The sequence below is a fragment of the Macaca fascicularis genome, chromosome 5 (genome assembly GCF_037993035.2).
Source record: "Macaca fascicularis isolate 582-1 chromosome 5, T2T-MFA8v1.1".
NCBI lineage: Eukaryota > Metazoa > Chordata > Mammalia > Primates > Cercopithecidae > Macaca > Macaca fascicularis.
This window is the reverse complement of record NC_088379.1, coordinates 131,705,597-131,777,685: the sequence shown is the minus strand read 5'-3', so window position 1 is coordinate 131,777,685 and position 72,089 is coordinate 131,705,597.

The following is a 72,089-nucleotide window of genomic DNA, read 5'->3' as shown; positions in this document are numbered from 1 at the left end:
ATATGCAATATTTACTTTGGTTACATTTAAAATGTTTAGGTTTAAAATATAATTATTTGTTTTTTATTTGTCCTGTGTGGTCTATATGATTTTTTTCTCATTTTTTAAAAATAGACTCTAACTTTTAAATCAGTTTTAGGTTCACATTAAAACTGAGTGGAAGGTATAGAGAGTTCCTGCATACTCACCACCCCCATACATCACACATGCATAGCTTCCGCCATTATCAACTTCCCATGCCAGAGAGGTGTATTTATCACATTTGATGAATCTGTATTGACACATCATAATAACTCAAAGTCCATATTAAGGTTCATTCTTATTGCTGTATATTCTGTGGGCTTGGATAATTTAGTGACTTGTAAACATCATCATAGTATCACACAAATCATTTCACTGTCCTAAAAGCCCCCAGTGCTCCACCTATTTATCCCTCCTTCTACCCTAACCCCTGGGAAACAATTGAATTTTTTTTTTTTTTTTTTTTTTTGGTATTTTGACTTTTCCTGAATGTCATACACTTGGAATCATACAGTATATAGCTTTTTCAATTTTCTCCTTTCACTTAGTAATAAACATTCAATTCCCTCCCTGTCTTTACATGGCTTGAAATATATATTTTGTCTAGGTTGACCTATTTTTAATGTTTGCCAGGTTTGCTGTCTCTACTTATCTACACATACCTCTATCCATCCATCCTTTTTGTTCTTCTTGTTGAACTATTTGAACTTAAGTTTGAGACGTCATAACATTTCTCCCTGAAATAATTCAGCCTGCATGTCCTAAGAAGAAGGACATTATCCTACCTAATGGTATTAGAGGAATAACTCAAGAATATTATTTCAATGCTTAGCATTTATTCAGTAATATAGCTTAAAATATAACAAACATAATCTTGCATTGCTGAGGGGAGTGTAAATATATTCAATCATTTCTTGAAAACTTTGGCAGTATTTTCCAAAATGAAGATATAAGTGCTCTGTGATGCATCGGTTTTTTATTCTAGGTATAAACTAAAGAGAAATGTATACAAAGTATAAACACCAGAGTGATGTCAGAAAGATGGCAGAATAGGACCTTCCAGTGCTCGTCCCCTCACAAAAACATCAAGTAGAACAACTATCCACACACAAAATATCTTTACAACAATTAATAAATCCATATCAGCAATTACATAACAGAAATAAGGAAGACACACCGAAGAGGGTAGGGAGAATAGTGTCATATTACCCATGTTATTTCTTTCCCATGCCCGACAGCATCTTCCTGAGGGAAGGAAAGTGTACTGAACACCTGACTTCACCATGGACCCCAGCAGCAGGTCCATCACAGGCCCTGTCATCAGGTCAGCTCTCAGGGCCTGAGGCTCTAGGCTAGCACCTATAGACAGGGCCTTCAGAACCACCACAGCACGAGTCTAGCCACTCTGTCCCAGGCTCCAGACTGGTTTCTACAGACTCATGCTCCAGGTCTACCCCAGTGCCTGGACACCCACTGCAGCCCCAGGCTCCAGCCCAGTCCCTATGGGCACAGGTTCCAGAAGCCATAGGGTCCAGGCCTGCTCCAGAAGATCCAGGGTACAAGTTTACCCCAGTAGAGCCTGGTGATGGGCCAAGGTCAGCAGTCCCAGGCTCTAGGCTGATGCTCATGGCCTCATGCTCCAATGAACCCAGGATCCTGGGCCATTCCAGAAAACCCAGGGTCAGGCCTACTCCAGTAGAACCTCACACTGAGTTGCCTCCTGCTGACTTAGACTCAAGGATTATAGGCTCCAGGCCCACCCCAGTGGACCCAGGAGTCAGGCTGGCCCCTAAGGTTGCAGAATCAAGCCCATCCCTGTGAACTCAAGCTTCAAGTCCACACATCTGCTGACCCAGGAACCAGGCCAGCCCACTCAAACACTGCAGCAGCAAACCTGCTCACAGACCCTGACACCTGGCCCACTCAGAATTCTAGATGGACAGTTGGATGAAAAGCTTTCCTTACCGAAGACAATTTTTTTATAAAGTTGAAGATCTTTGTTCTTTAAATGCAGACAATGAAGCAAGGCCACAAGAATTCTAAAAATTGGAAAAATACCACCAAAGAAAAAAAACGAATCACTAGTAATGGACACTAAAAAAAAAAATGGCGATCTACAAATTGCCCAAAAGATAACTCTAATTATCTTAAGAAGCTCAGTGAGCTATAAGAGAACACAGATAGATGACTAAATGAAATCAAGAAAACAATACCTGAGCAAAGTAAGAGGTTGAACAAAGAGATAAAATCACATATCCAAAGAAAATAAAATCAGTATCTTAAAGAGATATCTTCATCCCAATATTGGTTACAGCAGTATTCATAATAGCCAAAAGATAGAACCAACCTAGTGTTCATGAATGAATGAATGAATCAAGTTAGGCAAGATGAATAAATTCTGGAGATGAAGTGTACAGCATGGTGACTATAGTTAATAGTACTCCACTGTATCTTTGAAACTTGTTGAAAGAGTAGACCTTAAATGTTCTCAGTATGCACAAAAAAAAAATAACTATATGAGGCAATGTATACATTCATTAGCTTGATTGTGGTAATCATTTCACAATGTATACATCTATTAAAACATCGCTTTGGTGGAATAAAAGTAAAATCTGATGCCCCCAAGAGACTGAATGGAACCCTCTTAGCTACAAATACTTCAGAAAAATTTACTAAGTAAGTTTCCAGGACTTCAGGAGACAGGTTAGACACACCTCAATACCCATCCTCCCTTTGGCTAACTGACTTCTTATTCTAAGAGATAAACAGAAGCCAGCACGTGAGAAACAAACACTGAAAGATCCCTTCACTGATTTCAACAGACCACCTGACACTGAGGCCAGACTCCCATCCCTTTTAGCGGGTTCACCATGACAGCTGACCGACTTTATAATATAATCTTTCCTTCCTGATAACTGACCACTGACCACAAAATGGTTTTGTCCAGTTTGCAGAGATTGTATACAAAGTGCCTTTGTGATCTGTTTCACTTTTTGACATAGCCTAATTTTAATACATTTTAAGTCTCACCCCAAAGTATACATGATCATATGTAACATATATGTTTATTCACTATATATAAGTTAGGACTCCCTCATATTCATAAGATTCTCATTTAATCTGCTGAACATGTATGTATAGCTAATGTCATTAGGCATAAATCTCAGCCTCTTCCTTTTGTCTCTGAAGTACTTGTCTTCAGTTTTGACCAGAGGCTACACTTCCCAGCATACAAGTTGCAACCCTTTAAAAAATAAAGTTCTTCTTTCTCTACACTTATAGATCTCACTATTTTAAGTACATACTTTCTACACCATAAATACATATGACTCTTGTTAATTGTACATCAACAAAGCAGGAAAAATAAATAAATATATACCTGATAGAGAGTACTGAGTACTGGTGATGTGATGCAACAGAAATTCTTCTATCATTGCTAGGAATATAAATCATTAAACTCCTTTGGACAACAGTATCATCCAAAACAAAACCAAACAAAAAGACCAAAAGAAAAAAATACTGTAGACATAGTTTCACCAAACACTGCATAAAAACTGTTTAGAAGAGCCCACTTGTTAGCCACACTTTTCTGAGCTTTTTTTTTGTTGTCCAATTATAGCCCTTCAAATAGCAACCGTGTAAGTAGAGCTCCAATACTTGCAAACAGATCAAAAATATTTTCCAGCTTTCCTAGTTACTCTTGGCAGAGACTAGTTTGCAACACAGTATTCAGCCACTATGAGAAGCAGAAAGTGATATTATGTATGTCATTGCACATATCTAAACCAAAATTGTCAAATCGGATCATTAAAGTCAGAACTAAAGCGGCTTTTATTGTTGTAAATCTATAAACACAGAACCCTTAAATCCTCCCTTATTTATATGTGCCTCTTATATAACATCAACAGCAATAGAAACTAGGGTGGACAGAATATTCAGCTTTCTTAGCAATTCCAAGTCAACCTTTATCAAGTGTGATCAATTTACAATATCCACCTGATGGTGTGTCTCTGACCTCTGACAGCATTACTGCTATTGTGTGTGACTGTTCTGAGCAGTGTAGTTCTGTGGCTTGTATTCAGTGGCTGTGGTCTTATTTTCCCATGCCTCATTATGCTGACCATTTTCTTTATGTAACATCAAGAGAGCCATTTCAAATAAGTGTTTCAGCATGACAATTAGAACAGTGACGTCAATTAATACATGCAACAAGTAACAAATATTTCAACTAGTCCCAAAAATATACAGAAATTAAATATAGTAGGTTGAAGTCACTAGAAGAAAAATAAACAAATATTCTTTCTTTCTTAAAACAATATTTTTGCCTCTTGAGCTTTAGAAAAATAAGGTTCTCACATTCTTCAAGGTTTTATTATCTGCTGATTTGCTTTGAGAAGAAAATTTCGGGATCCCCTAGAGAACTTTTAAAATTTTAAAATGTTTAAGTCAGTGAATAGGACTGGTCTAACTAGAGAAATGCAAACATCAAATACTGCTGAGACAAACCTTGCCAAGGGATGGTCTGGATGACCTCATATGGGGCTTTGCCATCACTAACACCTAAGACTTGAAGGACTTTTGGATTAACTGCACTGGAGCAGAGACATAAGCTTTCCTCACTGAAAATTCCTCTGTCTGGTGAGGTTTAAGTCCCATAGTTACTTCATCAAGTAGTGATTTACAAAGGGAAGGAGGGGAGCTGCATGTAGGCCAACAGTGATCTAAAAGAGGGGCTAATCAGTGTGTATGTCTAGGAAGACTTGTTACATTAAAAGTTAAGTACCAATACATTCATTAAGATTCTCTAATCTTCTCTTTGGTGCAACACTAAGAGTGTGTTAAAGTGCAGTTACAACTCTGTTGGCAAAACTAGGAAAACATGAACTCTCGGATAGTGCCGCTTGAAGAATAAAGTCGTACAACCCAACAAACAGCAATTTGGCAATGAAATAACCCATCCCCATAACACATGGAAACTTCTATGAGATGAAACATAATGCTTTTCACAAGTGACTCTGTTCTCAAGTGACAGTGGATAAAATAATTTTATCTTCTGCATGAAGAAGAGGGTGAGGCTAAGAATTTAAAACATGATGATCACTGGGGACTTTCACAGTGAGGTAAAAATGCATGCTTTTTGCAGTAATTGTTCTTTTTCCCACATGTAGAAAACAATTACATGGGAACTTTTTTTGCCTTTATTTACTTATGCTAACATAAAGACTAAATGAAAAATATTGGTTTTTATTCTTTTGTAAAAATATAATACTATATTTCATACAGTAGATTTTTTAGATGCTATATTTTTATAGGAATTTACTATATTTATCAAAACAGATGTGTCTACCATCTGTCTACCTATCATAATCATCTCTCTCTCTCTCTCCCCTACCCTCTCTCTGTATACATACTCATTGGTCCATCATCTTTTTGGAATTTAATCTACAGATATTCTCATTTACTTTAAAAATGACAATTATAAAAATTATTTATCAAAGCTTTATTGATGATAGTAAAAGATTAGAAAAAGTAAAAATGTCCAGCAATAGTTTATTAGTTAAGCAGTTATGGTGTATCTATAAAGCATCTCCATGAAAAGGCAGATTTTTATGTACTAAGAAGAAATTACCTTAAAATGTAATGATATCCTACCTTATATGTATTAAGCATTCTATATGTGTGTCAGTTTGTGTGTTTATAGGGAAACTACAAAAGGAAAATTAGAAATTCAGGAGAGGGGCACCCCATGGAGGCAGAGACAAGAATAAGGACATGGAATAAAAAAGCCATGCTCTCATTTTTCTTGAATCATAGAATAACAAAGCAAAGATAGATATCACCCTTAAGAGCCAGAAGCTCTCAGCCTTCTGGACATTCTTTTTAATCCAATCCCCTTGTGACTAAGTTTTAAATATTGCTCTGTTTTTGGTCTCTGTATTCCATGGAGGAAGATATAGTAATTTATGTTACATATATATAGATGTAACATATATTTTTATATATATGTTTATGTATTTATATAGTTACATCTATATATAAATGTAACATATTATCTATAAACAATATAGATATATTTCCTATATGAAATTTTAAAATAACCTTTCTATAATGGCATTTAAATAAATGTTATTTCTGCCACCATAGTTTATCTTGGAGGTTTTCATTACATAACGGTCTTTCTGTAATCTATGTAAATCTCTTGTAGAATTATCCTTAGAGATATTTTATAAATGAAGTTTACTGCCTTAAAGTCACATACAGTTTTATATCCAAAATAGAATTATTCCACTGATTATGATATTTGCTTGCTAGGGCTGTCATAACAGAGTACCACAGACTGGGTGGCTTAAGCAACAGAAACTTTTTTTTCTGACGGTTCTGGAGGCTGGAAGTTTGAGAGTTTGAGACTGAGGTGTCTAAGGATCGGTTTCTCTCTGTGGCTTGTAGACAGCTGTCTCCCTCTGTGTGTGTCTGTGTAAAAATGTCTTAAAAGGGCACCAGTCATATTGGACTTGGGCTCACTGTAGTGACTTCATTTAACTTAATTACCACTTTAAAGACCTATCTCCAGATACAGTCACCTTCTGAATTACTGGAGGTTAGGACGTCATCATTTGAATTTGGGGGAGTAGGGTAGCTCAATTCAGCCCACAACAATGACTTTATTTAGCAATTTACGTTAAGCATCTCCTACCTGTTTTCATATACCAAACACACACTCTAATGAGGGAATTCTGACAACTCAGTCAAGATTATTCAAAGACTGAGATATTTGTTTAAGCTATTATTTAAAAAATATTTTAAGCAATGCTATCTCCAGAATAAAAGCAAAAATCTCTCAAGATAGTAATTATTAGAACATGTATCTATTTTCATTACTCAAGGTTCCATCATAAAAACAGAAAACACGCTAGGTATTTCAAGAAGGAAAGAGTATGGGGAGTTAGATGCTTCTAAAGGTAATGGGAGGGCTGGAGAACCAAATATAAGGAAGGAGAGCAGTTAGCTCTCAGGCTTCCTCAGGTTTTGGGTGATTAGAAAGCCGGCAGAGCATTTCTCTAATGACCAGTGATGATGAGCTTTTTTTCATGTTTGTTGGCCTAGGTGACAGGTTGATGGGTGCAGCAAATCACCATAGCACATGTATACCTTTGTAACAAACCTGCATATTCTGCACATGTATCCCAGAACTTAAAGTATAATAAAAAATAAACAAATAAAAAGAAAGGTGGCAGAGCTACCCCAATCTGCTACTGCAGGAAACAGCTGCTGTTGCCCACAGCATTCTGAAGCAAGTCAGTGGGTAGATGGTTTGTTGGGAAACACTCAGAGGCCACTCAAGGCACAGCCCTAAGTGTGCTGAATACCACGAGACTGCCAGATTTGCTTCAGGCTGAAAATGAGGAAGGATAGTGTTACAGTAGGTAACTAGTCAGACATGAGCAGGACAGGAAAGACCCCACTACCCCCACCAGGAATGTCAGGCAACCATCAGGTGATGGTCAGGCCATTTGTCTCTAAAATCAGTGATCGGTTGTAGCCAGCACCAGAGAAAGGCAGTCTCCCAATAGAGAGGAAAAACCTGAAGCTGGTGATCAGTGGCTTCCTGATAAGATCTCAGAATCTGGGCAAGTGAGCTCAAGCATGTGCACTAAGAGGCAAAATGACAGAGTTTAACTGGTATATGACCTTCTAGAATTATTCCACTCATAAGGGAAGAACGCCTCAAGTGAGCATGTGTACAACTTCAGTAAACAAACTATGCATGCAGTCCCTCACAAGTGCTGGCAGGCCACTGCACATGCAGACAGCCCACCCTGATGGAACAATGGGGGAAAAGGGACACCAGACCCCAGAAGCACGCCAACACATAAAACCTCTAGTGAAAGATCAAAGCACGCACTTGATCTATCAAGTCGCCCTCTTGGCCCTCTTTCGAGTGTACTTTCCTTCCTTTCATTCTTGCGCTAAAGCTTTTTAATAAACTTTCACTCCTGCTCTAAAATGTGCCGTGGTCTCTCACTCTGCCTTATGCTCCTCAGTCGTATTCTTCCTTCTGAGGAGGCAAGAATTGAGGCTGCTGCAGACCTGCATGGATTCACCATAGCTAACAATAGCTTAGGCTTCCATTCCATTTTCAAAACTTTGCTCATGTTCTCCTCACTTGCTGAATCTAAATCAGAATCCTATCAAGGACTGCCTGGGAAACATGCATCCAAGGCTTCCTAGGCCTGTGTTTCCAGGAAGAGTAAATCAGGCAACAAATATTCTAAACTTAGCAGACAAGTTGGAAAGCTCTGTTATGTTGATTAATAGTTAAATTGATATGTGACCATTGCTTGTATTCACATTTTGAGGGAAAAATAACACATCAAAAACTAACTTTGCCATGTAAATGTATGAAATAGGCACAATTCATTTGAAAACTACAAAACACGATTTCATTCACCAGATGTTTTTGAAGAAACAAAAGTTTTAAAGGATTCAATGAAGACTGAAAGAATTATTTCAAAAATTAATGCAATAAATATTTGAATTTTCCATAATTATTGTAGCTATTATCATGGACTATTAGAAATAACTTTGAGAGGCCAGGCACGGTGGCTCATACTTATAATCCCAGCACTTTGGGAGGCTGAGGCAGGCAGATCACCTGAGGGCATGAGTTTGAGACCACCCTGGCCAACATAGTGAAACCTCGTCTCTACCAAAAATACAAAAAGCCAGCCATGGTGAGCGCCTGTAATCCCAGCTACTCGGGAGGCTGAGGCAGGAGAATCACTTGAACCCAGGAGTCAGAGGTTGCAGTGAGCCGAGATTATGCCATTGCACTCCAGCCTGGGCAACAAGAGCAAAACTTTTCTCAAATAAATAAATAAATAAATAACTTTGAGAAAATTATCCTGGACATTTTAATTAGAATATTCATATTTTACTTACTTTCCAAGGTTTCAGCAAAATTCCATTTAATTAGGAAGACAAAAACCAGACTTCAAAAAGAGGAAGCTTCTGTATAAAATGAATCTAGTGATGTTGGAGGGTGAGGTGAAGGGAGGTGGTGGGAAGAGCAGAAAATAGAGTTTAAGACAGAAATATGATGCATTTTCACATGATTTTTTCTAACTCTCACTACTCAGTTTTCCCTATTTCCATTTCATCTCATCTGCCAGGAGGTCTATGAATGGGAGTGGGAAAACATGGAGAATTCAGATAGAGGTATTCAAGTGGCTGATTTTGAAAGCTTTTAGATAATGTGCTTAAAATAGAAATTCCTGCCTACCTAACCCCTGATTTTATAATTATGTATTGCGTTTAGCTTGGTAGGCATAACAAACATTAACTATGCCCAGTGAAACATTACCAGCTCCCAGAGTATGTGCTATTTTAGATGAGAACAATATACAAAAGGTAGTGCAAAATGACTCCTCAAAATGGGAGCTGAATGGTTCAGAGCGATAGAAAATCTCAGCTCTGTGAAAAATCAACCTGGAAAAGTAAGGATACAGAGGACTGAGCTTGTTTTTAGCTGATTTTTAGGGCCCCAACCATGGGACAAATAAACATATGCAGGCACATTGAGTTAATAGTTGGTATCCGTAACTTTTAAGCATTTAATTTTATAAAAGATCCTTTGCACTATAGTAGTATGACATCACCATTGGAGTGTAAAAATGTATTGCTCACTTGTCCTAACCTTTAAAATAAATAGGCATTAGCTTCACAATGATTGTAATTTTCTTTTAATTTAGTTGTGAAACACCAATACTTAAATATTGAAATAGTTTTATAGGTACAGTTACCTTTCCTAGTGTCATAGTAAACAACCATGTTTCATGCTGCTTTGCTCCCACAGGAAAAAAAAAAAAAGCAAAAAATTGACAGAAAAGTATCTAATTATATTTTGAAAACATAGATATCTAAAATTCTTACTTTCAAGTTTGGCCAGCTTAATGATTGGAATTAACTATTCTTTACATGTTCATCTCAATAACCTATCGTTAGCTATCTTTTTGTAAGAAAAACTAAGAAAATATCAGCACCAATCAGCACAATGCTGGGGAGGAATATATAATATATACAATATAATATAGTATTGACAGGAGGAAAAAGGGGATACATGAGATTATTGAACTGATTAACTTTACACAATAGAATTTAAGGTTATAATTTCATAGCACTTTTCCATTTAAAAGAAAAAGATTTTTTAGTCATCTCATGTTATTCTTATGATTAGCTGACTCAGGTAGGATATTTTTTAACACTCAATACAAGGCTAAGTATCATATAAAGTGACTATGGTTAGGAAATAGTTTGTTTATCCCCACTAAAACTCATGTTGAAATTTGATCTTCGGCTGGGCGTAGTGGCTCATACCTGTAATCCCAGCACTTTGGGAGGGTAAGGCAGGCAGATCACCTAAGTTCAGGAGTTCAAGACCAGCCTGACCAGCATGGCAAAACCCTGTCTCTACTAAAAATGCAAAAATTAGCCTGGTGTGGTGGCATGCACCTGTAATCCCAGCTACTCAGGAGGCTGAGACAGGAGAATCGCTTGAACGCAGGAGGTGGAGGTTGCAGTGAGCTAAGATTGCACCACTGTACTCCAGCCTGGGCAACAGAGTAAGACTTTGTTTCAAAATAAAAGTTAAAAAAAAAAAAAAAAGAAATTTGATTCTCAACGTGGAGGTGTTGGGAGGTGGGGTCTAGTGGAAGGTGTTGATAATGGGGAAGTTATGTGTTTGTGGGGGCGGAAGGTGTATGGGAAATTTATACCTTCTGTTCAATTTTTCTATGGGCCTGAAACTGCTCTGAAAGATAAAGTTATGAAAGAAAGAATTTGCCTATATTGGGCATTTCATATAAATGAAATCATACAATATATTTTACTCTGTGTAGCTTCTTTCACTTAGCACAATGTCAAGATTACATGCTGTAGCATATAACACCATTTCATTTCTTTCTGTAGCTGAAAGATATTCCATTGTATAGATATCATCTTTTGTGTACTCATTCATCAGCTGATGGAAATTTGGGCTTCTGTCACATTTGGCTACTAGTATTAATGTCATTAAGAATATTCACTTGCAAGTTTTTATGTGAACATATACTTTTAATTCTCATGGATATATACTTCGGAGTGGAATTTCTGGGTCACATGGCAATTTTGTGTTTAGCTTTTTGAGGAACTGCCAAATTGTTTTCCAAAGTGGCCGCACCATTTTACACATACCCACCAGTGATGTATGAAAACTCTAATTTTTTTTTCCTTACCAACACTTACTACTTTTTTGAAAGATAGCCATCTCAGTGAGCATGAAGTGGGAGCTTATTGTGGTTTGATTTACATTTCTTTAATGACTCACAATGTGGAACATCTTTCCTTGTGCTTTCTGGTCATTTGTATATGTTCTCTGGATAAATGTGTATTCAAACCTTTTGCCCATTTTAAAATTGGGTTATTTGCCTTTTTACTGTTTAGTTGTAATAGTTCTTTATATAGCCTGGACACTAGGTCCTTGCCAGAGATATCATTTGCAAATATTTTCTCCCAGAGTGTGGATTGTCTTTTCACTTTCTTATAATGCCCTTTGAAAAATAAAAAAAAAAAATCTAATTTTTATACAATCCAATTCATTTTTTTGATGTCTTTGCTTTAAAAAATCATTGTGCAATCCGAGTAACAGAGTTTTACCTACATTTTCTTCTAAGAGTTTTACAGTTTTGCCCTTACATCCAAATCTTTGATCCATTTCAGTTAATTTTTACATATGATGTTTAGTAGGGGACTAAATTTACTATTTTGCCAACAAATTTCAATTTGTTGAAAAGACATTATTTTCCAGTTGAATGGTCTTTGTGTCATCAAAAATACACTCTCAATTCTATTTCATAGATATATGTTTATGTGAGTACCATATTGTCTTAATTATCCTTGCTTTGTACTAGTAAGTTTTGAAATCAAGATGTGTGAGAGCTTCATTTTGTTTTTCTTTTCAATGAATTGTTTTGGCTATTCTGTGTCCATTTCCATATGAATTTTAGGATCAACTCATTCATTTATCAATAAAAGTGGCTGAAATTTGATATGACTTTCCTTGAATCTGCAGATAAATTTTAAGGAGTATTGCCATGTTAACAATATTAGGTCTTCCGTGAATTCAAAATATCTTTTTAATTTAGATTTTTAATTTCTGTCAACAATATTTTGTAATTTTAATGCACAATTTTTGCACTTTTTAGGTTAATTTTATTTCTATGCATTTTTTAAAATTTTGATGCTATGGGATGGTTTTCATAATTTCACTGTTCACATTGTTCATAACTAATATATAGAAATGCTACTAATTTTCCTTATGTTGATCATGTATCTTGCAATTTTGTTAGACTCATTAGCTGTCATATATATTTTTGGAAATTCTTTAGGGATATATCTACTGATCAACAGATAGATATAGATTAATACATATAAATATATCTACCTATATGCATAACTATTTATCTAAATAGGTAGGTAGGTAGGTATCAATCATCTGCATATACAGTTAGTTTTATTTACTATTTTTCTACTCTGGCTACATTTATTCCTTTGCCAAATTGACTTAATTACTACCTCTAGTACCATGGCAAGAGTGGATATACTTGTTTGTTTCTGATACTTGAGGAGAAAACACTTTCAAGTATTAAGTATGATATTAGCTGTGAGTTTCACTATTAAGTAAGATATTAGCTGTGAGTTTTCTATAGATAATGTTTATCATATTGAGAAGCTTCCTTTTTGTTCATAGCACTGGTGTTTTTGAAAAAGTGTTAGGTTTTGTCAATGTTTTTTCTGTATCAATTGAGATGATTATGCTGTTCTATTATTATATTAATAACATATATTGTTTCATTTTTGTATGTTGAATCAATCTTCATTTCTGGGATAAATCTGACTTGGTTGTGTGTATAACCTTTTCTTAAGGAATTATTTTGAATGCTAACTCAATTTCTTTACTTATTTTAGGCATATTAAGACTTTCTATTTCTTCTTGAGTCATATTTGGTAGTTGAAATATTTCTAGGAATTTCTCTAATTAATCTAGGTTAACATAATTTTTTGGAATATCATTGTTCTTAGTATTTTCTTATAATCATGTTTATTTCTGTGACATAAGTAATAATGTTTTAATTCCTAATTTTAGTAATTTGAGTCTTCTTGGTCAATCTAGGTATTTTTGTGTTTTTCCAGTATGTTTGTCAATTTTGTTGACATTTTCAAATATACAACTTTTAATATTGATGCTTTTTTTCCTGTTCCCTATTTCATTCATTTATGGTTCAATCTTTTTAAATTTTATCCTTACACTTGCTTCAGGTTTAGTTTTTTCTTCCAAGTGTCTTAAGGTGGAAGGATGGGCTATTGATTTGGAATTATTTTCTTTTTAAGAAAGGCATTTGCAGGTATATATTTCCCTCTGAGCATTGTTTTTATTTAATCCCGCACATTTTGATATGATGTGTGGTTTTCATCCTCCTCAGTATTTTTTATTTTCCTTTTTATTTCTTCATGTTTAATTTTCACATATTTGTTAATTCTCCAAATTTTCTTCTGTTTTAATTTCTAATTTTACTCCATTGTGGTCACAGGATATACTTGTATGGTTTAAACCCTTTTAGGTTTTTGCAGACTATTTTTGCATTCTAACAGTCTGTCTTACTGAATGCTGTATTTGAGAAGACTGTGTATCTGCTGTTGTTTTTTTGGTGAGTTCTAGAGATGTGTTTTAGGTCCAGTTGATAGTGTTTTTAAGTTGTTTTTTTTTTCTTGCTGATTTTATGTATACGTTATTTTATCTATACGTTATTGAAAATGGGGTATTGAAATATTAACCCTTATGGTTGAATTGGCAATTTTTCCTTTCAATTATTTTAGTTTTTGCTTCATATATCTTGGGGCTATGATTTTAGGTCCACCTATATTTATAATTTTTACATCTTCTGGATTAATGTATGCTTTTATTATGTAGTGTCTTCCTTTATTCTAACAACATTTTTTGTCTTATATTTTGTTCAACACTAGTATGCCACTCTAGCTCTCTTTTGAGTACTGCTTTCATGGAATGTAAGTTTCCATTATTTTACTCATTTTACATGCAACTAAATTGGGTATTTTAATCTTAATTGAGTTTCTTGTAGATAACATATATTTGTTTTCTTAAATATAATTTCAACTTTTATTTTAGATTCAGGGTTACATGTGCAGGTTTACTATGTAGGTACATTGCATGATGCTGAGGTTTGGAGTGTGGCTGATCTTGTCACCCAGGTGACATACAGGCTCCAATAGTTCACTGAGTGAATACAGGCTCCAATAGTTAGTTTTTCAATCCTTTCCCCCTTCTTAATGTCTATTGTTGCCATTGTTATGTCCATGAGTACCCAATGGTTAGCTCCCACTTATAAGTGAGAACATGCAGTATTTGGTTTTCTGTTCCTGTGTTAATTTATTTAGCATAATGGCCTCCAGTTGCATCTAAGACAATGTATATTTGAATCATGTTTTTTGATCCATTCTTCCAATCTTTGCCTTTCAATTGGAGTGTTTAAACCATTTACATTTCATGTAATTATTGGTAAGGAAAGATTTACTTCTGCCACTTGATATCTGTTTTCTATATATGTTGTTTTATTTTTTTTCCTGCAATTCCTCCATTACAGTCTTCTCTTTATATTAAAAAGACATCTTCTAGTGTACCTTGTCATTTCTTTTGCCATACTATTTTGACTTATTGTTCCTTGAAGATTATAATTAACATATTAATTTATAGCGATCTACTTTGGATAAATACCAACTTAATTTAAATAGTATAGAATAACTTTGCTCCAATGTATCCCTGACCTTTATGCTGCTATTATCACATATTACGTCTTTATATATTATGGGCCCATTAAATTGATTTATAATTGTTGCTTCATACAGTTGTGTTTCCAATCAGACAGAGAAAAGGCATTACAAACAAAAATACATTTATATTGTTCTGTATATTTACTTTTGTAGTTACTTTTAATAGCGTTTTATATTTCTTCTTGAGTTGAATTACTGTCAGTTACTTTTTCATTTAAGCTTGAAGGACTCTAGCATTTCTTTCTGTAAATGTATGTAAGCAGTGAACTTCTTCAGTTTTAGTTTACCCAAGAAGGTCTTAATTTCTCTTTCATTTTGAAAAATAGTGTTGCCAGTCACAGAATTGAATTATTGGCTGGTGGTATTTTTTGTTTTGTTTTGTTTTGTTTCCTTTTAGCATTTTGAGTATATTGTAGCATTGCCTTTGAAACTTCCTGGGTTTTGATGAGAAATTAACTGTTAATTGTATTGTTGTATATGTTAAGTTGCTTCTTTATTGCCACTTCTAAGATTTGTTAACTTTTGACGGTTTGATTGTGATGTGTCTAGGTATGGATTATTTTAGTTTATTCTACTTGGAGTTTATAAAAATATTTGGATAGAAACAATAATGTTTTTAACAAATTTAGAAAGTTTTAGGTCATCATTTCTTTAACGATGTTTGCCTTTTTTTCCTCCTGTTGGGACTCTCATTATGCATATGTTGGTATGCTTGAGGTGTCCCATGGGGCTTTTATACCTTGTTTATTTTTCTTTATTCTTATTTATTTCTTCTTTTCAGACTGAATTGACCTGTCTTCAAGTTTGCTGATTATTTCTTTTGACTGCTCAAGTCTGCTGTTACGGCTTTTTAGACTGAATGTTTCATTTTATTTATTTTACTTTTGAACCCCTAAATTTATAAAGTCTTCTTTCATAAATTTTCTCTCTCTCTCTCTCTTTTTTTTTTTTTTGGAGACAGAGTCTCTGTTGCCCAGGCTGGAGTGCAGTGGCATGATCTTGACTCACTGCAACCTCCACCTCCCGGGTTCAAGAGATTCTCTTTCCTCAGTCTCCTGAGTAGCTAGGGTTACAGCCTTGCACTGCCACGCCTGGCTAATTTTTCGCATTTTTAGTAGAGACAGAGTTTTGCCATGTTGGCCAGGCTGTTCTCAAACTCCTGACCTAAAGTGATCTGCCACCTCGGCCTCCCAGAGTGTTGAGATTATAGGCATGAGCCACAGTACCCAGCCACTTTTATCTCTTTATTGGTAATTTCAATGTGGTGAGACATCATTCTCATACTTTTAAAACATTCTTTAAACATAGTTTCACTGAACTCGGTGAACACATTTAAACTAGCTGATTTAAAATCTTTGTCTGGAAAGTCCAATCTCTGGGCTTTCTTGGCACAGTTTTATTTATTTCCTTGCCTATATATAGGCCACACTTTCTTGTCTTTTGCATGCATTCCCATTTTTTGTTGTTGTTGTTGAAGATTGTACATTTTCAATATTATAATGTAGCAACTCTGGAAATTGGATTCTCTTGCTTCCCCAGGATTTGTTGTTCTTTCTGCTTATTGCAGCTATGGTTTGTTGACTTGATGACTTTTCTAAACTAATCTCATTAAGTCTTCACCCTCTGGTGTGGCCCTGAAGTCTCTATTATATAGCTTAGTGGTCAGCTAATGTTAGAGCAGGGAATTTTTTTTAAATACTTGGAAACAAAGTATCTTCCATTAGTTGCCAAGGAGCCCTGAGTGTGTGGTGGGTGCACCTTCAACACTCCTCCAGACAGTACTTCCTGATTTTATAGAGCCTCAAGGTCATTAGGAGGTGGGAAGCTAGGACTTTATCAGGTTATCCTGATAGTGTGCACAACGCTGAACATGTACACAACCTTTTAGATTCCCTGAAAAATGTGGAAGCTTTTCATAGCTCTTAAGGATATCCTATTTCCCAGCCTTTCTTCCCAAGATTTTTGCCTAAGCTATAATTTGCCCCCATTGTTATCTATCCCCTTAGGAAGTAGCAACCTGCAAATAATTTTGACAAATTATTCCTGGAAGTAGCAATAAGTTTTAGAAATAGGCTAGTCAGTTCTAATCATTTTAATACAGACACACTTTTTGAGTTGTTTATTTAGGGAGTCATCAGAGAAGTCAGAATGAATAATTAGTTACATTTTCTTGTGCATAAGGTTTATTTTGCTCCCTCTAGCACTGGGAATACAAATAAATCAATTGGTTTTTTTCTTTTGATGAATATTCTTTGGGTTGCCACAAGCCATTAGTTGATTTCTAGAGTTCCAGAAAAGTTGATTCTGATATTTTTTGCTCTTTTTTTTCCATTATTTTATAGAGGGGCATATTTTTTAATTTCTTACTCTGTCATTTTTGCTGATGTACTGTTATCACTGTATGCTAATTTTTATTACAGAAAAACCTTCCTTTTTATTGGTTGAAAAATTGATAGTTTATTTTCCTATTTTTTTGTTAACTGATAAATATTTTTTGACAGTCTATTGCAATATCAGCTATTCTGATGAAAAGATTTGTAAATGTGTTTGCCCAATCTGTATCTAGTCACCAAATATTGGTTGAATATATACTATATGTGAGTCTCATATTTTAGCAGATGTAGTATATACAATTAAGTAACTCAAAGTCTAGTGGGACAAACAAACCTCTTAATAGCATAATCAGTTATACATTTTTACCTTTAAATATTGGTGCCATATGTTTCTAATCTGAATAAATGTACTCATCAAGTTATTCAAAATACAATTATAAGATTAATTTAGCACCTGGATATTTCTAATGTAGAAAGCATAGTCCTATTAGGTTATAGAACACACATTCTTGTAACCAGACATTCTCTCTGAGTTTGTTTAACTTGGACCAAAGGCCTCCTGCCCTGAATGACATGCTTCACTGCAACTTTTAAACTGTTGACTGAGTTAAGATGTGTTGATGAATATTAATTTCTTTTAATAAAAGCACGGACACTGAGACATTCCTGTTGTCTGCTTGTTCCATCAAATAATGAAAGGTCCTGGTGATTTCCTCCAAAGTGTGGATGTTGGCACCTGGAGCTGACTGGCATATTTCAGACTGCCTGTGCTATAAACTACTCTGTTTTGGCATTTCTAGATGGCCTCGAAGGTGTCTTTACTCTATTTCTGCTGCACGTGTTTGATACTGTAGACCCCTTTTGAGACTGTCTCAGGGATTATTTATAATGTACTGATGTTACCTTATTAGTAGCTGCTATTTCTGCACAGAAGCATGAGGTTTGTTGACACTTGTTTTACTGCCGAAACCTTATTTTCGGTGTCTGGTAGACCACTATGAAGTTTCACTACTGAAATGTTATGGCAACCTGAATGAAAAGTCATCCCATGTTCATTTCCCTCCAGGTTCCAAGGGTTTAAATAAGCACCTGAATAAGCTTTAGAAACTTGACAGATAATGCAATTTCACAGTGTTATTACATTCCTGTTTCAATTGGCACTTCTAACACTCTCACAAACAGTTTGTGGAGTTGGTAACTTTCCTTTGTAAGAATATTTCAAAAGTAGGTCCAAACCTACAGCATGAATTTAAATTTATAGAAGGGAGAAATATTAAAGCAATTTATATTAATTTTGGAACAGTGCTCTTTTGGCACTGATTACTAATTTCCAAAGCTGACTCTCTTGTGATCTGATGATCTACACAAGGAAACTGGGTAACATGATGAAAACCTTCACTCTGCCCACTTCATGAGTAGTGCCTTTTTCTCCAGCTACCTCATGAAGAGCTCCAAACTAAGGCAATTTGACCAGGCTGCTGGTCATTTTCTTCTCTACCTAGTAGACCTTTTTGTGCCCTCTCTTTTCTACATTAGGGGGATCTAACTCTTTGTAAAAGATGCATGCAAACTAATTTTTAATTTAGAATATGTCATGAGGCAAAATTTTAACAAAATTGTACTTCTCTGAGGCAAGTTGTGGATTTTAATTAAAACTCCCCCCCCTCCCGTAAAAATATATCCAAGGCTGTTTCAGTTTCATTTGGTTATAACATAGGGTTTTAAAGAAAAAAGCTAGAGCTAGTAGCCAAAACTTTTGTAAAACCTAGGGTAATAAGTTGGCATTTCTCCTCATTCATACATATGTGTGTGTGTGTTTTTATATGTGAGTGGGTATATATACACACATATATATGAAATATTCATCAGTGCTTACATATTTTTATTGATCACATATGCATGCATATATGTATGTATGTATACATATGTGTATGAATGTATATTGTGTATCTATGTGTGCATATATGTGTGTCTGTATGTATGTATGTTCCTGAAAATGACTAACATTTAGAAAAAGAAAAGTGGAATGTAATTTGCCTCATAGGTTTTATTTATTCAATATTTATTTTTGATGCTATAATGCATGCTAGGCATAACGCTCAGTGCTGAGTTACAAAGTGTCCTACAGAAATATGGCCTTGTTTTCTGATTGAGTGCAATGTAGGGGAGGCTACACTCAGGTGAACAGGCAATTGAGATAGTCTGCGAATACTGCTGATAGGACAAGCAGAGGATGCTAGAAGAGGAATCTCACCCACTTGAGGGGACACAGAAGACTTCCTTGAGGAAATTCTATTGAGACCTGTGAGACTGAGTCACTCCTTAGCTAGACAAAGGGAGTGAGTGGTGAGGAGTAGGTGAGGAGGTAAATCAGAACAGAAGGAGCACCGTATATCTGAGGGCCCAGAGACTAGAGAACTAATGGCTGGAGGAAGCAGAGGGTGTAGCAAGTTATATGGCTGGAGAAATAGGTAAGATCCAGGCCACAAAGACTCTCATAATTCATGTTAATGGGCTTTAAGTAGGAGAATGAGGTGATTGCATTGAAACATATAGCAGAGAACGGTACAAAAACAAGATTGGAAATCTTAGAATATAGCCAACCAGAAAATTTAAAAACATGTGATTAATATTTAATAACTGCATTTTTTGTAAAGTCTGTGGGTCTGTAATAATATGGCTGATCTACTTGCCTTATTTTGTAAATTTCTGTAATATGTGATAGTGAAGATCACTTAAAATTCCTGGTTAATCTTGCTATAGATTATTATTACTGGTTATAGACAGTGTTCATGTTAATGTTTTTCTCTTCTTAATTGCCTCCTCTCTTAGTTCAATATGAATTGAATTTAGGCAAACTGGCTGGGCACAGTAGCTCAGGCCTATAATCCTAGCACTCTGGGAGGCCGAGTCCAGCAGATCACTTGAGGCCAGGAATTTGAGACCAGCCTGGCCAACATGGCAAAAACCCGTCTCTACTGAAAATACAAAAATTTGCCAGGCATGGTGGCACATGCCTATAGTCCCAGTTACTCAGAAGGCTGAGGCAGGGGAATTCCTTGAACCCAGGAGGCGGAGGTTGCAGTGAGCAGAAATCGCGCCACTGCACTCCAACCTGGGTGACAGAATGAGACTCCATCTCAAAAAAAAAAAAAAAGAATTTAGACAACCTTAGGCAGTGGTAAGTTGTTCTAAAGCAGATAAAAGAGCACTATAGACATATAAAGATCCACTTAAGAGTGAAGATTCAGGTTCTATGTATTTATTAGCATTAAGAAAATAGGAGACCCTGTTGTGGTGTTGGTCAAATTATCTAACAAAAAAAATCCAGAAAAAATTCATATTATAAACATTATCTAGCCCCGGAGGAAAAATATTCTTAAGGACAAGTGATGATTGAACAAAACTTGAAGGAGGTCCCAAAGTCCTTCATGGCTCAAAGTACCTCTGCAACTGAATTTCCAAGATTCCTAGAATTTTCACTTTTCTAGTCACCTCTTTGAGTTGGCTCTGATTTTTGAAGTTCATTTTAAAATGCCTTCATAGTTCTCTGAAAGATTTATACGTATTCATTATCCTGCATTAGTCTGGCCTAGCTGCCTGTTATCCAAGAGATTACGAGGTTGAGAGGAAACAACTATCAGACCACATATATTCTATGTGGGAAAAGCAAGTTTAGAAAAGTTGGAGATTTCAGCACTTTGGGAGGCCGAGGCGGGTGAATCACGAGGTCAGGAGATCAAGACCATCCTGGCTAACACGATGAAACCCCGTCTCTACTAAAATTACAAAAAAAATTACCCAGGTGTAGTGGCGGGTGCCTGTAGTTCCAGCTACTCGGGAGGCTGAGGCAGGAGAATGGTGTGAACCCGGGAGGCGGAGCTTGCAGTGAGCCAAGATTGCGCCACTGCACTCCAGCCTGGGCGACAGAGCGAGACTCCGTCTCAAAAAAAGAAAAGAAAAGAAAAGTTGGAGATTTCAGAGAGGTAGGAGGCAGGCTTAGGTGCAGAGCAATAACAGAAGTCTGACTCTCCGGGGATAAGAGGACACGACTAGATTCTCAATAATTGAAAGCATATTGAAGAGCATTTGGAAGAAAACCTTGAAACTGTGAATTCCACACTGATTCTAAGTGCAAATTTAGTCGACAGAATTTCAACACCATGACATCTATTTGGACAATATCTTAGAATTAGCTGTAATGAGAGACATTTTATAATTAAAGCTTATAGAAGCAAAACTTCCTTGCCTGTAGAGCAATTTTACTCTATTGATGAAAGAAAGATTGCACCTCTCACTTACACCAGCCTCTGACTGTTTCAGTAATTGAGTAACATTGAGAGTCCAACAGCCAATTAGATCATATAACCCAATAGTTTCTAAGGTCAGAGTGAGTAATCACATATCACTATGTTCCCAATGATTAACAAATGACTTGCTCATAAGCATTTCTTGAGTAAATGAGCAAATGAAATAATTTATTTTTGAAGAGCCCTCACATTTTGTGGAGGAGCTTTTGGGACCACTACTGTCCACTGCGTGGGATGGACAGTGAGAGGAAGGTTCGTGGTCAGGTCTCTACCTCTTAACCTGAAGATGAGTCTTTAATTTAGTCGTCAAGGCTCCATAAAAGACTTTTGAAAAAAAATTTTAATAAGAAGCAAAAGGAATAAGTCTATTCTTTTCATTTTGCCTTGAGTTCTTGCTTTAGGGTTACACCCAGATCAGAGGCAAGACCAGATCTCGAACCTGTATGGCTTGTTATCTAGCCCCATGCCCTTTTAACTCCAGAGTCCAGTGTACACTCCTACAATACAGTCAGTACACATAGGTGTTACAGTTTTTTTTTTTTTTTAAATAAAATATGTTAGGCAACAGTACAGCAGGCATGCTTACTCAATCAGTTTTGCTTACTCCATCATTGCTCTCTCTCAATTTTCTAAATTGATGGCTGATGTTAACTGTGTGGATGAATTAAATGTAAGCCCTGGCTCTTTTCTTTCATGGTATCACTAGTATCACTATTCGTATTTGTCAGTTAATCGCTGATAGTAATCAGGCTGCTTTTACTTACTTTACTTCCTCTTAAGTAGAGGTGGTTCTTTTTGGGAAAAGAGACACATATCCATGCTTGGTACTATTTTTGAGTGTCATGGGCTGATCTGCGTGCTTGTTTTCCTATGTATCTTATCAAAAACATTGATTGACATAAAATACTCCTGAGACAAGGACTTGCTTGGTAAGATTGCTGAGGGCTGCAAGCAGGGTTTCCTGGGTAGGCCTGGTGGAAGTAAGCATACTTTTATTAGTTTGGAAGAATGCCCATTTTCAAATTTGTTTAAAAGGAAAAGGAAATTTTCTCCTTGCTGCTTATTCTATTTCTAAACATCTTGTAAAGGGCTCTTTTTCATCTTTTATTGCACGACATTATGAGGATGGCAGAAATTAGACATTCCCGGGCATTTACAAATCTAGTGTTTTGAAAGGTATATTACTTTTTCCACTGGAAATTAATGTAATGAGAACTGTTTTACAGACACTCTAAACTATAAAAACACAAACACATTTCGTGTGTGGCATTATTTTTTTCAATGGAGCATTGTGTCTGGGTAGATGGGTTCCTCCATGGCGTTGGCACTGTGTCGTCTGCCCAGCCGTGCTCCAGCTTTTCTCCGTGGCTTACTTTTCTTCTTACCTTTGCACTCACTTTTGTTCATCTTCAATTTGCCTTTCTTTCTTCAATGATTTCATTTCTCTATTAGCTTGTGTTCATATATATGTATATCTGAGGGACATTTTTCTTTTAGATGTGTCCTGATATATTTATATTCTTCCTTGATGTGTATTACTCTTACATGCTGAGGACTCCTAAATCTATGTATCAATCATTAGCTTCTCCATCTATGTCCAGATCCTTGGGCTTGACCATTGGAAGGACCAACAGCTATTCAAACAATGTCACATCTGACTTGTATTCCTGACTGGTGGCATCACCAGTAACCCTAGCCAGATGAAGTAGGAATCTCATTCTATCTCTCGCTCCGCTGTTTACCCCATGTATTAATGAATTCTACAAAAATCCAAGCCTGCCCCTTTGTTACAAGGACACCCCCAGCCTGGGTTTATTCCTCAGAGTGTCTATCCCTTTGTCACCTTTGTCTGAAAAAAATGTTGAACAAAGGTACATCATATATTTAACAATAAAGGCATCCTTCTCTACTGGACACTTTTGAACTATTATCATAAGGTAATATACACTGATAATATTGACATAAATAATAATGACAAAAATGTTGAATGAGATACGTGATATTTTGACAGATGTTAGAGGTTAGAAAAAGAAGGTTAGAGAATGCCTCTCTCAATCCTCCAATCCTGCTGTCGTCATGATTTCTCTATTTATAGTGACATACATTTTTTACAGATTTATATGGTGTTATTTTGTGTCAAAATTACTTAAAAAGGAGCATGTGATTCATTGCATGAAATTATAATAACATGGATATAAATGACAGAAGAGTATAAATAAACTGTCAGGATTTAGAGGAAGAAGCATAGTACAGCAGAATCAGCCTTAGGACATGGATTTTGGGTATTTTCTCCAGTGATGTTCACTGCAATGGAGTACAAGTATAAAGAGAATATTTGGAATGCAATAAGGTGAAGGTCAGGAAAAACCCCCAAATAACAGTCCAAACTGTATTTATTCTTATAATTTAAATTGTATTTAACAAAACTTACATAATACCTACTCTGTTCTAGATACCACTTAAAGTTAGTACTATTGTTACTCTGATTTTACATATGAGCAAACTGAGGCATAGCAAGCTAAGTCATTTGTACAATGCTGTGCAGCCAGTAATGGGTGGAACCAAGCTGAAGTGATGCCTAGTACATAGTAAATATTACACTATGTTGTCAGATAAAATTTAAATTGTAAAAAGTAAGTACAGTTTGGTGCTATAGTTGTGTAAAATAATATCATTATTCTTATGAAATACACAGTGAAGTGTTCAGAGGTAAAGGACAATCATATATGGAAATTGCACTTAAGTGATTCTAGAAAAATTGTCTGCATGAATATCCACACATACTCACCTAACATATAGACATGTGTATAGATGGGTAGATAGGAAAGTAATGAAAAAGTGAATGGGATAAGACATTAACAATAGGTAAATCTGGGTGAAGGGTATATGAGTTTTTATTTTCCCATTTTTCCTATTTTGTAACTTATTGGTAAGTTTAAATTTCTGGGTAAAATTTGAGCATTTCTGAGTAAAAAGTTAAAAATACAAAAACAAAAATAAGTACAGTTATTTGTTCTAAGCTGACTTTTCCTACTTCTTCTGAAACCCCTGTTCTTCAAACAGTTGTTAGAGCAAGATACGGATGGGGTCGAGTAGCATCCTAAGCTGGGTGGCACCTCTCTTCCTTCTCCTCCCCAAATAGGCCCCATGTCTCATGAGCTCTCCATCACATTTTCTAAGAAGCAAGTGACTGTTCTGTTTCTCAGAAGGGGTGGTTGACAGAGGGACGGTGGGAGGGCATCCTTTAGATTATAAGCCTTTGACAAGGAAATAGTTATTTCCAAATAACTCTTTTGGTTATTTGGTTATTTTCATTTGGTCCCCCAAATGAAAGCCTTTAAATGTGTAGATGTTTTCACAGAATTATAGAAATGGTTATTTAACTGACTGGTTTATTAATATTTTTTCTTTTTAACCTGACTTATCCACAAACGAATTAACTGCCCCAAGACAATAAAAAGTAAGTTACAGGAGTCATGATTAAGAACGGATGATCTTCAAAATATCTAAATCCTTAACAGCCAGTAGGGCTCAGGCACTGGCCAATCACAACAGACACTGACAATATTGTTTTCTTGTGTATCGGGCTGGTCTGTGAGATAAGACACCGGTGTTTAATGGCAGGTTGAGTGATGTAAACTGGCAGAAAATGAGCTGTGATATTTCTACTTTAAGATGAGAATGAGAAACAACTTATCTTGATAAAAGGTAGGAATTGAGAAAAGGATGGATGAGACTGGGTGGGTAGTTTTAAGGTCTTTGTTGAGAACTTTATGTGATTCTAAAATGTACATTCTTTCCACAAAATAACTTTTTATTTCTCCCAAGTTGCTGCCTCTCTGTAGAGAAACTCTAGTTCGCTGATATTTTATGTGTTATTTTTATATCAGGCATGCAAATATATGTTTTACATATGAGGAAACTGGGTCACAAAGTGATAGAAAACTGTGAAAATGCTTTTACATTAGGAGAAGTTTTCTCATTGTTAATAGAGTACATTCTATTATTCCAGATAATCTAGTTTTAATAATTAATTTGGTTTATTTAGTTGAATATTGTCTTAGTTATATAACACATTTATGCACATATATAATTATATATACATATAAATGTGTATATATATATATATGATATATTCATAAAACAAGTTTACTAGATATTGAGAAATTCTTCTCCAAAAGAGTCTGACAAATACGTTCATAAGTAGAATAAGGAATCTATTTTCTGGAATCGTCTCCAAGCACCTAGCAGGATTTTTTTTATCTGCAATCTGATAGGTGTAGTATGGGAATTTTCCTTTAATACTTAAACCTTTCTAATACTAGCAAGGACCTTAATGATCATCTATTTCAAGTCTTTATTTTGAAGAGGAAAATGAGTCCTAAGGAACATAAGTGATTTTTCCAAAAGCATTAGAACCCAATACTTGACTCTCGTTCAGCTTGTCCCCTTTGTAATATGTTGCAATAAGCAATCTGATCTAAGTTTTCTCATGTATTGCTTATGAATTAAACTTTTTTGAAGTCATTCAGTGCTAATTTTACGGTGAACTGTAAGGGAAAATGTTATTCAGAAAACTGGAAGTTGATGTCCATGATTTTAGATCAGTGGATTTCTTCATGCTACTAAACTTGTACTATAACATTATTATGTGCCATATGCAATTAAATTATTTATTCATTTAAATGAAATTTGAATATTTACAATATACATTACACTTGTGAAGACTTTCTCTAGTTTTGCATTATTAACATGGATAAAATTAATGTATTAATTTAGAACAAAAAGTATTAATTTAGAACATCCTATAAAATGAAGCACATACTATAACAATAAATGTTGCCAGTGTATTGGAAAATGGCTCTGCAAGTATAGTTCAGTACTTCAAACGTAGTTTTACTAAGACCATTAAATGTGTATGAAAACAACCTTTAAATGTAGACAATTTAAATACTTTCTTCACATTTTTAAATGTTAGTTCTATTTTTCCCACTATGCTCCAATCATTAAGTCAAAAAAAAAAAAAAAACAAAAAAAAAAAAACAAAAAAAAAGAAGAGCAATTAGCTTTAGAATACATACTTGAAATTACCCTAGGGACCCAATTCTGAAGAAGATTAAACAAGGATAATAGAAGAGAGGCAGGATGGTTTTGCATTTCCCATGAGAAGGTGCATGATTTTCCTCGGGTCTTCATTAGATTTACCTTATGCTCTGTGGCATCTGGGTCAGTGTTCTTTTTCCAAGATATTATTAAGATAGTTAATTATGCTATTGTTTGTGGACTTTTAATCTGAACCTCATTATTTTTTCAGTAATTGTTTACTCTGAATTTAGAAGGCTCAGCAGGAAAGCCAAATTAAAGGGGTCATTATCCATCTAGAGGTCCAGAGTGTTTATGAAGCTTTAAAACAAGAATTTTGCACTAAAACATTTTTAAAGCCTTTAACAACTCTCTTGAATTTGTGTATTTATGTATTTATTTATTTTCCTAAGGTTCGTGTCCTTTAGCCACACAGGCGATGATATCTGATGACGGTAGAGTGTTATGGTATCTATTTGAATTATCCTAATGGGCTATTCAAATAGATACTATTCAAATAGAGACTCTCCACTATGAGCTCAGTAAGATACCAGATTAATACAGATTTGTATGTTGGAAGCATACAATTTTGAGCTGTGCTGGTGAGTCAGAGAGTAAACAGCTTAATTTGAGTTCTCTCCATCTTCCTATCTCTAAAATATACATCAATATTTCATAAACCACATTGGTTTCAGAAATTCACTGATGAAGAAATTTTACTTTTAGATAAATACTGAAATTATTTTCTAGTGTATATGCATAATAGCTATTATTTCGCAATTTTAATCTAGGATATACTTTGAAAGATTGAAGTTTTATGATTTTCATGTTTGCATTTTTGGGTCTGTGTACATGTCTGCTTACCTGGATATATCACTGTATCAATAATGATTCTTCATGGGTCTCCATTGTGGAGCAGTAAGTATTGGCTGAGTGAAAGAAAAGAGAAAATTATTTTTCAAATTATTGGTGGACAAATGGCATGATAGTGTGGAGAACATTTTCTTTCTCAATACTTACTCTACCTTGGACAGGCAGATTTAGACTCAAATTTTAAGAAAATTTACCCATGAAGAAATTTAATTTAGAAGGTATCCTGTTTAATAATTTTGTGAAATACAGTAAAAGCAGCATTTCCCAAGTGGCAGACAGCCTCAAATAGCCTTAGAGGCAAAATGGCAAAGACAATTGATGTTGCTGACACCAAAATGTAAATTGCTTTCACTTTCTTTAAGTACTAGCTAATCTCGACTGAATTAACTGCTGTCTATACACTAATAAGAACTCAATTATAAGATAGTATTAGCTTAACATCTTTTCTTAATTTTTACCTCTTTAGACATTTATACTTAAAATACTTTTCAAATTGAATTGCCTCATCTGCAAACATTTTACTTTTAAATAGATATTTTAAACTGTATTTATTAGATGGTTACATGTATGTTTGGTATAAAATTATTTTTACATTGGTTAAGTAAACATTATGACTACACTTCATGTGTACTATAAGTAGGAAATATTGAGCAGACACCGAGGATTTTAAAATTGGGCAGACCTAAGGATAGAGATGATGCATGCACATGGGTTTCCAAAAATGATTGAGCAAAGGAACACGTGAAAAAACTTAGAATTCTTTTCCCTTTCAAAGTTTTTGCTTAATAAGCCTGGACAGTGATATATATATATATATATATATATGTGTGTGTGTGTGTGTGTGTGTGTATTTGTGTGTATGTATATATATATATAAAATGTAGAAACTAAAGGTCAAAATTTAGATTTTTTTTTTTTTTTTTTTTTTTTTTTGAGATGTAGTCTCACTCTGTCTCCCAGGCTGGAGTGCAGTGGCCTGATCTCGGCTCGCTGCAAGCTCCGCCTCCTGGGTTCACACCATTCTCCTGCCTCAGCCTCCCGAGTAGCTGGGACTACAGGAGCCCGCCACCACGCCCGGCTAATGTTTTGTATTTTTAGTAGAGATGGGGTTTCACCGTGTTAGCCAGGATAATCTCGATCTCCTGACCTCGTGATCCGCCCGCCTCGACCTTCCAAAGTGCTGGGATTACAGGCGTGAGCCACCGCCCCTGACGTCTTTTTTTTTTCTTCTTCTTCTTTTTTTTTTTTTTAATTTACCTTTCTTTAAACTTGCACATCGTAGCTTAAAAAAATACAATAATCTGAGATTGATGACTGATTTCTACTTTCTCATTTATAGTGGCTTCTAACTTATATGGTTTTACATGTAAGACACTCACATTCTTAAACCATGGAAGAGAAGGAAAATGCTTTAAAACAAGGATTTTAAGTGTAACTTGAACAGAAAAGAAAGAAAAGGCATAGTCTATATTCTGAGGAAATATATCACTTATCTTGGGAGACTGATACCTTATTATTTTGCTGATTTCTCCCAAACAGATGTGTAAGGTACCATAATTTACCAACTACCATAAATATAAATGTTAATAATTGATAAGGTTTTGTAACACTTTGGGTTAATGTCATGCTGACTTTTCCAATATACAACGAAAAGGTGTCCATCTGGCCTAATGGTCTATATTTTAGTCAAATTTCAATCATATGAATCTCCCCGTAACTACTTCTTTTTGGTTTTATGAACTTTGATCTTGCCATGTTTGGATTTCTTGTTAAGTGCTCAGGGATTTTGAATGAGAACTAGTTGTACAAGTGAATTTGGCACCTGTTGAATGCCAGACATGAGAAGAGGCTTGCAGTGCCTAACACAATACAAAACTTTGCCTTTAGATCTGGGGAGGAGCCATCTGCCAATACTCAGGCAGAAGGTTAACAATTAAGGGTAAAATATTACTGTCACTTCTCTTCTCATCCTCACAATCAATATAGAAATTTTGGGAAAGGCTCATAATATCAAAATGTCAGCAAAAAAAGATTAAATTATTGTGAAAAATAGTAAATAGAAAAGTGTATAATTTGCTCTGTGAAAATAATGCATAGAAGAAGAAGAAAAAAAAAAAAAAAAAAAAAAAGCTTTGGAGGCCATGTGCTGTGGCTCACGCCTGTAATCCCAGCACTTTGGGAGGCCGAAGCAGATGGATCACCTGTGGTCAGGAGTTCAAGACCAGCCTGGCCAACATGGTGAAACCCCATCTCTACTAAAAATACAAAAATTAGTAGGGCACGGTGGCAGGTGCCCATAATCACAGCTACTCCAGAGGCTGAGGCAGGAGAATCGTCTGAACCCTGGAGGCGGAGGTTGCAGTGGGCTGAGATCGTGCCATTGCATTCCAGCCTGGGGCACAAGAGCAAGACTTCATCTCAAAAAAAAAAAAAAAAAAAAAAGATTTGGAGATTAGTTCATGAGGTCTTACTTTATGAACCAAGTCGTTTTAAGAAAATGATGTTTGCTTCTTCATAAGGAGACATTATGTACATTAATAATACTTTTCTGAGTTAAGGAGAAAGCATATTCAGATAGTAAGGGAGAGCAATAACATGAAAACTGAGTGTACAAAATTAAAGCTTTACCAGAGTAGCCAAAGCAGATTTGATGATATAGGAAATTGAATCAATTAGGTAGAACAGATGTGGAGAAGTGCTCTAAGAATTCATTTCATATGAATAAAAGAAACAACAAAAACAAACAAACAACAACAAGGAGAAATTAAGCATTGAAGGCAAACTACAGATTTCCAACCTTCAAATAGTAACCATTTCTCAATATATAGGGCAAATGGATCAGAAACAATGATTACAGTTTAGTAGAAGGAGACTTGCCAGACTTTAAAAATAAGATATGAGATTGGTGATTTAGAGTCAATATTTCCAAGCCTATAAAATGAATGAAGATGATGCTAACAGAGGCCCTAGAAAATTACTTTTACTGAAAAAAGTAAGTTATATAAGAATTCAAGGTAAAAATCACATTATTTGTAAAAGTAAATAAAATTATATCCTTAATAATACATGACAGATGGCAGTAGAGTGGTATATGTCTACATAATTCTGTAGGCAGAAAAGGAATTTCAATGATATTAGACCTTTCCATGAAGATATACACACAAATCTATATTAGAGTGTGTACATATGTGTGTGTGTGTGTGTGTGTGTGTGTATACAGAGAGAGAGAGTGCACAGGTTGTGTGGGGGGGGTATTTCTGCAATAGTTGCTTAACAAAAAAATATCCAAAAGAAAAAGGTTACAATGACTGGTAAATAACTGGTTATGATGACTGGTAAATAAAAAATGTTACACCTTGGAAGGAAAAAGGATAGCATTGATAAATCTAAATAACTGTAACTAAGGAAATAAAAGAATTCAAAATATAAATAAATAAAAAAGACCTGTAAAAGATCGAATAATAACCATAAAAGATATATGGCAAAGTGGGAAAAGCAAAGAGCTGAATATTTATCTTGCATCATACACAACACAATTTTTTAAATTTACATTGTAAATATTTTTAATCAATAAATAAAAAAAATGAGATGAATATTTTTACAAACTTTGTGAAAAACATGAAAGCACACAATTTTCCAAAACCTAGATCAAAGATAGGCTAAAGATGTATTCATCAAGTTTAGTAAATTAGGATGAGAAATGCTTTTATATTTTTGAAATGAAAATAATCTAATGTTATATTAATATAGAATCCAATTATCTACTAATTATAAGAGGTGGTAAAGATTGAAACTGTTTTAAATATGACAAAGCCACATATAAATTAAATTCAAATAAAAGGGGATATTTTTGTATTACTTTTAAAATATAAAATTTATGCCAAAAATGCTAAAATAAAAGAAGAAACCATTTGATTGTAACATATTATAATTTGATGAATATTTTTATTATTTTTGTATAAAAAGCATAGTAGCAAGAAAAAATATTCTTAAACAATCAACAGAAAATTATATAAGCAAAATTTTAATTAGAAAATCTTAAGCATTATTATCAGTGTAGCACAGCAAGTAGTCAACAAAATCAATAAATTTTTGATAATTTGAGTACATGTGGAATAAAATTGATCATATTGTGCACCTTGCATATGTAAAATATACTTAAAATGTATCCATTTAATATCCATAAATGTATCTATTTAATATTAAAATTATATCTTTAATATTAAATGTGTCTATTTAATATTAAATGTATCTATTAAATATTAAAATTGATTATTTTTTACAACTAAGACAAGTCAATAAAACAAGGCAACATATTTAAAGTTACATTTTCTATTGAAAATATAAATTTAGTTAAATTAATAAATTTAATCCATCTATTAAGGATCATCATAAATATTAGATCAAGAACTACTTTTTAATTTACAAAGTGATACAATAACTTTGAACATAATTACAAGAATACAACTGAATACAATCAAGAATACAATTGAAAATACAATTGAATGTACATTTCCAAAAAAATCATATCCTTTATACTTTTATAAATAATATAAAAATAAATTTGAACAAAGTTCTAATATTAACATTTTTGTAAAACATAAAATAGTTTTAACTAAAATGAGATAAAGTAAAAATAATAAATGATTTATACATAATGTAAATATAGAAGATATTTACCTCTCTATACCGTGCATTCCATATTTTTAGATTATAAAGTTATCTGAAAACTACATAAAAATTAACAATTAAAACACAATTTTGTTAAAATGTTCTTTGAAACCAGAAGAGAAATAATAAGGAAGCAAATGTTTGAACAGTTTAATATATTTTTCTCTGTTAGTATGGCTGAAGATAAAAAAAAAATCTCACTCTTTGGGGCTTTATGTCCACCATAGGATATTCTCTGATATTTGTCATTATATATATGAGATAATCTATATCATCCCACTATTTCCCTCATACACACTGTCCTTCACCATAGATTTATTGGAAACATCCTTAGTACCTTTATCTTAACCTTCAGTTTTTCTTTCCAGCAATGTGAGTACAAGTAGTTTAAGAGCTAATCCGGGAACCCTAGCAGGAAAGAGGAATGAGATAGAAAAGGAAAATAATTCATGACAAGGTTTATTAATTAGACACTAACTCTTTAGATAAATGAGACAGACCTGTTGGGGACTACCGAGAGAACGACTGAGAAGTACAACCCTTCTTGGTATAGTCTCACTCAAGGGAAGGGGAAGCTGCGTGTTGAACCTTCGAATCTCATTTGTCAATGGCTAAAGATGCTGGGGTTGGGAAGTAGTTACACCCTCAGCACTATTGACCTGCTCCTTACTGAGAAAAAGCACTTGAATGAAGAGTCACAGATGCAAGTACTAGACAGTGTGTGCCCTGGGGGCATAAACAGTAGGAGTAGGTGAGAGGAGGACCACTTTCACCCCTGCCTCCACTGAGAACTTACGCAACACAAACTCATTCTGATGAGGAAAGCACATTGATGTCAGTCATACAGCCTCTGAGTCATGATTAAATATGGTGAGTGAAATATTATTCTTGGAAAAGATGAGGTGCTGAACTTCTCAAAATGATGATGATTAATAAGATTAACACAGAAAGATATTTCTTTGGACACTGATAAAATTCAAAAGTGAGAAGATACATTAAAGTAGAAAGGTAAGATGAAATAAGAAAATTTTGCAGGTTATATATATGGACAGGAATAAATATATAGTGTTTCAAGTAAAATATAATAAATTATTTCAAATTACACCTAGGCTCAACTTTGGAAGAGTGACTTACAAGAGAAATTTAAGAAATTCTGTGTTTTTTAAGACTGGTATTTTACAGCATAAAATTCTGGCTTAAAAAAATATTTCTCTCCACTTGAAAAAAATAGTGCATTTATTATTTATATTTGAATATAAGATACATATTTAAACAAGTATCAATGGTATATGTTTTACTGTTCCTTAATTAATTGGCCACTTTTAAGTCCAGTGTAAATGGCCACCTATATTTTATTCAACACTGCAGTGGCTGCAGCCTATGTAGTGTAAAGCACAATTGGTATAATCCCAAGCGTGTGAATAATCCCTTCTTTTCAAAATGCATTCTGATTTTTCTACCATTCAACAAAGTAGCTGGGAATTGAGTTGAGTGAGAGTGACATAACTAGAGAGAAAAAATTTTAAAAAATGCGATTTCTTGTTGCTCAGGCTATTAGTCTTAAATACTCTGCAGCATCTCTCATCTTGTTAACATTCTGTTGTTCAGCCTTCCTAATCTAAAGGCAACTTCTCGTTGCTATGCTTAGTTCTATTGTTCTGAATCCTGAAGGAACAGGTATCTAGTCCTACTCACCCTCAATCACCCTCAATGTTTGTTTCTTTTTTTGTTGTTTTTGTTTGTTTTTTGAGAGAGGGTCTTGCTCAGTCACCCAGACTGCAGTACAGTGGCACAATCATAGTTGACATAGTTGCAGCCTGGACTCAAGAGTCTTTCCACCTCAGCCTCCCGAGAAGCTAGGACGATAAGTATGTGCTACCATACTCGGCCACTTTTTATTTTTCTAGTTTTTATAGAGACAGGGTTTTTTCTTTCTTTCTTTATTTGCCCTGGCTGGTCTCCAACTCCTCACTTCAAACAATCCTTTCACTTTGGCCTCCCAAAGTGTTGGAATTACAAGCAAGAACCATGGTGCCCAGCCTTGTTTCTTCTTTTTTTTTTTTTAAATTCATCTTTGCTTGGATGGTTAACCTTAATGGAAATTACTTTTATGTTTCTCAATTTCCCTTTTCTTTGGTTAATTTTCTTTAATGGAATAATATTGTAGAGTGAAACAAGTGTCAAATAAACATTATTCAGTTTTACCATTATTGAGAAATGAACAACTGTTACATTTCTGGATTCCTGATTATGATTAAAAGTGCATTTGTGCACATTTCTTTTTCTAATATGCTTGCTCTGACAACTCTGGATCTTTTCTTGGAAGAAAAATCTACCATGTAAGTTGCTGAGCCTGGCTTAATTCCAGCTTTAGTATGCTAATTAGATTACATTTGTCTTCTAATGACATCTGTTTTGTTATTTTAAAATTTTGCAATTTTGCAAGTTGCTGTGATATTCAGACCCAGATTCAGCTCAGAATTTTATCTTGTACATAAATTAATATGTGCTTTCTTAAAGAAAATTATTTTAAAGGTTACTTGAAAGAAAGACAATATTTGAATTTTCTTTTGTAGCATAAGGAACTTTGATTTAAAAAGAAAAATACTCAAGTCCCTCTCTTAGGTGAGACCTGAGCCTCTGCTGCCAATCAGCCCCTAGGGTCTGACCAACCATCACAGCTTGTCAGTTCTCCAGCTTCTGGGTCCTCATCAGTGAGTAAATCAAGTTATCTGTCACCAGGACCAGAGTTCACCCTCTTCTAAGATGGTTGATCTACTATTTCTCCCATCCCTGTTTTCATGAGTCTAAGTCGAAAATATAAGCCCTTGGCCATTGATGTTTTGCCACATATGTCACCCATAATGCTCTGTTTCTCTATCCCTAACCCATTCCTTCAGACATCTACACTATACTGGAGATGGCTATGGCAGTGCAGCCCAATAGACATGTAATGTGAGCCATCTATGTAATTTTATATGTTCCAGGAGCTGCATTAATAAAACAGTGAAAATAAACCAGTGAAATTAATGTTAATAATACTTGAACGATATAGCCAAATATTACCATTTTGATATATAATTAATATAAAATAATGAATAAGATATTATATATTCTTTTTTTCATATTAAATCTTTGGACTCTAGTGTGTATTTTACACTTACAGCACATCTAAATTTGGAGTAGCTGCATTTCAAGCGTTCAGTAGCCACATGTGGCTAATAGATACCACATTGGACAGTGAAGCCCATTAGGAACATGACATCTATTCCCAATCCATTCTTTGTATCTTGCTTGGATTTTAGAGATTAAAGGGATAAAATTTCATTACCCCAACTCCTTTGTGTTTCGGTTTCTGCATGTGATTTAGGTTCTGTCAGGAAGAGGTGATAGCATGAGACTTTGAACATGGGAGTGAGTTTGAGGCCATCTTTCTTCGGCTGTGGCAACTGGCAAGAAGAGTTCAATATGCAGAATATGGTGACCAGGTTCTACATTCTGTATCTGGTCACCTCCTCTGTGCGGCTGAGGCACTAGTGGCAGGCGACTGGTGCGAGCAGCACAAGCCTCCTGATTTTTTCTTCCACTTACCTGGGGCTCTTGCAATATTTTCCCAAAGTCTGGTTTTCTTTCACCCTATTATGTCTTCCTTTGCATAATACCAATTTTAAGAGACAGCTCAGGAAATACCTTTTTGAGAAACTATTCCCTGACCTCACTCACTCTCTTGCCAACATATGCTTACTTCTTTCCTAAGCACTCACACACTATCCTATAGTTATCTAACTTTTCTGTCCTATTGATGGCAGAGATAGTTTCTTTACTATTATTTTTGTTATTATTTTTACTTAGCATTCAGCACATTATAGATTCTCAGTGAACGTTTATTAGACAGATGACTGGAGGATGGAGACAGTAACAATGAACAGAGTATTTTGAGATAGAGATAAAACAATTCCAGGGCATGTGACAAAAAAGGACTTCTGCAATGTGGAAGTTCTGTCAATTGGGGAAAAACTTAGGCTGTATACCTTACTTACCTCCTTGAGGAAAAATATGCAGAGGTGTAAACAAAGGAGCGTCAAGTTGTTCTATTTGCCTCATGAACTTAAGCAACGCACAGGACTGCTACCAGTCTGGTATTTACTGTAGTCTAATGAGTTCTCATTGACAAGTTAACTAAATAAGTAACTGAGTGACATTTATATGATCTTGACATTTCTGCCATAAACATTTCATTGTAGCTAATATGTACTTTGTCTTTTCTAACTTATACCATTGATTTTGTACTTAGATGGGTCTCAATTGAGATGACCTGTCCACTTACGTGTTTTAAAAGAACCAAAAAACAAAAACATGTCTCTCTGCCTTTTGGTTACAGCATCTATATTAAATTAGTCCAAAAGAGGCACAAAGCTAAAGAGGAATAATCTTATTTTTAAGAAATGATAATATAACTATTGCTTCCATGATCCAACCATTTTGTGGACCACTGTTTACTTTTTGTGTTGGTTCTCTAAATTTACTGCAACAAGAGAATATATATTCTCCACGAATATATATTTCAGCACGTAAAGTCAACCAGCTCCTTTATGAAGTGCCTTGAATTTCTTTTTTGTTGTTTCTGTGTTTTTCTCCCTTTAAACTGTTGGGAAAATGTCTGCAGGGTTGATTTGCAAACTTATTCACAACTTCTTGAATTGAGGAAAAAAGTGAGATGATGATGGGATATGAAAAATAAGATTAGTCCTTAATTAAAGATTAAGGATTTGTATTATGAATTTTCCCTTTAAACTGTTGGGAACGTGTCTGCAGGGTTGATTTGCAAACTTATTCACAACTTCTTGAATTGGGAATAAAAGTGAGATGACGATGGGATATGAAAAATAAGGTTTAGCTCATATTTAAGACATTTAATTAAAGATTAAGGATTTGTATTATTAATATTTATTTTTAAGAGAGATGTTATTCATGCTATATCTAAATGTGGAATAGAGTTAAAAGACCTTTTTAAGTTGTATATAGAAATCCTATAATCACAAATATGTAAGCAAATAACATATTTGCTTAGCTCCTACTCACTACCAATAGCTATTATATTTGGTATAAAATTGCCAGTAGGGCAAATACTGGTGAGGAGAAAGGCTGAGGAGAAATCTTGGAGAATCTATGTGGCAGTAAAAGTGGAGGCATATTGAGGACTTGGAATATTCAGATCCCTTTCCTCATATTAAAGCTTGGAATTTCTTTTTGTAATCTGATGGGCTGTATCTTTCCTTTCTTCATTTTGTCTTCAGTATTAAATTCCATACTTTTTTTCCATGAAAAATGTTGTTAAATACTATCCAAAGTTCCCCATTTCCTGTTCCACCATTCATTGTGGGATGGAATCCAGCTTCTTCCTTATACTTCCTATTATAAAATTAGCACAAAGTCTTTTGCAGATATTCTAATAATTTATCCTGTGGGAAACATCAGGAGATACATAATGCAAATTTTAAAGACATTAAGTAAACCTTCTCCCTACTTCTTATTCTAATATAATAATGAGAAAGTTCTGATAGTTTTCATACCATTGTCATATCTGTATTACTGAGAATCTCAGTGAGTGTTCCTCAGAATTTCTCTTGATTCAATCAGAGAGGTATTGCCCAATCCTCCCTGACCACCTCTAGTAACCATTTTTTTTTTTTTAAGGACGAAAATTTTCCACAGGTGCTTTGTTGAATACTAATGTGTCTGAAAAACATTAGAGGATGTTACATGAAATAGGGATTATTTGGGCATCCAAGTTGGGAAACGCTTCAGCATAGGTACTCGTGATGGTTAATTTTATGTATCAAGTTGTCTGGGCCATGGGGTACCCAGACATCTGGCAAAATATCATTCTAGGTGTGTCTGAGAGAGCGTTTCTGGATGAGGTTAACTTTTGAAGTCATAGACTAAGTGAAGCAGATTCCCCTCCCTAAAGTGGGTGTGCCTTATTCAATCAACTGAAGGCCTGAATCAAACAAAAGCCTGAGTAAGAGAGAACTCCAACTTCCTGATTGCTTCATCTGGACATTGGTCTTTTCTAGCCTTCAGACTTAGACTGAAACATTGACTCTTCATGGATCTCAAGCCTGTCAACCATCAGACTCACACTTACACCATCATTTCTCCTGGTTCTCAGGTCTCAGGATTCAGACTGAAACTGCACATTGGCTCTCCAGGGTCTCCAGCTTGCTGACTGCACATCTTGGAACTTGTCATCTCCACAATTGCATGAACTGATTCCTTACAATAAATCAAGTAGCTCTCTGCCCTCTCTCTCTCTCTCCCCTCCCCCTTTACCCCCCGCCGCCCCCCACCCCCAACTCTCTGTCTGTTCTATTGGTTTTACTTCACTAAAGAACCCTGACTAATACAGTACTGAAGGACTTTTCAGAGATTTTTTATATACAACAAAACTTTTTAAGATGAGAGAGCGTACTGAGCATTTCCCCAATCTGTTTAACTATAGAAGGGTCTTGGCTTTTGCTTTTTGTTTTTGTTTGTAAATTTTTCAGCAGAAACTACTAGTATGCCAGCAACTTATTTTTTCCAAACACTTAAAAAAAAAGATACATTTCATATACACAAGAATAACAAATACAGCTTTTAGTTTCCAAAATACTGAGGCAACATTAACCCTTAATTCTGGAGTAATTAATTTAAACAGTTCTTCAAGGGCCTGCTATATGTACCAAAGAATATAATCACAGGTATAAGTGTGTGTTTTTCTTGTGAATAGGAAAAAAGGTAAGGTCTCTTTATGTTAGTCTCTACCATCATGGAAGGGAATAAAGAAACCATATCATAAATTATCTCTCTTACAATTTTATCTTACTCCTTGATTCATTACTTTTAATGTTTCACTCTGGTTTAGCTCAGTAAAGTAGGAGTCACCTAGGTATTCTAATATGAATAAGTTTAGAACAAAACTAGTAGCAGTATACCCAACCTTAGGAATTATTGGGGAGCAAAGGTCATGAAGTCTGTCCATAATGCCTTTGGAAGTGCAAAGATCGCAAAGAAGCCACATCCTCAGCACCAAAGTACATGTGTGGAGGATCCAAAAACTGAGTGCCAAACCCCACATCTGCCATCTGCCATCTGCCACTACCAACGTGCCTTTCCACAAAGGCCACCAGAAAATAATCATGTTTTCTTGTCTTTTGCTTTTTAAATATTTCAGGATCACATCCCATTGACCAATTCTAAACATACTTGCTAGTGAGTGCCTCTGTAAACATATCTATGGGTTCTAAGGTTCTGCCACCTAGAAAACAGGATCGGAATAAAACTGAGTGTCAAAAAAACAATATCTAGGTATTTCTCAATTGCACTAGTAGAGGTAACGAGTGGAAATCTTTAAGGAGGCAAGTATGTTGAGCAGTGAATGGCTATCCAGCACTGGGGAGGGAAATAGAAATAAAATAGTGTTCCTGATGCCACTAATTGATATAACCAATTATTAGAAAGAATAAGACAAATCAATGGTTCCTAAAGTATGATCACTGGCTCAGTAGCAGCAACATCACCTGGGAAATTTTAGAAATGAAATATCTTGGGCCGCACTCCAAGTTCTGTCAAACTACATCAGAAATGCTGGGGATGGGGTCCAGAAACCTGTGTTTTAATAAGCTCTCCGAATAATTCCGATGCACATGAAATTTTGAGAATTACCGATATAAAGTCCTTGAACAGAATATTTTGTGAATATTACTTTGCTTCTAGGAAGAGTAAAGAATGCTTGAGGCTCTATAAACTCTTACTAGAGGTTATAATGACTTGAGAGTCTGTTCAGGAGTCTGGGTGGGGCTGAGAAGTTAAAAGAGAATGAAACGGCTAAACTTTGAATTTGGCAGAATGTAAGTGTAAGAGTGGAAAGATTGACACCTGAGTTACTGAAAAAATAAGTTGGTCCTCATAAGAAAAAAGTATTGTAAGGATCTAATGTAAATAATTTTGGTTTTTATGTACATGTTCTACATAAAAGTGGATAAAGTGTGTACATGAATATGGCTCAAATTACCTGAAAGGCCAGTTCAGTTCTACAGTACTTTTCAAAATTCATGGAAACCAACCACAGTGTAGTCTTAGGCAGTTCCTATTCTATCTGCATTTGATCTATGACAAGCTTTTTTGAATTAAATCTTCATCAATTTATGAATAACACCTTCCACTGAGGGATCATGGGTATGTGCAAATGAGCTTTGCAGACATTCTAAGAATAATATGGTAAAAGGAATGCTTTATTGCTCCCACACAGGGGTCTCCATCTTATCTTCCTCGCCCGTAATTTTAAAAATAGTTTAACAAAAAAACAAAATAACAAAATAAAAAACAGAAGCTAACAAAACTGAGGAAGTTGCAAGTCTTACCATGAACAAACTAAAAGCAGGTTTTCAAACTGTCTTTTTTAATTTAAATGTTGCTTCTGTATAAGGAGATTTTCCCAAGTCATTTAGCAGGTAGCATGAAGGCAGAGTTACTCCAGCAGACACGCTTCCCTGGGGATTGAAAAGAATGACTTCTGAAACCAGGCATTTCTTAGCAAATCATATAAAAACCTCACTGGAGACTTTTGCTGCCAGGAGAAAGATTTTAAGCATGCACTGATGGAACCTCTAAGACAATAAAGAGTGCAGATGCATCAGATTTAGGTTTTAAAACTGCTGATGTCCACATTTAGCCTAAACATGTTTTATCCAATCTTGAAAAACTAATGTAGTGCTACATTCTTGCTTTTGAGGTAATGTCGTTTTGGAGAGATTTTCTTTCCTGTTAATCCAAATCAGAAGGCTGGCTCTCTGTATAAAGAAAAGAAAAACAAAAATACAAAGATACCATCCTGATTTATATTGGAAACAGGTAGAAATGGGTATATATGTTGGGGAGGGGTTAAATAGGAGGTGGGGAAGACGTGGGGGAGAGAAAGAGAGAGAGAGAATACATGTTCCTTATTGTGAAGGACAAGAGAGTTGAGTTTAATAATCGTATTTGATTTTATGCTTATCAATCCTATAACTGAATGTCCTATATTATTCAGAACCAAAGTAAATGAAACAAAATAATGAATTTTTGTCATGGATCAGGCTTTTCAAAAGTTGCTGTTATTAAATTGCTATACATACAGGGAAGTTTGGGAGTGATAGAACTATTCTTCGTCTTGATTGTGATAGTGGTTATATGACTACATGAATTTGTCAAAACTTACAGGACTACTCTAAAATGTGTGACTGTTACTATAGTAAATTAGACCTTAATGAAAAATGCTATATATATTTTACACTGCTGAGAGAGATGCGTCATTGTTCTGAACATCTCAACAGTTTACTGTCACTGCAGCGTATTAATTTTATAATTTATAAAATTAAATAGTATAAAATATATGTTAAATATTAATGCTAAGACCTAGAACATCTATTTAAAAATTGTATGGAAATAAAGCAACACAAGTAGTTAAACAGCATGGAATATGAGTGGAACATTTTGATTTAACTTCCTTGAATTTTATTTTTCATGTCCCTCCAAAAAGCTAGAGCTAGATACACCTTCATTTTTTAAAAAAGCCAGTTGAGATGATATTGCCAGTCTTTTATCATGAACATTTTTACACATTTTATTTAAATATCCCATTTCTATACTATGGACAATCAATTATTTTCCATGAATGTATACACAAACTTTTTCATAGACACCTAAATACAGGGGAATATGCATTCACCAAGTGGTATAAAATTATCTTATATCAGTTTCACTTTTACAGTATGTAATTAATGTTTTGGGATTTTTATTTTTGCTTTCACAGAATGCTTTATTAAGCATTTTAATAAAGTCTATTTTTAAACCTGATTGTTAAAATGACTTTTAACATGGCTATTTCCAATCTCTTTAAACTTTAGATTCCATCTCCTCCCAGCCAAGCCATTTTAAACCTCCTAATGGGTACCTTACTTTTCCTTGTTAAATCTTAACAACCTATTACTGGCTCTAGGCTGGTCTGGCTTTCTGCAGAAACGTATGCCGTCTTTGAGTCATAAGTGCATAAGGGCTTTTTTTGGGTCACATAAGGGCCATGGGGCAGAACCAAATTAAGTGGAAATGTTCGTATCTAAAAGAAATCTACAATGAAGGCATATTATGGAGAGAGTGATGAGGTGAGAAACCAGTGAGGTTGTGTGTAGCTTACTGTAGTTGCATTTGACAAAGGCATCCTTTAAAAATAAAAGCCCACTTTTCACTTAAAAGGAATGAATTGCATTGCATCAAACCAACATTCTTACTTTCCCTTCTATTTTATATACATGTCTCAATACACTGAGGGGCCCAAACTAATTAATTTTTTGTTTCCATTATGGTAGACTTCTACCCCATTTATTTGCAAAATTCCTGGAACAAAAAAAAGCAAAACTTGTTGCTGTGATGCTTATATTTTTTAAATTACCATTTTACTTAAAGATGCATAAATCTTCAAGAGACTTTGAATTAAATTGAAATTAGTGGCCGGGCGCGGTGGCTCACGCCTGTAATTCCAGCACTTTAGGAGGCCGAGGCTGGCAGATCACAAGGTCAGGAGATCGAGACCACGGTGAAACCCCGTCTCTACTAAAAATACAAAAAGTTAGGCTGGCGCGGTGGCGGGCGCCTGTAGTCCCAGCTACTCAGGAGGCTGAGGCAGGAGAATGGCGTGAACCCGGAAGGCGGAGCTTGCAGTGAGCCGAGATCCGGCCACTACACTACAGCCTAGGGGACAGAGCAAGACTCCGTCTCAAAAAAAAAAAAAAAAAAAAAAAAAGAAAAAGAAAAAAAGAATTTACACAGAAAATTTTTTCGGTGAATAGTAATATATAAATCACAATAGGTTATCCTATTATTTGAGAAATATTCTAAATATTCAATTCTATATCAAGCTTATCATATCCAAATTGATTCTAAAACATAGATTACACAAGATCACTGAATATATAGAATAAGCTGTTAAGCAATGTCCAGTTAAGCTAATAATAGGAATCTTGAAACAGGTAAGAAACTGGAATGGGCAGATTTGGAGAAAGGAGTTCTAGGAACATATTTACATGTAAGTTTGCAAATTGAACTAGTAAAACTTCACAACTTGCTGTTCTACAACTATACACTGAAACATTGATTTGGCGTAGAGACTTCATTTTCCTTACTTCAGTTTTTTTTAAAGTTGTGTTTTGTGATCGCACTCTCCACATAAGGCTAGTTGAACCTGGTGTAATTGACAAGAGTTGAAGGTGTTTGAGGAGCCAGTGAGGAGCAGAAGGTAGACTGGGTTAGGGATTTGAATGAGAATAAAGTAGGTTACACTTATTAGGAAAATGAGGAGACTGTGAATGGTAAGCAACCAGTTTGACTTCTTCACCAATTGGAAATAGAAAAGCAGGAAGTTTTCCTTTATGTTATTGTTGCTTTGCAAAAGCAGGGGGGTCCCATCCAAAATTTGTTTCATGTGTGATGACTGATGACGCCACATATATGTGACACTACATATACACACTGAGACAGAACAAAACAGGGTGTTACTGACATTTCCGGGGAGAGCAGAGAAGTTTCTTAAGCAGGTCCTAAATAGCTTGAGAGAGCATGGAAAGCATACTTGGCTTGGGTTAAATTGTAAGGGAGTAAGGTCTGAGTGAGGCTTCCCATGTACCGGAAGGGATATGCATGGTTTGAATCTAGCCTCAGGTGCTAAGGGAGGGAGCAGCTAGGTGTTCTTCTTGGCTGGCCAGATGTGGGACATGGGAGGAAGAGGAAGAGGTAAGGCTTATAAGCTACGAGCAGTCAAACATCAGAAAATGGAGACAGGCTTCTCATTATACCATACATTGCAAATTTCTGCAATTCTCAAGCCTCATCTTAAGAAGGTCTAGATTTTTTTTTTTTTTTGTCTTACCTCTAATGATGAATTTCGTCAGGCTTTTAAAGTCCCATTCAAAATGGAAGTTCATTATCTTGTTTATCTACTCCTGGGAGAGAATGCCAGTGTCCTCTTTGATGCTTATGTAGACAACTGCTGGCTTCCAGAACAGCCCTGCCTGATAGACTTATATCAGACACTGCCTCATTGTCATTGATTAAGAGGGGGCCTGGAAACAGTACCAGAACCTAGAGAGTCTCCGTCTGCAAGAACAATCCTGCAGAACCCTCTGTGGTAGTCGCAGACTCCACAGTCAATTGATGCAGGTGTCACCTAGTTTGTGCAGGCCTAGAAGTCAATTCTCAGTGCAGAAAATTAGAGGGATCTCACTGAGGAAGGAAGGATGTTCCCCAAAATCTCACCCAGATTTCTGTGGGTTGAAGAGACCAGCAACAATAGAGAATGTCTTGGCTGTGTAGTGCGGCCTATGGCAATAACTTTTTCTTCTCTCTTTTTTTTTTTTTTTTTTTTTGAGATGGAGTCTCACTCTGTCACCCAGGCTGGAGTGCAGTGGCGTGATCTCGGCTCACTGCAAGCTCCACCTCCTGGGTTCCCGCCATTCTCCTGCCTCAGCCTCCTGAGTAGCTGGGACTACAGGTGCCCACCACCACGCCCGGCTAATTTTTTTGTATTTTTAGTAGAGATGGGGTTTCACCATGTTAATCAGGATGGTCTCAATCTTCTGACCTTGTGATCCACCCGCCTCAGCCTCCTGAAGTGCTGGGATTACAGGCATGAGCCACTGCACCTGGCTGGCAATAACTTCTTGGGTACCTTCCCTACACTGAGAAGAGTGATTTATTTCAGGGCAAATTCTCACCTTGACCTCATTGTATTAGGGGTCCTAAAATGCTCTACCAGTTCCTTACAGAAAAGTGATTGGTTCGTTTCTCCATGTCTACGTTTTTTCTTCTTTTTACTTATCCTGTGAAAAATGCACTGATGATAGGTAATGATTATGTTATTTAGATGTTTCTTCAGGAAAGTCTCAATGTGTTAGTTTTAAAAAGCCAGTTGCTTCTGGTAAGGTGTAGTGCACATAAAAAACTCTGCTTTTTTCTCAACTTTTTGAGAAGGTGACATTAAGAGGATATTAGAGGAATCAGGAATGTGCTGAATATTCGGTTTGCCTCCCTCTCTCCTATCACCTTCTCATTGCCTCTCTCTCCTGGTCTGTGACTGTACTAAGCGGGCTCCTCTCCCCTCAGGCTTGCAGTTGAGTTTGGCTCATGGGTTTGCCAAAGTTGTGCTCCTCTCTGTAAGGCCATAGCTCTTGATGGGAGGCCGTCTCTTACAGTTCTAGCTAAGCTAAGCTTTTTCTGAATCCAAGAGCAGCTATTGTTCCCTGTTCTTTTCAGTCCTGGGGTGGTGACTTTTACATTGTTGTTACGTCTCATTTTTGGTTTCCCTTTGATGGGTCTAGACTTTGTAAATAATCCCTTCATCAATTACTCTGACTTTGCTTCTCTCTCTAGGACCTTGGCTGATTTTCCTGCAAAACAAGGAGTGAGCCATGAAAAGTTAGGGGAAAGGCATACTAATACAAGAGTTATTAAGAAATTATTTTTAGGCAGCTAGAAAGGGTAAAATAATTCTCGGTGGAATTTTCCTTTAATAAAAAGCAACCCCAAACCATTTCTTCTCTAACAGAAAGCAGCCTGAGAAGTCAAGCATAGATATGCAAACTAGAAGCTTTTATGTGTAAATACAGCCAGCTGTATCTGGAAACCAGGTACATTCAGTATGGCCTCTCCTGCCCTCTTTTCCTTGTCATCATGTGTGCCAGCATCATGGCAACCTCCAGGTAAAACCACCTGTACAGGTATCATGGCTGCCTCCAGGTGGATGCTGCCTTTGCATAATAAAAGACTAGGGTGGGAGGGCCATTCTTTTCTTGGGCTTTGTAAATGGCACACCTGGTCAAACCAGTCCTCTGATCCCTATATAAATCAATCACTGCCTCCTTAAACCTCTGTACGAAACCAATTGCGTTCGGCCGCAAACCGGAGACCCTTTTTTGGGCGACCTGTTTTCTCAGCATAAGGAAGCCTTTTCTCTCTTTTTTTTTTTCCTATTAAACTTTCCACTCCTAAACCCACTCCTAGTGTGTGTCTGTGTCCTGAATTATTTCTCGACTGTGACAAAGAATCAGGGTATATACCCCAGATAACGGAGCCTTTTCAATAACAAGCTAAGATATAAGCAAGTGCATTTGTGTGAAAACATACAAATTGATCATGCAGATAAGTCACATAGCTATGTAAAGGTGGTAAATTAACTACAAAATACCCACAATCTTTTTTGGTTGGTGATTTTTCTTACATTGTTGTTCAACAAACATTTTTGATGACCTCTTTTTGTAAGGCAATGACTAGGTACTTCATCTATATGGATCCTATTCAAATATTGCCATATTCATTCATGAATCTGTCTTTGTGAAAAGACATTATTCTTTTGGTGTTCACTTCTTGGGAACTAAAGTTGTAGTAAATTTGTATAGTGGGATCACTCAAAGAACTCCTCTCTTAGTAACAGAGCATGAATGGAAGTGACTGTGTTGAGAACTTTCTGTTCCTTCCTGTGCTAACACATACACTCACACCCACACATTCACAAAGCAAATTTTTAACTTATTTAAAGTGCAGCTTAGTACTTGAAACTGTCTCCAACAAGGTCATCGTACCCTACTTTGCTGCAGGTTTTGTATTTCAAAGCATAATTATTTGGCTTCAACTTTAATATTGCCTTTATATTGTTTTTATGAGAACATTGTTTTCTGCTTTGGAGTAATGTAATGCTTTGATATGATTAATGATGGCCCAATATTTCCTTCCCTGCTTCCGTGGACGAATTAAGCATTTAATATAAGTTTTTTAAACAAAATGTCCTTATGAAATAAATAGATGCCAAAATTTTGTTCCATGCAAGTTTTCATTAGATCTTAAATCTGAAAAGAAAATGTAGTTTTGGGAAATAAAAGGGAGTCCTGATTAGTTTTGGTTTTCTTAGTTGGTCTTGTTTTTACAGTAACTTTTATCAGCTCTCTTCCCTATCATGAAGCTTAGGAATGTTTGGGCTATTTCCATTGCTCTTTCTGTTTTTGTTTGGCAGGTATTTATGCATCTGACAAAAATGTCTTATTTTAAAAGCCAGTGGAAGTAGTGTAAGATGCTTTATTGAAATTTTAATATTTTCTCTAATCTAAGTTCTAAAGGTTTTATAATATTTTATCTTTGTTTAGACTTCATATTTGATTTAAAAACTCAACTATTTTTGTGGATTATATATTAATTTTTATTTTTTTTTACTCTTACTAGTGGTTTGGTTTTTTAAGAAAGATGTTCTTTCTTTTTCCTACGAACATATTTATGACCCATTTGTCTAGGATATACTCTAAGAAAGTTTCTTCTGGTGATTTTTGATTCTTGTTTCTTTTCACATTATAAACTTGTTCAACTATTTTTTAAAACTTTGTTTTAGTTTTGGGAAATGTATTCCTCCTTAATTAAATTTTAGAACAAAGAAGAGGTTTGATCCTAAAGATGGAATTGGATTAACTACAAAAAAAAAAAAAATTACCAGCGGGGCGTGGTGGCTCACTTATGTAATCCCAGCACTTTTGGAGGCCAAGGTGAGCGAATCACAAGGTCAAGAGTTAGAGAGTAGCCTGGCCAGTATGGTGAAACCCCGTGTCTACTAAAAATACAAAAATTAGCCAGGCGTGGTGGCACGCGCCTGTAGTCTCAGCTACTCAGGAGGCTGAGGCAGGAGAGTCGCTTGAGCCCGGGAGGTGGAGGTTGCATTGAGCCAAGATCACGCCACTGCACTCCAGCCTGGCTAACAGAGCAAGACTCCATCTCAAAAAAATAAATACATAAAATTAAATAATAATAATAATAATATTACCTTGCATATGTTGCTTTATTACTATAGAAACTAAAATAATATTCTGAAATATTTTAGGACAACTTTTGATTTGTCTATTTATATCTTATTTATATTGCCTTTTAGAAGGCATGGTAGATAGAATGTCCTCCCAAAGATGTTCACATCCTAATTTATGGAACTTGTGAATATATTACATTACATCACATGGCAAAAGTTGAAAGATTCAAAGCTTGAAACAGATACTATTAGGCTGTGTCTATGAAATATTAATTAACCCCTTTATATTTTGGAAAGAGCTGAATGACTGTCATTTAAACATAGAACTTTCAGAATTTTGCAAAATGCCAATAATCTGAGTCTTTGTTATATATATTAGATGGATAGAGATACTATGAACAAGCATAAAATCAATAATTAATTGTGTGTCCTCTCTGTGTGCTGCAGCAGATGTGAAACTGACCTTACAATCTAGGTAAAATGTTAGAATATTCCTAAAGAATGGAGAGGAATTTTGAACTAAATATTTCATAAGTATGCTAGGGCGGGTGAATAAAGTCATGAAACTAAGTCATTTCAAAACAAATGGAGATTTGTTTATCTCAGTAAATGCACTGTAATCCAACACTTTCATAAGCCATAATTTTGAGGTGATAAGTGATTATCCAAATTTCCTTGCATATCAATTAATGAGGAATTCCAATGCACTCTGTTTCTAATATTTATTCTTCCATTTATTTATTTCTCTTCATATCCATTCCTACCAGTCTAACAAAGAATAGCTAAGATTTATAATATGCTTACTACTAGGTGCTAGACCCAGGACTAAATACATTCATAAACTAATTCTTATATTTCTCCTATAATTCATAATAACTACTGTTATTATACCTTTGTAAATGATAAAGAATCTGGAATGTGGGGTTATGTAACTTGCTCAATATCATGTAGGAACTAAGTGGAAGAGCAGGTGTTTCAACTCAGACAATCTCATTCCATAGCCTGCACTCAACCATTCCAACACATTCTTTTTCAGGTTGCAGATCCAAAGTCTTCCATGTCATTGACACTTCAATAGTAGTTTACATCTGTGGTTATTTATTTAGGAAAATGCTGCCTCTTAATATCATTGCCTATGGAGTTTTAGTTTTAGGGAGTTATCTATTGTTTAAGAATTGGTTGGAGGCACTTCCCTGACTTTCATTAATAAAACTAAAAAGATTTTCTCTTTCACTTATGAAACTTAGTTTGGCTGGATATGAAATTCTAGGTTGAAAAGTCTTTTCTTTAAGAATGTTGAATATTGGCCCCCACTCTCTTCTGGCTTGTAGAGTTTCTGCTGAGAGATCTGCTGTTAGTCTGATGGGCTTCCCCTTGTGGGTAACGTGACCTTTCTCCCTGGCTGCCCTTAACATTTTTTCCTTCATTTCAACTTTGGTGAATCTGACAATTATGTGTCTTGGAGTTGCTCTTCTTGGGGAATATCTTTGTGGCGTTGTCTGTATTTCCTGAATTTGAATTTGGCCTGCCTTCCTAGATTGGGGAAGTTCTCCTGGATAATATCCTGCAGAGTGTTTTCCAACTTGATTCCATTCTCCCTGTCACTTTCAGGTACACCAGTCAGACATAGATTTGGTCTTTTCACATAATCCCATATTTCTTGGAGGCTTTACCTTTACAGACAAGTAAATGCTAAGAGATTTTGTCACCACCAGGCCTGCAGTAGAACAGTTCCTGAAGGAAGCACTAAACATGGAAAGGAACAATCGGTACCAGCCATTGCAAAAGCATGCCAAAATGTAAAGCCCGTCGATGCTAGGAAGAAACTGCATCAATTAATGAGCAAAATAACATCATAATGACAGGATCAAGTTCACACATAACAATATTAACCTTAAATATAAATGGGCTAAATGGTCCAATTAAAAGACGTAGACTGGCAAATTGGATAAAAAGTCAAGACCCATCAGTTTGCTGTATTCAGGAGACCCATCTCACATGCAGAGACACACATAGCCTCAAAATAAAGGGATGGAGGAAGATCTACCAAGCAAATGGAAAACAAAAAAAGGCAGGGGTTGCAATCCTAGTCTCTGAAAAACAGACTTCAAACCATCAAAGATCAAAAGAGACAAAGAAGGCCATTACATAATGGTAAAGAGATCAATTCAACAAGAAGAGCTAACTATCCTAAATATATATGCACTCAATACAGGAGAACCCAGATTCATAAAGCAAGTCCTTAGAGACTCACAAAGAGACTTAGACTCCCACACAATAATAATGGGAGACTTTAACACCCCACTGTCAACATTAGACAGATCAATGAGACAGAAAGTTAACAAGGATATCCAGGAATTGAACTCAAATCTGTACCAAGCAGACCTAATAGACATCTTCAGAACTCTCCACCCCAAATCAACAGAATATACATTCTTCTCAGCACCACATCACACTTATTCCAAAATTGACCACATAATTGGACGTAAAGCACTCGTCAGCAAATGTAAAAGAACAGAAGTTATAACAAACTGTCTCTCAGACCATAGTGCAAACAAACTAGAACTCAGGACTAAGATACTCAATCAAAATCTCTCAACTACATGGAAACTGAACAACCTACTCGGGAATGACTACTGGATACATAACGAAATGAAGGCTGAAATAAAGATGTTCTTTGAAACCAATGAGAACAAAGATACAACATACCAGAATCTCTGGGACACACTTAAAGCAGTGTGTAGGGGGAAATTTATAGCACTAAATGCCCACAAGAGAAAGCAGGAAAGGTCTAAAATTGATACCCTAACATCACAATTAAAAGAACTAGAGAAGTAAGAGCAAACACATTCAAAAGCTAGCAGAAGGCAAGAAATAACTAAGATCAGAGCAGAACTGAAGGAGATAGAGACACAAAAACCATTCAAAACATCGAATCCAGGAGCTGGTTTTTTGAAAAGATCAACAAAATTGATAGACCACTAGCAAGACTAATAAAGAAGAAAAGAGAGAAGAATCAAATCGACGCAATAAAAAATGATAAAGAGGATATCACTACTGACCCCAAAGAAATACAAACTACCATCAGAGAATACTATAAACACCTCTACACAAATAAACTAGAAAACTTAGAAGAAATGGATAATTTCCTGGACACATACACTCTCCCAAGACTAAACCAGGAAGAAGTTGAATCCCTGAATAGACCAATAGCAGGCTCTGAAATTGGGGCAATAATTAATAGCCTACCAACCAAAAAAAGTACAGGACCAGACGGATTCACAGCTGAATTCTACCAGAGGTACAAGGAGGAGCTGGTACCATTCCTTCTGAAACTATTCCAATCAATAGAAAAAGAGGGTATCCTCCCTAACTCATCTTATGAGGCCAACATCATCCTGATACCAAAGCCTGGCAGAGACACAACAAAAAAAGAGAATTTTAGACCAATATCCCTGATGAACATTGATGCAAAAATCCCAAATGAAATACTGGCAAACTGAATCCAGCAGCACATCAAAAATCTTATCCACCATGATCAAGTTGGCTTCATCCCTGGGATGTAAGGCTGGTTCAACATATGGATCTCGATAAACGTAATCTATCACATAAACAGAACCAATGACAAAAACCACATGATTATCTCAATAGATGCAGAAAAGGCCTTGGACAAAATTCAACAGCCCTTCGTGCTAAAAACTCTATTCAATAAACTAGGTATTGATGGAACATATCTCAAAATAATAAGAGCTATTTATGACAAACCCACAGCCAATATCATACTGAATGGGCAAAAACTGGAAGCACTCTCCTTGAAAACTGGCACAAGACAGGGATGCCCTCTCTCACCACTCCTATTCAACATAGTGTTGGAAGTTCTGGCTAGGGCAATCAGGCAAGAGAAAGAAATAAAGCGTATTCAGTTAGGAAAAGAGGAAGTCAAATTGTCCCTGTTTCCAGATGACATGATTGTCTATTTAGAAATCCCCATCCTCTCAGCCCCAAATCTCCTCAAGCTGATAAGCAACTTCAGCGAAGTGTCAGGATGCAAAATCAATGTGCAAAAATCACAAGCATTCTTATACACCAATAACAGACAAAGAGAGAGCCAGATCATGAATGAACTCCCATTCACGATAGCTTCAAAGAGAATAAAATACCTAGAAATCCAACATACAAGGGATGTGAGGGACCTCTTCAAGGAAAACTACAAACCACTGCTCAGTGAAATAAAAGAGGACACAAACAAATGGAAGAACATTCCATGCTCATGGATAGGAAGAATCAATATTGTGAAAATGGCCATACTGCCCAAGGAAATTTATAGATTCACTGTCATCCCCATCAAGCTACCAATGACTTTCTTCACAAAATTGGAAAAAAACTACTTTAAAGTTCATATGGAACCAAAAATGAGCCCACATTGCCAAGACAATCCCAAGTCAAAAGAACAAAGCTGGAGGCATCACGCTACCTGACTTCAAACTGTACTGCAAGGCTACAGTAACCAAAGAGCATGGTACTGGTACCAAAACAGAGATATAGACCAATGGAACAGAACAGAGCCCTCAGACATAATACCACACATCTACAACCGTCTGATCTTTGACAAACCTGACAAAAACAAGAAATGGGGAAAGGATTCCCGATTTAATAAATGGTGCTGGGAAAACTGGCTAGCCATATATAGAAAGCTGAAACTGGATCCCTTCCTTATACCTTATACAAAAATCTATTCAAGATGGATTAAAGACTTAAATATCAGACCTAAAACCATAAAAACCCTAGAAGAAAACCTAGGCAATACCATTCAGGACATAGGCATGGGCAAAGACTTCATGTCTAAAACACCATAAGAAATGACAACAAAAACCAAACTTGACAAATGGGATGTAATTAAACTAAAGAGCTTCTGCACCGCAAAAGAAACTACCATCAGAGTGAACAGGCAACCTACAGAATGGGAGAAAATTTTTGCAATCTACTCATCTGACAAAGGGCTAATACCCAGAACCTACAAAGAACTCAAACAAATTTACAAGAGAAAAACAAACAACCCCATCAAAAAGTGGGCAAAGGATATGAACAGACACTACTCAAGACATTCATGCAGCCAACAGACACATGAAAAACTGCTCAGCATCAGTAGCCATCAGAGAAATGCAAATCAAAACCACAATGAGATACCATCTCACACCAGTTAGAATGGCAATCATTAAAAAGTCAGGAAACAACAGGTGCTGGAGAGGATGTGGAGAAATAGCAACACTTTTACACTGTTGGTGGAACTGTAAACTAGTTCAACCATTGTGGAAGACAGTGTGGCGATTCCTCAAGGATCTAGAACTAGATGTACCATTTGACCCACCATCCCATTATTGCGTATATAGCCAAAGGATTATAAATCATGCTGCTATAAAGACACATGCACACGTATGTTTATTGTGGCACTATTCACAATAGGGAAGACTTGGAACCAACCGAAATGTCCATCAGGACAAACTTGATTAAGAAAATGTGGCACATATACAACATGGAATACTATGCAGCTATAAAAAGCAGTGAGTTTGTGTCTGTTGTAGGGACATGAATGCAGCTGGAAACCATCGTTCTCAGCAAACTATTGCAAGAACAGAAAACCAAACACCACATGTTCTCACTTACAGGTGGGAACTGAACAATGAGATCACTTGGACACAGGAAGGGGAACATCACACACTGGGTCCTGTCGTGGGTTGGGCTAGAGGGGAGGGATAGCATTAGGAGATATACCTAAAGTAAATGACGAGTTAATGGGTGCAGCACACCAACATGACACATGTATACATATGTAACAAACCTGAACATTGTGTATATGTACTGTAGAACATAAAGTATAATAAAAAAAATCAAAAGAGCCGTGTTCTTTTTGTCCCCATTGTTTGGAAGTTTCAGTTTGGGCATATGGCACAGGTTCAGACTTTGGGTAACTCAGGAGTATGAATATAAACGGAATGATACACAAAGGCAGGAAGAATTGGGAAAATGCCTATGACTACATGGAGACATGTAGAATCCAGGGAAAAATTTGAGATCAGCACAGAGTATTGTAACCAGTGGCAGTGGCATTTGGGAAGACATCCCACCAGATTATGTCTTTATCTTAATTCAGTTGTGTTTCTTATTGTCTACCCTTCTTGATTCCTGTAGGACTTCTGTATCTGATCCTCCAGCTTTCTAAATGCTTCTGTGGGTTGCCTGATTTTCTTCCACACACTTAAAGTACGTTTCTGATACTTGCAGCCTAGAACCTTAATAATTGTCCAGCTTCCATTCTTGATCTGTTTGCATTCTATTATCCCCTTGACACTCAGAGTGGTCTTTTTTTTAGTTAATATTACTCCTCTGATAAAATCTCACAATTGCACTGAGAATAAAATGTAAACTCTTTATCAGGGCTTGCAGGCTTACAACCTCTAACAGTATTTATTCTCATGTCTACTTTTCTTACCTACCCTTATTTTTATCTCTCTCAGTGTATTTTGCAGCTATTCCCTGTGACTAGTAAGCACATATTTGGATGGATATCTGTTGAATAAATGAACAAATAAGGAATTGATGAACAATTTGTTACATTTTGGCAGTACACCATCGTACCTCTCCTTTCCATTGGTATTCTGATTGTATTTTCAGGATGACTCTATTATGAGTAGTGTTGGTGAGAAGTAATGAGCACTTCCCATATAGAAGTGAAAGAGACCAGATACTCATTCTCTCCACTCTGACAAATGCAGGATGAAACAGGTAGCACAGACTCAGTCATCCAAATCTCATGACAAGGCATGAACAGGGAGACGGGTGAAGGTCATATTTTTTCTAGTAGCCAGCTTCTACTTGTGTGACCTTGCTATGCCTATTACTGTCTGGTCTTCTCAAAAGCGTTTGGTTTTTAAAAAATATTTCCAAACTGATAGTTCAGGCTCCTATTATTTTTGTGATAATCTGATATTTTTCCAATATTTCATTTCTTGCTTAAGATATAAACACAGTGCTTTCTGTTGCTAAATGCCAAGAAACCTCACTGATAATAATGGCCTAGTAACCTAGGTCTTACCAGAGAGAAACAGAAACCAATTTCAAGCTGAAAAGATATGATGAAGATGAAACCACAATAGAGTCAGTTGGATTTATTGCTGGGGATACAGGGAAAGAAAATGCAATTGGTTCATGAAGCTTGGCTTGTTAATCAGGGGTATGTTCCTAAATCATCACTTTATGTTTTTTGGAAGGAAACCTATTCTACCTCTGCCTGATGTAGTATCATGTCTATGGGAAGAGAAAACATATTTCACAAAAAATTAAATGGATTTAGTGTTTATTAAAATGGGAGACAAGCACTTGTGTGGGGCCTTATAGTTCTGTGCCATAAAACACTGTAAGACAATGTTGATCTGGTGATGTTTAAGGACATATAAAGGTTTAGTTATGTATAGTTCTGCAAGGTGATATGCAATAGGTGGAGTACTACACAGTGCAACTCCATGACATTGTCATTGCCCTGGAGTTCACTGGAATAGGAAATCATATTGACTAGGGCAAGAGTTACTTGAAATTGAATCGATTCCTTTGTAGGTTTTAAGAAAAAACCTATAGCTAAATATTTCCCTCCAAATTCAGAATCTTATGTATTAGACTTAGGTTGCAGGCCCTGCCCCCAGGAATTTTGTCTACACTCATTGCTTTAATGACACCTTTTTTTTTTTTTTCACTTTGTCTTCTATGATCCCTTCTCCCCATAGCTGCCAATGAGCTATTTTAAAAATATAGGTTAGATCACATCATTCCCTTGCTTAACTCTGCAGAGACTCCCACTGTATTGTCTAAAGTCAAAATTTTTACTGTGCCCTGAGAAGATTGCCTTTACTACTGTACATCTCACTTTCTAATATTCAGCCACATTGGTATTCATAGAACATATCAAGCTTCTTCCTATTGCTGGTCCACTGTCTTTCACTGTTACCTCTTCTGGGAATGCTATTCCTCCAGGCTGTCCCTTGGCTGTGTTACACCTCAGATATCATCTCTTCAATGAGTGCCTTTTCCAACCTTGCCAACATATTTTCCATCCCCTCGTTTTCTATGTTTACTTTATTCACAGAACTTAACACTTTTTAATACTGTATTTGTTTACATACTTTTTTCCTGTCTCTTCTATTTAAATATAAGCCTATAGACAAGAAATCCTTTTATCTAATTCACTAAGAAATTCCCTGAATGTAGAACTGTGCCTAATATAGTTTACTAGATGAGTGAGTAATGAGTGTTTTGCAGAAGATGAAGGTGAAGATTAGTAAATAGTGCTCCGCTTGTTGATGGGATTGTGGATTTACTACCAAGTGAGACCAAAGTACTGTAAGAGGACAAGGCAGTGGGTGATACAGGATAAAGGCCACCTGCATTGATCTCCCAAATGAGTCTCTAATGATGTGTTCTCAGTTTGAGTGACAGGGGCTCCCTGTAATAATCTTTGATGTACCTGTAGACATTCAGTCTTCTGCCAGGTCATTAGCTCCTCTTACACCTACTGTACTTCTGGAGCATCCCATCCCAACCCATGAGACTTCTCAGAAAGGAAATGTAGTCTGGAATTTAGCCAGAGCAAGACAGAACCAGAGGCAGAGCTTAGTGAGCTTGGCTCCTCTGCCAGGTTTTACAGCCAAGTCAATTTAGCCTTTGGGCTTCCTGTGAATACTTTAAGGAATCACACCTGCAGTGAAGTGTGACTCCAAGGAAGTTCTTAAGTAAGCAACTGAAATGCAGAGGCATCATAAATGATAAGAGATTTTGGAACAAAAGGTAGGAGTGGTTAACTGAGCTATTAAGTGAAGTCTTCACAGAAAGATGACATTTGACTTTAAAGTTTAAAAAATGATAAAATTTCACCAAAGGAGAAAGGGAATCCTGGGTATATGTTATAAACTACATAAAGAATTGGACATGGGAAATGCACTGTTCAGGTGATTGTGGACAGTTTGACCTCACTACATTAATGGGGGAGAATAACTTAACAGTTTTTCATGCTGAATCTTTTTTATTAGACTTAGGCTGCAGACCCTGCAAGGGATGATGGAAATTGAGACAGGAAAAATCACGAGAGTCCCAATTATGAAGGCCCATGAAGATTAGGAATTCAAATTCATTTTATGTGTCATGGGAAACCAATGGTATCTTTTATTTTGCTATTTCAAACAGCTACTTTGAAAATCATTCACTCAAAAAATACATAATTTTGAAATGACTACTCTTTCCTAGGGGCTATAACAATAATAAAAAAATTAAAAAATGCCTAACATTAGAGATCATCTGATGATATAAATAAGGAAATATATTTTAAAACCAGTCATAGATTATTTTTCTGGTTGAAATAAGAATATTCTGGATTGAATGCTCAATAGGGGATAAGCCAGAGTCTTTCATTGTGGCAGATAAAAGAGGGTTTCAATATTTTGCTCTGCTACCAGTTATGCAGTAGCATTTAATTTTCTCCCCTTGAAACAAGGATAGCAGTAGTGACTCATATAATCAATAATCTAAAGCAAAATGACCTTCTGGAAATTTATAGGTGAGGTTGTTGGAAACTTTGCAGTTTTCCTCCATGCTTCTTGAAACGCTAGCCCTTGGAGCCCTAGACAACATGTTAGAAATTTAGCTACCCTGAGGCTGCCATGATATAAAGACAATATTGAGTGAGCACACAAAGGGGACCTAAGAAAACATGCAGAAAAATTGATGCTTAGCCAGTCCCTAGCTATTCTAGCCACCAGCCATTAGAGTCAACTCAACTGAGGTATGATACATTGTGGAGTGGAAATAAGTGTTTCTTCCCAGTCATGCCTAAATCATAGATTTGTTAGGTGTTTTAAGCCATGTAAAATGCCAGAACATTTGTGCATTCCAAGGAGAGAGCGACACATTCAAAGGTAAATTGTTTAAAGACAAGTACATATGAAAACGGAACACACAGTGATTCTAAGAATTAGAGGGAAAATGATTTATCTACGATCTGAAGTCTATAAAGTAGCCTATTACTGGGCCGGGCACGGTGGCTCAAGCCTGTAATCCCAGCACTTTGGGGAGGCTAGGCGGGCAGATCACAAGGTCAGGAGATCGAGACCATCCTGGCTAACACAGTGAAACCCTGTCTCTACTGAAAATACAAAAAACTAGCCGGGCGAGGTGGTGGGTGCCTGTAGTCCCAGCTACTTGGGAGGCTGAGGCAGGAGGATGGCGGGAACCTGGGAGGCAGAGCTTGTAGTGAGCCAAGATTCTACCACTGCACTCCAGCCTGGGCGACAGAGCGAGACTCTGTCTCAAAAAAAAAAAAAAGTAGCCTATTACTGTAAACTGAAGATTAATAAAATGAAACAGTCTGTCAATATTTATCACATACACACTAACGATCTTGACAATGTTTGCAATTTTTGTGGTAATTATTGATACCTGTATTTCTGGCCCGATTTTTAGGTTCAGAGGATACAGTTTAAAACAAACCAATATAGCGGGAAGCAAAATATTTCCATACTGTCATAGACCTTACGTTAAATATATGTTTATATAAAGGAATAAAGAAAGGAGAAAGAAAAAAAGTAAATACATACATAAAATAAATTTTGATAGTGATAATTACTACATAATAGTATATATATTTGATATATATCACTATATATTTTTGATAGGGCTAAGAACTATAATTTTTGATGGTATATTATTTTTTTAAACAAAATATAAATTTAGTTTTTTCACACTTAAGTTGTTTTCTTTAAAGCAATGCCTTCATTTATGTTATGAAATTTGTCACTATTTTTCATCAGTATACCATTATAAAACAGCATTATTAATTTACTATTTCTACTAGTTATTTTTGTAATGTTATAAGTAATACTAAATGATAGAATGAAAGTTGACTAATAAATCACACAATTAATATTATACCTGGGATGCATTACATTGTTCATTTGTTCTTTCTCTTTCTTTCTTTCTTTTTCTTTCTTTCTTTCTTTCTTTCTTTCTTTCTTTCTTTCTTTCTTTCTTTCTTTCTTTCTTTCTTTCTTTCTTTCTTTCTCTTTCTTTCTTTCTTTCTTTCTTTCTTTCTTTCTTTCTTTCTTTCTTTCTTTCTTTCTTTCTTTCTTTCTTTCTTTCTTTCTGTCTCTTTCTCTCTCTCTCTTTCTTTCTTTCTCTCTCTCTCTTTTCTTTCCTTCCTTCCTTCCTTCCTTCCTTCCTTCCTTCCTTCCTTCCTTCCTTCCTTCCTTCTTTTCTTTCTTTCTCTTTTTTTTTTTTTTTGAGATAGGGTCTCATTTTGTCACTGAGACTGGAGTACAGTGGGGTGGTCATAGTACACTGCAGCCTCTAGCTCTTGGGCTCAAGTGGTCGTCCTGCCTCAGCCTCTTGGGTAGCTAGGGCTACAGGTGTGCATGCCATGCCCAGCTTTTTTTTTTTTTTTTTCATTTCTTAAATGTTTCGTAGAAGCAGGGTCTCACTATATTAACCAGGCTCGTCTCAAACTCTTGGCCTCAAGCAATCCTCTTGTCTTGGCCTCCCAAATCACTGGGATTATAGACATGAACCACCAGGCCTGGCCCATTAAGTTGGTTTTTAAAAAACAGAAATTGGTCTCAGGAGTTTTTAACCAATACAATTTGATTATTAATATGCCAATAAGCACATTGCTATAATTATGTGACTTAAGGCAGTAGACTTAATTACTCCTGGTTCCTTTTATTTATTTATTTTTTTGGTGGCTAGGGCATTCAAAATATTCATTGGGACTTGTGACTATAGATATATGTTCAAACAAAATCAATGTTGTTTTATTTTGAAAAACAACCTCTGTTATATTATATAGTTTACCCTTTCCAAGAATAAAAATCCATAACTTACTTGCAGCCTCAAAGTACTTCATATATTTCACTTTTCCTCTAATTTCATGTTCATTTTTTTCTACCCTGTAAAGTTAATCCTTAAGGTTTCAGGGTCTTTGTAGGTTTACTCATATATGAGATCAAACATGTTTAAAACTACTAAAGTTTTATGCAACTGAAAAAAGACCATAAGTCATTTATTTCTATGATGATGATCTTTAATGGTATTTTAGTTACATGAAGTTACCAGAACTAAAAATTTATAATGACTACATTTTCATGTATTATAGGATGAATTTTCAAATGAACTAAAACCTTTTTCCCCTATTAAAATCAAACATATTATTTTAAATTTACTTTTCCATGTAAAAAGACATTATCACAACTTTCTGTGTAATAATATTGCCTTTCTTCTCCTTTACCATACTTATAAAACTTTGTCTTTGCAAGCTCTAATTGTTTGATATTTGTGTTTAATGAATGGTATAACAAAACACTGTTAATATACAAAGAAGTAGAAAGGCAATATCTTGACATAGGTCTGGGAAATAATTTTTTGCATATGACTCCAAAAGCAAAGGTAATGAAAACAAAAAATAGACAAATGTAACTACATAAATGAAAAAGTTTCTGCATAGGAAAGTAAACAATCAACAAAATAGAGACAGTGGAATGGGAGATGGAATACAGACGATGGAATGGGATAAAATATTTGCAAACCACATGCTATGATCTGAATGTTTCTGTCTCCACAGAATTTACATGTTGAAACCTAATCATCAATGTGATTGTATTTGGATAAGGCGTCTTAAGAGGTGACTAGTTTATGAGGGTAGAAACCTCATAAGTAGGGTTAGTGCCCTATAGGAGGCCCCAGAAAGATGCATTGCCCCTTCCACCATGTAAGAAGGCATTATTTGTGATTCAGAAAATGGGCCCTTACTAGACATCAAATGTGTCAGTCCCTTGATCTTAAATTTCCCAGCCTCTAGGACTGTAAGAAATAAATTTCTGTTGTTTATAAGCCATCCAATTTATTGTATTTTTGTTATTGCAGCTGAATGAACGAAGACACCATACTTCTGATAAGGGATTAATATCCTAATATAGAAAGAACTCAAACAACTCAATGGCAAGAAAACAAATAACCAGATTTAAAAAATGGGCAAAGGACATGAATAGACATTTCTCAAAAAAAAAAAAAAAAAAAAGACATACAAATGGCCAACAGATACATGAACAAAATGTTTGGCATCAGTAATCACGAAGGTATGCAAATCACAACTGTAATGTAACGCTACCTCACATGTGTTAGAATGGCATTATCAAAAAGACAAAAGATAACAAGTGTTGTTAAGGTTGTAAACAGACAAAAGAAGCCTGTACACTACTGGTAGAAATGTAAATTAGTACAGCCGTTATGGAAAACAATATGGAGGTTTCTCAAAAAATTAAAATGGAACTACCATGGGATCCAGCAATCCCACTTCTCTGTATATATTTAACAGAAAGTAAATCAGTATCTTGAAGACATATCTGCAGTATTAATTGCGGGACTGTTCATGATAGCCAAGATATGGAATCAACCTAAGTGTCCATTGATGGATGAATGGACAAATAAATTGTGACTTCACATACACACATATGCACACACACTCATACCATAATGGAATATAACCTTAAAATAATAAAAAAAACTTGTCATTTGTGAAAACATGAATAAACCTGTAGGACATTATTCTACGTGAAATAAACCAGGCACAGAAACAGAAATAGTGCCCAATCTTAATGTGGAATCAAAAAGTTGAGCTCAAATGCAGTAAGTAGAATGGTGGTTGCCGGGGCCTGAAAGGTGGAGGAAAAAGAGAGATGGTCAAGGGATACAAAGTTTCAATTGTGCAGGATAAGTAAATTCTGGAGATCTAATGTACAGCATGGTGACTATAATTAATAATATTGTACTGGACACTTGACATATGCTGAAAGGCTAGATTGAAAGTGTTCTCAGCACACATGCAAAAAGGTAAATATGGGAGGTGATAGATATGTTAATTGCTTGATTATGGTGATCATTTCACAGTGTATAGCAAAACATCACAGGTATATCTTAAATATGTATAATTTTTGTCAATTATGCCTCAATAAAACTGGAAAAAGGTATTACATCAAAGTTTCCCAAGTAATTTAATGAATATGTACCCTGATAGAAATATAACTTATATTTTTACTAAAGAAAAATAAATCAACTGAAAATTTGGATGTCCTGCACATATGGAGAAGATTTTATTGAACCACTATCAGCTGGCCATGTGTTTTAAGTTGTTTTTCCAATAGTTGTAATGGATTGACACTGACTCCTCCACACTCTTTCATCCCATTCTTGTTGTGAAGAAGAGCATACATGTGCAAGATGGCTGGGGTACGGAGCGCACATGATAGCCACAGCACAAAGAGAAGTTGACATAAAACATACATCCATACAAGGCGATTTGTACATTTATGTGTTTAAGTGAATTTTAATTGATTATATCAATGAAAAATTTTGCATGGAAGAAAAGATGTTAAAGTTTGAAAATGTTCATTGAAATGAAGAAATTCAGCTTCTTTAAAATAATCCACTGGATATTAAGATATATTATATAATAATAAAATTATATAATAATATACAATATAATATTAATTTTTTATATTATATATCATCTATAATATATAAATTATAATATAATACATATTATATAATACATAAAAATGTTTAAGGCAATGAATAAACCATTTTTTAAGTATGAATGTCCTTTTGGAGTATGGAAGTCAAGAACTGCAGGAGTCCTCAGTCTTGGGAAGAGGCAGACCAGCTGAATGCCACATGCAGAGACATTGCACTGCTAGAGTCAACTAAGAAAAATCGAGGCAGAAAGTCAAAGGTGTGGAAGGTAGAGCAACCCTATACATTCTAGAAAGTGTTCTTGAAATGTCCTGAAATCCTGATATGTGAAGTCCTGGTTGAGTAGACACTAACTTATGTTTTAAATGCCTATTTAATATCTGTTTAGAATAGTAACCTACGGTTACCTGAGGGATTTCTGGATGTTACTTTTGTGATTTTACATCCTTTGAAATCTGGAAAGACAGCAGAGATCAAGATGATTTATGCAAGTTATTGTGGTGCTACAAGATAAACAGCAAATTTACCCTGTTCTGTCTAGGGCACCGCAAGAATGATTCAGTTCCCAGTGTCACCGTAATTGTTCACGCTGAGCAAGATAAAGCATATGTGCTAAGGAAACTTTGCTTCCACATATCACCTAGTAGGGTGCCTTAGGAACAGATAATCCAGTGAAGCTCAACTACTCACCTTCAGGTGGACATTCTGTGGGCAAGATAGACAAGTGAGAAAAAGGTGCCTTTCCCATTCCCTTACTTCTGATGACAGGAGTTGGGAGAAAGAAAAGGAAAAAACATGGCTGGGCTCTGGTCATGTGTCACTGTTCCCTATCTTTGGAAAAAAGTCAGTTACTTATAAAAAAAAAAAAATAATTCATCAGACATCAAACTGCCAGAGTCTGGGCATCTCTTTTACATTATTTAAAGTATTTTTCCTGTATGTTTTTCTATGTATTTTTTAAGTAGTTGAAATTACTCTTTATTCTATTAATCTTTATAATTTATACTTCTTTTGATAAGTTTCTATGTATTTTTAAGTAGTTGAAATTACTCTTTATTCTGTTAATCTTTATAATTTATACTTCTTTTGATAAGTGTTATACTTTTTCATTTTCAGTGGCTTCATGATATGTATAAATATGTTGTATTTAACATTTTCTTTATTTTTGAGAAACTTTAGGTTTAGTTTTCACTTTTTTCTTAGTAGGAATAGGGTTTTGGCAAGCATTGTTGTAAGGAAATCTTTTTACAAACACATATTTATATGTATGTATGTGTATATGTATATACACATATATTTCTCCTTCCAGATAGATTCTTGCAAGTGAATCTACTTGGGTGAAAGTGCAGGCCAAAGCTTGAAGTTGTTAATAATAATGGCCAATTGCTTTCCAAAAATGTTTTGACTTCCATTTCTTCAAGCAGTATATGAAAGTGCCTGTAGATGACACACAGAGATACCTGAAGCAGAAAGGGCCTGGCTGAGGCACTAATATTCACACATTCTGCTGAAAATAGACAGCAGGCTGAGTTATTTTGGCAGAGAAGAGCTCTGGCCACTTCAAAATACCTAGAGCCAAGGCAGCCTGAGGCTTTCTAAAGCCAAAGCTATTCACTACTTATGGGACCAGCTGCACATGATCTAAGCCAGAGACTGAGTCACAAAATCTGGGAACATCAATGTGAGTGTGAAATAATGTGCTCCCTCAGAAATAATCAAGGCATTTATAGATTGTTTCCATAGTACCTATGGATTAATAAGTTCCACAGCTAAATGACTTTTTATATACCACAATCACACTTTTATATGTTGGCTAATGAAGGAATGGTTTTAAATATCAACTGGTGTGATGCGATGCCTTCTAGGAAATTGTGTAGCAGTAGTGGTACCACTATCATTATCTTTGTCTGGGAGCCTATTTACTAATGTAACCACTTATGTAATTATGTAATCATTTTATGTAAATGAATAATAGAGATGAAAGGTCTGATAAGTACCAGTATTGAATTTTAACCATAGTTTTAGTATTAAGTATTAAGAAATAAATGTAAAGTATTAATTGATTAAAGAAAAAAATGGTCATGAATTAGATTGAGCCATATGAAATTGTTTTGACTGTCAGAAAGAACAATTACATGTTTCCACATAACTATCGAGTGAATATTTAGCCTTGTTGAGATGAGCATTGGACTAAAGAAATGCAAGAAACAAACAAAAAAAAAGAAAAACAAACAAAAAAAACAAAACAGAATTTAGGGCATAGAAAATATTAATCAATTCTTAAAAATTGTGTCCTAAGTTTATTATTCTGGAAACTAAACCCACTCATTTCATGGAAGCCTGTTGGTTGACTTTCTTCCACACTCTTATCACCTACTCTCTCAAGAACACTTCTGTATTTATGTAGACTACTACTTGTGGATGAGAATGTCTATAGTCAGGGAGGCATCCAGTGTGATTAGAATTGTTTCTTTGAAATTACTCTTTAGTGTATCTGTGTGTATGTGTGTGTGTGTGTGTTTATGTGTGTGTGGTGCTTCATTTCTTGTATACTATTAACTACCTGAACTATTTTTATTTTAATAAAGAATTAAGATGAGATTTAAACTTCGTATTGTGGTACCAATCTTTTCCACCACCAATATGCACAATAAGGACATTTATTGCTTGGTCTTTATTCCGGATTAAGCCTCCATCAATGGTTCCATTTTGGGAAAATGCCTATCAAAATCCGTTCATGGGTCTGGAAAACAATATATTAGATAAGTTAATTTCAAAATTAATTTTTTAAAGTAGTATCAATATAATCTGAGTTGCCATTATTGCTATATCTATACAAGTATTATAAGATAAATTAATACATAATATTTATCATTCAATTAGATGCTAGCAAAATTACGATATAATTATTTTCATGTCTATTCTATTGCTGTTGACCTTTCCTTCTTTATTTAATTGTAAAGTTTTTTATTCTTTTCTTTCCTTATTTTCTCCTTCTAACATTAGAGTAAATAATAAATGTATAATAAATTGGTCTTTGTTAAAATATTAGCTTCAAATAAGAAGTATATATTCATAATAATCAACTCTTTAATAACCAAGTGTATAATCATAATAATCTTAATAGTCATAACCATATATCAGATATTAAGAGTAATTAGTAAGCCAATTAACAAGTAACTAATATTAAATTAATAAATAATTATTTTATTGCATTCATTTAAATTATTGCATTAAACTTTGGTAGTGATTTGAAGTTTTACATATATGAACTTATATTGACCTTCATTAATTGCCCAAAATTCATTTAACAACATTAAAACATAGATTATCTCCTGAATGCCAGATACCACACTAGGAACCCATGATTAAAACATGGTCTAATTTTATGCAATTACTAATAATGGCTACAAAAATATACCTCAGCTTTTTAATGGCCAAGGAGGGTAAGAGTTATTGTAGTCACTGTGTTCATAAAAAAAAAAGACATACATCTTTTCCTACTACTAAATTTTAGTAGATTGCATCATTCACTTAAATTTTTCACTTAATTCTTGTAACTTTGTAGCACCATCTCACTGTGGACTGGCAGTCTTTGTTAATCCTTGACTCTGGGTTCAGTCATGTTTCTTACTTTGGCCAATGGCATGCTAACATATATGATTCAATCAGAGTCTTGAAACATGCTTTTTTGATTGGTCTTACTCCATCTTGCACATCTGCCATTGCCTTGGGAACGGCATACCTGTTTTAGCTCTGTAATCCCAGTAAGAGGATGTGAGATTTCTCAGATACATGAGTGAGATCCCAGCCTATATCCCTATAGCCCCAGTCTTGTGATTTGTAAGTTATAATGATAAATTATTGTTGCTCTAAATTAATGAATTTTGGGGTGGTTGTTCCTCAGTAATACTTAACTGGTATAAAAGTCCTGAGAGGAATTTAGCATAACACCTTTTAAGAAGGAAAAATACAACAGTACTTTTAAAACAGTACTTTTCTGTACACTAACACCTTTTTTCCTCTGAAGAAATCAGTGAGGTAGGTAAAACAGATAAATGTGGCACCTTATTTGCAAAATTTAGTTTTGTTCCAAGGGAGTGACTAGCAGTATGCATATTCAATAATAAAGGTGTTACTAAAAATATTAAGAGTCTCAAAAATCATCCTTCCAAGATTTTAGTCTCCTCTCCAATTCCCTTGCCATATATTAGCCATAGTAATCATTCTAAATCACAAATGTTATCTTGTCAATTTGCTGCTAAATCACTCATTTGCTCTTTGGATAAAATCCAAAATCCTTAACATTGTGTAAAAGTCCTTACTTAATCTTCTGCATCCTGTTTCCTTTGCTATCTTTATTTCTTAATATGCTTTTCCTCTTTTCCATGATATTATTTTGACATACTACAGTAGTCTTCCCTTATATGTGGGGGATACATTCCAAGACCCCTAATGGATGCCTGAACCCACAGATAGTACCAAACCCTATATACACTTTGCTTTTCCTATACATATATATCATAAAGTTTACCTTATAAATTATGCACAGTAGGAGACTGACAACAGTAATGAATAATAAAATAGGACAATTGGCTAGGCGCGGTGGCTCATGCCTATAATCCCAGCATTTTGTGGGGCAGAGGCAGGTGGATCACTTGAGGTCAGGAGTTCAAGACCAGCCTGGCCAACATGGCGAAACCCCGTCTCTACTAAAACATATAAAAATTAGCTGGGCGTGGTGGTGGGCGCCTGTAGTCCCAGGTACTCGGGAGGCTGAGGCAGGAGAATCCCTTGAACCTGGGAGGCAGAGGTTGCAGTGAGCTGAAATCCTGCCACCGTACTCCAGCCTGGGCAACAAGAGTGAAAGTCCATCTCAAAATAAATAAATAAAATAAAATAAAAGAGAACAATTACAACAATATATTGTAATAAAATCTATGTGAATGTGGTCTTTGTCTCTCTTAAATATCTTATTGTGCTGTACTCACTTATTTTTGAATCATGGCTGACCATGAGTAACTAAAACCATAAAAAGTAAAACCACAGCTAGTGGAGGGGGCTACTGTGCACTTCTTTTTCTTTCTTTCTACCTTGATGTTCTCTCTTATCTCTGTGCTTTTATGCACTCTTCCCTCTGCCTAGTCACATACCACCCCATTCCTTGCCTAGTATACTTATTCTCCCATTTTCAGCATAGAAATTGGTTTCTTCAGGAAGCCTTCCCTGCTTCTCTAGTTTGAGATAAGTAGTCCTTTCATGTGTTCATTATGTCTTGTACTTCCTCTTCCTATCAGTTTATGATAATATAGCAAATTATTAGTCTGCTTAATTCTATCAGACCAGGTGCCCTGTAAACTCACTTTCTGCATTCTCAGGTACCTGCATGGGATCTGGTAAGTTGTGTGTACTGCAAGTTCTTGATAAATGAATAATATCATTCATTGTTTCTAAATAAGCAGGAATAGTAAAGACTTCAAGCTGGCCACTTGACTCATTTAGTCATGCTTATAAACCTAAGAATTCGACCAAAACTTATGGTTTGAATGATTTGTAGTTTATTTCCTGAGGATGCAGACATCATTATGCAAGACTGGGACAATTTGATTCATTGAATCATTTACAAAAGTTTGTATAAATTATTCCTGGATGAATTAGTCATATAATTAGTCAGCCATACAAAACAATTGTTTTGAATTCTTTAAGGACTGTATCCAAATTATTAAGTTTTCATGGTAGAAGCACATTAATCATCAATACCATCATTTTCTGCACTTCATTTAACTTGCTTTTATTTTTCACGTCTCCATATCATATTGTTGTTGCATTTGTAATAAACTTTGCAGTAAAGACAACTACCACACATTTGTATCTAATGACTAATCTTATATTAGGTGAACTTGAAAATCCTTTAGGAAAAGTTCTTTCTTAGTGTTTGTTAGAAATAAATATTTAATGGTTTTAAAGGAGTCTTCCTATAAAGAACTCTTTGAGATACTATATATGTGTGTATATACCTTAGGTTTTAAGTTAATGAGGCAGTGTTTTTCCTGAAGAGCTATAGAAAGAGTGTGGCTTTTTTTTTCCCAGGAGAAGAAGGCTTGTAGTAATATTGTCATGTTGTTGCTGGTATTGAGTTATTGCTGAATAAAGAATAGGTGTAAAGCAAGCATGGACCTGAATGCCTGTCTTTTATTAATAAAATAATAAATTCTTTCATTTTGCTGATGCTACATGGGCATATAACTCAGACATAAATAATCACAAAGCCTAATTTTGAGGGTCTAAACAGAATTGCATATCCCATTTGCTTTGGTGCATCGATTACAAAGCCAGATGTTAAGAACAGATGTCAATGAACTATTTTTCATATGCCATGGTTCGCCTTTATGAACTCTCCATTTATCACCTCAGATGGGAACGGTTAATTTGACAGTGAGTGTTTTGGTTTTTAGCCAATTTCAACATGAGTCTTTGGTTTTTGAAATCTGATGTACAGAGATGTGATAAAACACTTACAATAGAAGCACTGTTAACTTGATTTTTGTGCCTTAGAATTTACCAACATATATAAAGTAATGGAAATGAATGCTCCCTTTTATGGTGAATGAACATAAATCTAATGTTGGCAAAGAAATAATGTAAATGTTATGACTGAAATATAGAGTGGTTAATCCAATTGTAAATTCCATATAACCATAAGTCAGACCCTTGTAGTGATGTATGGTGTAATGGCGCAGTAGGTTTTGCTTATTCTTCTATTTGATTGTAACAATGATACTCATTAAAAATATTTCAGTCAATGTTTGTGCTAAATATGTTTTTAGAATTGACTTCAAAATTTTGCTGTACTATGGGAAATTTTTCATATTGTATAATACTGTATTTCCAGCTATTAGCTATGTTGATATAATACATATTTAAAAGCAGGCATCTACTATATTCTACTAGGAAACTTAAATAACAGTAAAAAAGGAAAAATAACATTTTTATTTTTATATGTGTGGACAGCATCTGAAATATTAAACACTTTAGTATATACTATATTTTTATATTTTTTTCACCAACTTTGTGAGATAGATCACTATTTTTATTTTATTTTTCCCAAGTCTGGAAAGGGATAGAAGTGGGACTTAAAGGTTATTTTTTCATTCTGTTTTTTATTCTAGTTTTTGTTCTGCTACATTTTATTCCCTCTCTTTGAATTCAGAACTAAAAAAAAATAGTTACTTTAATCCAAAGTTTAAAAAATGGATTAAGTTCTACCCCAGAAGATCTGATTATGTTGCAAACAATATAAGCTCTTTTCATATCTTTAAATACATTGATGGCTTTGGTAAGTGTAACATAAATTGGCTTAAATGGTTTATGCTTAATCAATTTCTGTATTAATGGAAGTCCTCCATTTTCTCTGTAAACATGCTGATTAGAAAACACAGCACCTTGAAACGTTTGCATCTCTGCTCCTACCACTTTGTTTGCTGAATGTGAGTCAGTAGGGTAATTTCAAAACTCTACACAAATTATATCTGTGGTATTAATGAAATTTAATTGAATATTGCATATATCAGTGAAAGATGAAAGTGAGTAAGAAAAAAATTATATCTATGAAAACTGAGTGACATAGTTTGAAAGATATAGATAAAGGTTAATTGAAATAACATTAACTGAAAATTTACAAGATTGTTGATGGAAGAGGATTATAAAGTGCTAAAAGCCTTCTGCATTTAAATTGCCTTGCAATTATTTTTATAATTTCTAGTTTCTCTCTAAAGAAATCCAAACTGTCAATAATAGATTGTACATATTGCTTATAGATGATGTAAGAAAAATGATAAAAAATGCAAAGAGTAGATCCATTCTTCAAGAAACAGCCTTACTCCTACAATGGAAAATGAGCAAGAATTTCTATATTTTAAGTTAAAATTAAAAGTTTGTCATGGCTATGTCACTTTTTAAAATAATTTCCAGATTAGACATCCTTTTACAATGATCTTAACCAATGATTGCTTTCAAATGTGTCAGATAGGAGGGATTCTGTTGTTTTCAAATAACTAATATCTGTTGCCTAATCCAGTGTCCAAGTCACAGTGATGGTTGTTCATAGGGCCTCAGAGTAGGCAATCAAAGGCTGTAGATCCATCATGTGAAATCTGCCAACTGTGGAATCCAAATTGCTCATGGCAGGCAAGGAAGAGGCAGGAATATAAGTGTGATGGGAAGAGACATAATAGTACCTCGCAGCACATAGAAATGGTGAGTTTTTCAGGGATCTGAGGTAGTTTCCTGGTTCAGAGAAGTTCTTTCTGTGCCTTGAAGTTTGAACTGTTGGTTACAGGAGTGGAAGAACCAGGTAATGCAGTGACTTTTTTAGTATGAGATTGTGTCCTCAGACATTAAAGGGAAGTGGATGGATGTGGTGTGCAGAGGGATGAATGGCCTCAAAGTAATTATGCCAGTGGGGATTCCAGTTTCACTCTTACAAATGTGTGTGTGTGTGTGCGTGCATATGTATCATATAAACAATTTATTTTTAACCTTTTTCAGGCTAAAGAGCTGAAAGAATATTGGTTAAAATCAACAAAGCAATAGTAATAATATTTTATACTCTTTCAATATGAAAAATAAATGCAAACATACAAATACTTTACACCAATTCTGGTTAATTCTCCCAGAACACCTAATATTAAATTATATAACTAAGACTTCTTTGGACTTTATAGTAGTTAGATATATTTCAGAGGAGTGTTTATTTTGGCATACAGATATTGATGACAATTACTGGAGGGCATAAAAATGCAGACTATTTTATTAATTTAAATTTGGCTTTCTTAAAATTCCATAATTATCTTTTATGATCCAGGTAAATATGATCCTCTAAGGGAAAACACATAACTTAAAATATAATACCATCAATTCTTAAGTTTTGTTGTTCCATCTGTAGTCCTGCAAAACACATTCCACTTCCATCCACAATTTAATTTCTTAAAGTTGTCTTAAGAATTTTATCTGCATGAAATTTTCAGCAATTACAAAGTAACTGGAAATTTCTCTGAAGATATTATGACTAAATTACCAAGAAATATCTTACATGCTTGGAATTTAAGAAAAATTTAGATAAATAGCCAAAATCTTTGTCATCAAATCTTTGTTTACAAAGTGCAGCTAGATACCTTACTGCCTTTTCTTTGCTTAATATTCCTCACTTCTGACAGAAAAATTGAAATTATACACGTATGTCTGTGGATAGCTAATGAGGCTGTATTGACCGACCCAAGGTGAAAAGGAAGGATATTCTTTAGAAAAACTAGTTTTTAGTTTTTCAGGTTGTTCTTGCTATTTGTTGGCCTATTACTTTTATCAAAATGTTCAAACTTGTATATACAAATGAAAACCAAATTAATAAAGTGGGTTCTCTTTTTTATGTAATAAGTTCTGATGATCTACTGTGGACCTCATGTTTAAATGGAATCTTGACATTGGCTGAATAGAAAATTGAACATG